The sequence below is a fragment of the Onychostoma macrolepis genome, chromosome 17, assembly GCF_012432095.1.
Source record: "Onychostoma macrolepis isolate SWU-2019 chromosome 17, ASM1243209v1, whole genome shotgun sequence".
NCBI lineage: Eukaryota > Metazoa > Chordata > Actinopteri > Cypriniformes > Cyprinidae > Onychostoma > Onychostoma macrolepis.
Genome location: NC_081171.1, coordinates 17,037,668 through 17,109,756, shown reverse-complemented (window position 1 = coordinate 17,109,756; position 72,089 = coordinate 17,037,668). Strand labels below are relative to the sequence as shown.

The 72,089-nt window shown below is 37.0% G+C and overlaps 1 protein-coding gene and 2 long non-coding RNA genes across 5 annotated transcripts in view; 2 read left to right on the top strand and 1 right to left on the bottom strand.

Annotated features, from left to right (window-relative positions):
• Positions 1-14,004: 14,004 nt before the first annotated feature.
• Positions 14,005-30,173, top strand: LOC131523805 (uncharacterized). Its single transcript, XR_009266856.1, has 3 exons — positions 14,005-14,158; positions 29,442-29,628; positions 30,047-30,173. It is a non-coding gene; the product is annotated as an uncharacterized LOC131523805 (long non-coding RNA).
• A 36,741-nt stretch (positions 30,174-66,914) lies between these two features.
• LOC131522910 (uncharacterized) lies at positions 66,915-70,365 on the bottom strand. Its single transcript, XR_009266681.1, has 3 exons — positions 70,221-70,365; positions 68,910-68,960; positions 66,915-68,035 (listed from the first exon to the last, which is right to left on the bottom strand). It is a non-coding gene; the product is annotated as an uncharacterized LOC131522910 (long non-coding RNA).
• The window catches only part of esrrga (estrogen-related receptor gamma a), a 189,060-nt gene continuing 186,316 nt past the window's right edge, over positions 69,346-72,089 (top strand). For 2 of the 3 annotated variants that reach the window (XM_058748775.1, XM_058748773.1), the window contains exon 1: positions 69,346-69,407. The gene's annotated coding sequence lies outside the window, so the exon portion shown is untranslated. The remainder of the gene's footprint in view (positions 69,408-72,089) is intronic. The other variant, XM_058748778.1, reaches the window with a different exon arrangement.

The window sequence follows — 72,089 nt, the reverse complement described above, 5'->3', positions numbered from 1 at the left end:
TTTTCATAACTTATATTGTATTTGAAATAGAAATATTTTGTAAATGTCTTTTTTATCATTTTAATGCATCCTTGCCTAATGCTCAATGATAGTATACGTTTCTTTAAAAAAAAAAAATCTTCCTGACCACAAACTTTTGAATGGTATTATTACATGTTGATGTTCAAGGAGGCAAAATACATTATTAATAACCAGTGGTGTGTGTTTAAACTGGATAACGTGTTTTGTCTTGTAATATGTAAATATCTGTTAGGCAGTTTCATTAGGGCAGTACACAATTTTATATTTTCTAATTTTAATATTATTATATATTTTTACTTAATTTTAGATTTTCCTTTTTTTTTTTTTACCTTACATCATTTATTACATCTTTATTTGATTTTACAAATGCTAAACATCTTACATATTCTGTGATGTATGTAAACACGAGCACAACTATATTGTTATAGTAATATTCTGTATAGTAATGTTATAATTGACAAATAACAATAAGTGGCAAGTAAAAATGTTAAATGAGTAAAATTCATTGTAATTGAGTATTTTTTCATAAGCATCACATTCCAGAGGGGTCATGCTGCCCTTTAATGAATGAACTCGTTTCCCAGGCTAATCAAAAACAAAATTCATTGCTTTCTGTTTCGCTTTTCTCATGTTATGTAAGCAGACATTTCAATATGACAATATGGATTGCGCTGTTTTAGAGATGATGGTTCCTAAGAGCGGTTCGGTACTCGTGATGACAGGTGGTCCGTTTCCACCACTCGCTGGCTGCTATCTGTGTCATTGTCTTTAGCTGCGGCACAGTGTGTGGAGATGGATGGAGCCATGTGGGTGAAGCCGCTTCAGTTTCCCCACTGCTGGTGCCTGCCTGTCACGCCAACTCTCACTAGACCAATTAATTATGATGGCCTACTTATGATGTTTAATTGTGATGATTTATAGAGTAAATAAATATATTTGCGAGGACAGCATCTGCTCTGTCGGGATGAAAAGGTGCTGCTTTATTTCTGTTGTAGTTGTTTTTCTCTTTGTTTATTCCAAAGAAAAATAGGACATGAAGCAAACAAATAAAAAAATGTAAGTGTGCTCATTAGGAAAAAAATATCAAAATAAAAATGAACATAAAGCATACAGATCAGTGTCTTGGGATGTCACCTGCAATGAAACATTGCTGGTGTCATGAACTGAAGAATGAAAGGTGGATCCAGATGGCTAGACATATTTTCAAATGTTTAAACTGCAAATGGAGAAAAAAAAAGTTATTCTAAATGCTTACATAGTGTTTCCTTAAATGATTATGTATTAATCCCCAAGTAAAAAAGTAAAAGTTGCTTTGGATTTAACTTTTTTTTTGTGCTGACATGGTGGTGACAATGCTCGTGTCTCTATTTTGAGAAATATTTTGAGTCCTTGGTACATTTTTGTGTATGTGTGTGTTCAGAAGCTCACGGATGCATGAGGAGAGCATTCCCCCTGGTGAGCAGGGCCGGCCGGGACAGGGGCTTGACCCTTCCTCTGACCCCTCATCATTTCCGCCGGCAGGTGACGCTGGCAATTACAGCCCCGACTACTGGCCGCGTCCGGCTGCTTCTGTAGGGCCGGTGATGAATTGCAAATGGCTGGCACCCAGCGCACAACTCCAAACTCAAATAAATCTTCAGCGTGTAATAATGACAGGAGCAGGGAGAAGACTGGCAGCTATAACAAGGCAGCCAGTGTCACCCACTTACGCCAGGCTTTCAAGATCCATCATTACCTGCCAGGCCCCACGCTAAGGTGAGCCGGACATGCAGGCCCAAAAGAAAGATGTGTTGTTTGCAGTGGAGCATCCAGCCAGTCCCATCTGGCATGCTGCAAATGGGATTTCCCCCCCCCACTTCTTTCTACCCTCTTCTCAGACCGGTCTGACTGAAGCTGTCTGTCACCTCAGGTAGGTTTCGGACTTCCAGTCTCGGCGAGAAAGGGCCAGGCTGTGTATGCTGGTTATTCTTAGCATATCAGCACAATTATGTCATCATGACCAGAGAACATAGTTTTGTCCTTTTGACTTCAAATGGATTTTTTGTTCTTTTTAATTTTTATATTTTATTTTTAGGCCTAGAGACCACTTACTTTTTGGCCTTTTGCCTTAAGCAAAGTAGGAGGAGGACAGGAAATGTTGGGGAGAAGGGAGGAAACAAGATCGCAACAAGCCGATCTCAGAGTGGTGTATGAGCAGCACGGCAAGCATGTATGCAAACCACTCAACCTTGACTCCTCTTGATCAAAAAATACAGTGAAACAGTAATACTGTGAATTCTTCTTCTCCTTCTTCTTATTACATTTTAAACTCACTGTTTTATATTTATGTATATATATATATATATATATATATAGGGCTAGGGCTGGTTATAATAAATTATAATAAACACACACACACACACATATATATATATACATATATATGTGTGCGTGAGTGTGTTTATTATAATCAATATTGAAAAACATTTACGTTTATTTGTTTACATTTTGTAAAAATGTTTGTGGAAACTTTCTGAAAAAACTACTTTAATAATAAAAATACATAATTTATTATGCTTCATAATAATTATATTTAGTATTACACTAGTATTTTCACCAGCTAAAAAAAATATTTTAATTCAGTTATTTCTATATTTTGCTATAGTGTGTCAGTAGGTAATATCAGTTTACATTTCCAAAACTAGTGTTCTAATTATTTTGGCCACAACTGTACATAATTTATTATTTATAAAATTCTGTTTTCTTTATATATACAGTATATGTTCACCATAGTTTTATCAAAAAATAAATAAATAATAAGCTGTGTAATTGTGACCAATAAATCATAGAATTATTAACCATAATCAATTTTGTTTTGAAAATATTTTTGATCAACCTATGAATACAAAGTAGACAATCTGCCATTTGTGCTGGCAGTGTTTCTTTTTAATTAATCTCTCACACAGTTAGCGCTAACTGATCACAAATGCCTGGAGTCAATACTGTGAGTAATAAACTCTCTGTGAGATGGAGCAGCTTGCTGTAACACTCATGTACATGGCTCATCAGTGACCTGTGAGTCCTGGACCCAGACCCTGTGAATCCCCTCTCCTCTTTGTATTGTGTGTGGTGATAAATCTTTAGCTCCCTGAGAGGTGCTGGACTGATGCAGATGGGTGAGAGGGTGATGAAGCAGGACCTAACCATGGCCCCTCTCTCCTTACCTCTCTCTCTCTGGACTCTGATTGCTGTATAAACAGGGGTGTCAGGAGCTGCAGATATCACGAAGTGAAATTTAGGCAATTTGTTTCCACCCAGTCAAAGGCTGTTCTGTGGCCTATTTTTGGAGGCCCCTTTGGTGGCCTTACCATACGTTTCCACATAATTTATGGTGGCACTGTAACATATGGACTTTTCATCACTGTCCGGCCTCAAACTCCCTCTTGAATGTTATGTTCTCAGCATTGTTGCTTCTCTCTCTCTCTCTCTCTCTCTCTCTCTCTCTCACACACTCACTCACTCTCTCACACACACACACACACACACACACACACACAAGCACTAGCACCAGCTCTCTCTCTGAATCATTTTTTGAACTTGAAGATTTTGTTTTCCTTCTTTCTTGTTTTTGCAATTCCTTTTAGTTTTTGTCTACTCCAGGACAATACATAGGTCATAACTTTTTCATGTAATTTCATTAGTAAAGTAAATCATACAGAACACACCAAGGCTATCAGTAACTATGGGTTTTTCAGTCAGAAATCCAATTACGTAAATATGCACATTTTTTCTAGCAGTGGTTTTGTATATTAGTTTCAAACACCTAGTTAATTTTTTTTTTTTTATTAGATAAATTTCTGTAAACTAAACTATATTCTAGTATTATAATATTTGAATGGCTTCTTAATAAGAAGTGAACACCTTGAAATACACTGGCATACATTCAGTCAAGACTATTTTAGACTAAACAAAATTAAATTAAAGTAGATTTGATTTGTGTTCTTAGACAAAAATTTATTTGTATTTTTTTTAATGTCCGGTAGGGTGCAAGTTGTCACGTTTTTTTAATTTACAGTACTTGTTGTATTTCAATCCATTAGTTGTAACTTTATATTTTTATGTTACATATTGTTATTTCTGTTCCACAAATTATTTTATTTTATTAATTGCTTTCGTAAATTAGATGAAAAGCCCTGCAGGTTCCATTGTGACAACTTACCTTATAAAGCGCGACAAAGTTTCTGTTATTTGTTGTCAAGGCTTTAAGATATGTGCCTATACAGAAAATGAAAAATAAATCTTGATATGAATATCCACTAGAGTACAAATCTGGGACACAAACACACACATAGAGAGAGAGGGATAATTAAACATCAGTATATTGAGATTTATAAAAAAAAATTTTAATTTGTATATTTATACAATTATAGTAAATGGAAACTGCGCAGTGGATTTTAGAGATTACGTTATTTGCTGCAGCCATAGTCAGATTAATTCAGTAATGTTCAGTATTTTCACTTGAATAAGATCACTTGCTTCATGAATCACATTCTAATGTTGCCTTTAAAATATATATGTGTTAGAGGAAAGAAAAGGAAAGGAGCCTAGCAGCAAAATACACAAACTACAGCATGTGTTAACACACACTGCTAATTAAGCAGCGGCCAGCACGCGTTAGATTTATCACTGTAACTCTGACTGCTAATTTGCCGCCGTTTACATGGCTGATGCCTCTGACGATGGTACGAGAGGGGAGTGATTGATGTGTGACTGGACACTAACCATTTCAAGGACTGCATGTTCTGTGTATGTTGAATAAAAACTAGTTTCATTCTGGCTCACGGCTGTGACATATTTATGTTATCACAACATTTCCTGCCATTACTGAAGCCTCATCATACTGAATATAAATGACTGATCGTTGCTAGCCAGTGAAAGGTCCTTGCATCACTGAGATGAAATTGAGCAAAATGCATTTTTTAATTTTTAGTAAATTCTTGAGTGGATAATGTTTTGATAATCTGTTTTCATGAATTTTAATATGAACCAAAATAGCATTAATGACATAAATCACTAAAGTATTTGAAAATACATTTTGCAGCAATTTTAACTTTGATACTATTTTATAGTTTGACATTAAAAATAAATACTCCAGTTTCATTGATATTTTTGAGCCACCTCAAAATTTGAATTGTGCTCAATTACTATAAAATGTAAACTTCTACAAATTACACTAATTTACTTCATGTTCTGTCAGTGGGAAATCATTATTTTGGTTAGTTTCAGTCATATATTTGATGTGTGTGTTTGTGTAAAACAGGTTAGCCCTTACACATGCTGTAATTTCTCACTGAGACACTTTGAGAGATATTCAGTGATGCTTAGCTGCAATCTGCTTGTGTTTAGTTAATGGGTGAGAAGTGTTACTGATGTCTTCCTCTCTGACGTGCTGGAGCCGTAACCTTCACAGACAGCATAGCAGTGTGTTTCTGACTCATCCTCCCTACATTTATAAACATCAGCATCAAAGCTTTGCTTTTCAAATGGCACTGGAAATCCCCTACCCTCAGACGCACACTGACGTGGATGTTTTTGTCACATGACTACATTCATATGAGGTTGTGACATTGTCACCTCAATATTATTTGGTGAATATATTGATTAAAAAAAAATCTAATTAGAATTGTTGTTGTTATTATTATTATTATTACTTTGACTGAATGATTATGATTTTTTTTGTTTCATCAATTGAAAGGTTTGCTGACTGTTAATAATAATAATAAATTGTTTGTTTGACAGCTTATTTTATTACAACGTATTTTTCATATATTTACAGAAAAATAGCACAATTCATTCAATTTGTTCTACACTGTAAAAAGTGAAAGTTGACTTAACTTAAAAAAATTGAGGAAACCTGTTGCCTTAAAAATATTAAGTACATAATAATTTTTTTTTTTTAAAGTTAAGTGAACTTGACAATTCAATTAATAAATTTTTAATTATCATTTACTTAAAAATTTTAAGGCAATGGGTTTCCTCAATTTTTTTAAGTTAAGTCAACTTATCACTTTTTACAGTGTAAGTGGCACAAGATAATTTTAAAAAGCCGAATGCTGGATAATTAAAAAAAAATATATGTTTTAAATAATTACATTTAAAAAAATTAACCAGATTGCATTTATTATTAGTTTTAAACTCTTAAGTATACTTTTCAAATTTAAATTTCACAGTTCACAGTTAAATATTACTATAAAAAAAGAAATGTATTTTCAACAAATGTTTCTACACATTCAGTTTGTGAGACGCTTTGCCTTTTGTTATTGAGGACTGGCTTCTCACTCTGACATTGAGATGATTGCGATTGTTTAAAGTCCTCTGCGGGAATGAACCAATCCCTATTAAAACATTGAAAGCGGTACATTTTTGTAATGCCTCACAAAAAACCCGGAAAGAGTCGAAACCGAGCCTCTGATAAATCTTCCTACTGTGCTGTGCTATTGATTATTTCTGCCAAAAAGCTCCCCCGAGGACCCCCTCTGTGTTTATGCCGCCATTCGTTCACATCAATATATCTATCCAGTATATTCATGTCGCGGTTCAAAACGGGCTGCTCTTATGAAATCCACGTACCATGCAAGTCCTGTTGTCTTGTTTAAGCCGAACTTCAGATCACTTCAAACAACAGCAGCACTTGTACAAATTTTAATAAGCTTTGTCAGGTTGTTGCATTACTCTTTACTAATTATGGAGGGGCATGTATAGAAATGTGGATTGGTGCAGTGTGTGTAATAGCATGTGACAGCCAGGGGCAATTCGGGGGTGGATGTGAGATATTATATTGTACCCCACTCAACCTCCCAGCCTCCTGCCCCTCATATTAGCACAGTCTTTTGTTTCAGTGAAGTCAAATACAACAGCGTCTTGCTTCAGTGAATGAAAAACAGAGTGTGTGTGTGTATGATTGCAGGGTTGCCGCTCTGTGACTCATGTTGCCCTCAGTTAGCCAGCAGAGGCCACTCACAGCATATCATACAGCTGACAGTCAGACGCTACACACAGATCTGACTGCGTTCACCAGCACACACACATTCCCACAATCAAACGTTCACACACACAGTCATTAATATGCTATGCATACATAAAGCATTTCCTTTAAACAAGCCCTGCATTACATTGTAGTTCAATTTGCATTTTATTTTTTTTCTCAAACTTGCATCCTAATTTTGTTTTCTTTATGCTAAATAATTTAACTATTTGATCATTAAAATGTCTTTGTATTTTTTTCATTACATTTTTAAAATTACAATAATCATATTTTGTATTTTTAACAATGTAAATAGCCTTTTGTTCATGTTTTAGCATTTCAACGAGCTTTCTGGGCTGATCTGATGCTCAAAATCATCAGTCAGTTGCTCGTAAAAGCTGATAAATGATTTATCCATGAAAAAATATTAACTGGAGTCTGGACAATTGATCGGCCGATGATGAATGCGAGGCATGTGGATTACAAGGGAGAGCGGAAAGGCAGTAAATACAGGTGTCGTTTTGCTGAAGTACACCACGTTACGCTGCCATCACGCAGCTCTAAAATCACCTAAGAGTGACATGTTATAGATTCATCACATATGGCTTTTTATCCTTGTCTTTTCATGTCTTCTGTGAATCTTATATAATCAAAATGGAAATAAGTTTTTTTTTGTAATTGATTTATGTTCTGAAAATGCATTCATTTTTTTAGCTTTAGGCTTGTATACTGAAAAAAAAAAAATTGTTTAATGATCAAATTTTAAGAATTTTATAATTGTACTAACCATATGTACTTATGCTTTAAAAACAGAATAGTGCCGGTGTAAAATGCACAGTGCCGGTCTCATCTCCCAGATCAACTCAGCAGCTCATCCTGTCATACAGAAGCGTGCGGTACGCCGTGATCCGCCTGAGAAATTAAAAAAGGGAAGTGTTTCTGTCAGCCTAAGCCCAGGATTCACGACCCAATCCACCACGGAGGACTAATGAAATCATCCTAATCCTTCCACCTCCCCTCACCCTCCTAATGCACATTCATTCACTATTCTATCCTTACCAGGGGAAAGGGAAGCCGAATCAATATAGTCCACAGCTTTGAAATCCGTCAGGACAGAGAGAGGAAATAAAGCCTCAGAAATGAAGACATATGTGCTGGTTTCGTGCATCACGCTGTCTCATTCCGTATGCTTTATTCAATTGGCAGTAAGTAAAGGAAATATCTCACTGATGAAGGCATATAAGGGAATAAACCTAATCACTCTTCAGCCCTTTTTCTTTTTCTTTCTCTCGTTCTCTCTCTCTCTTTGCGCTCTCTCTCTCTCTGAAGGTTGAGGAAATTCCAAGCTTCGAAATGAATCTTTTCCTGTAATCGGTCCCTGAGGCTGTGTCATAATTCTGTATACAGTATCACGATAATGACATTCCAATAATCATACGCATCATAAACCCAAGCTCTCGGGTTCGCAGAGTGAGGATGATCAGACGCTCTATGTCACGCAGCTGACCTGTAATGCTACAATGATGTGATTGGCCATAATCCCACGGTGAATATGGGTTTCATTCACTTTTAATAATGGTTTCCTCCTCCATTTTCAGTAATTTAATATTAATAAAAAATAAGTGTATTTATTATAAAAGAAATTTATATTCCTCTAGTGTAACCGAACAGAATTAGTGAAAAAGTAATTATTGTTTCAAATAGGTTTCACGAACACACTGCCATTGGTCAGACAAACATATAGCTCCGCCCCAAACTCACGCCATTGGTTAAGCCACTGTTGCTAGTATTGAACTGGTTGAGATAAACAAACACAAAGCAAGTTGCTTACACTTTCTGGAGTGTAATGCAAATTATTTTGTGCATTAGGGTGAAATTAGAGAAAGTATTTTAACTTAATGTTCAAATAATTCAATAATCAAAAAAAAATACAAAATTTACACATGAATTGTAAATCTACACATTAGATTTCGCACAGCTTCACCCAGCACGCACACACAACCACACACGCACACATCTTTTCCACTCTGTTACTCCCACTTCTCCAAAGACTACTTTCTTAAACCCACAGGTAGTAAACAACCAATTTTATTCTCAAGAATAGCCTCAGCTTCCATCAACCTCATGTTTATTTTCGAGCAGTGTGAGGGGAGAGAGCCCAGCGCAGAGTGGTATTGTGATATTTGTGCTACGATAAGTCCATAAATAAGATTAATACGGCGTAGAGGAGGTTGTCGGCAGGCTGGGCTAAAGGAAATAAGTTGGCTGTGAACAGAGAATACTGTAAACTGAATGAATCAGTGGGGTCCAGGGCCAGATAATGTGATCATGAGTCCATGTAACTCAGCATGACAATGGGCGCAGGCTTCTCTGCCTCCATGCTTCACTGTTGAGAATGGATTACAGAGCTCCAGTGGCACGCCGTAGACCCATTTTCAACCTGCCACTGAGATAGCAGCCAGATTAAAGTCCACACACGCACACATACACACGTATGTAGCCAGCCAGAACGGGAACCAGACGTGAACACTAACATAGACATGTGTCTGTATACGTCATGGACACATACTCCACATACAGTGATTAGAACAAAGTGAGTATATCTGACTGTTAAAGATCATATGAATTGTTCAGCAACTTGTGTTGATGCATTTCCTATTGAAATAAGAGGTTTGGGAGGGACCTATAGAATGGCTTGTCTCTTTTGTTTTACAATGCTAAATTCTTGTTTTAAAATAATTTACTTGCTAGTTATTAGAAAGTGATATTTCTGAATAGAGAAATTAATAGATTTTTAAATGCACATATTTGCTAAAAGTCAATTTTGTCAACAGTTAAGGGGACAGTAACATATACACTGCCTTTCAAAAGTTTGGTGTGCATAGGTTTAAATATTTTTGAAATAATCTTATGCTTACTAAGCCTGATTTAATTGAAAGTACAGTTAAAAACAGCAATATTCAGAAATAGTTTAAAATAATATATATATATATATATATATATATATATATATTTTAAATGTAATATATTTCTGTTATGTCAACGCTTTTTACCATTACTCCAGTCTTCAGAGTCACTTGATCCTTAAGAAATCATTCTAATGTACTGATTTAATGCTCATTATTTTAGACAATTAATAATACATATATATATATATATATATATATATATATATATATATATATATATATATATATATAGGGTGCGATTTGTGAAAAAACAGAAGGGGGTGCTTTAGAAAACTTTTTATAGGTGTAGGCTATAAAACTATTGGCGGAGGTTGACCCAACTACAGTGCTTTTAATACGACGGAAACTGTTTTAACGTGATCACAGTTTAGTAAAAACATTGTACGTTATTTCCACGGTTATTCAAACAATGAATAAATTATACAGAGAATTATATATATATATATATATATATATTAGGATTCTTTGATGAATAGAAAGTTTAAACGACTGACATTTATGTGAACGCTGTAAAAAAAATTCACCTGTTTCAACTTAAAAAATTAAGTTCAGTTGCTGCCTTAAAATTTTAAGTTAAATCAGCTTAAAAGTACAAACTCACTTTATGTTGTAATGAGTTGAATGAATTGTACTTTTAAGTTGATTTAATTAAAAAAAATTTGTAACATTAGAAAAGTTTAATTTAATGTGTCCTTGCTGTACAAACGTTTTCACTTCTTAAAAAGAAAAAAATCATTCCTAATATTTCAACAGTACAGAGGACCTCAAAGCTAAATAACAGGGACTAAAAGCCACAAAAACTCATAGATTTCCACTGAGTCATACATTGACAGGCAAAAATTTGAAAGAGATATATACCATCTACACACATATATACACATTATCAGAATACAATATGCAAATCAACACACTTGCATGTCTGCACACTTCAGTAGTCCGCAGGCCAGGGGTGCATACGCACAGCACACAATGTGAGAAAAACTCGCACAATCCCAAAGACTACATCTGACAAGTTTCCATTGGCCTGTTGTATAGATTGGTATATTCACAGAAGTAATCCTTATTACCCACAGTCCTCAGGGACCCATTTACATCGATTTCTCTTCCTCCCTCATTTTTTCTCACTTTTTAATGCTTATTCCATGAATCATTTGCCTTTCCACACTCTCGCTCGCGGATTACACACATTCGCCTCCTCTCCCGTTCTCACAGGGCTCACACGCTCTTTATCTCCACATCGAGTTGCCTCCCGGTGCTTGGCAGCGATTTCAATAAGTTGTGGGTTTGACGCCCTTATTTAAATCACTCAGTGCAGAATGGCACATAACAACAATAACAAATTACTATACAGTCGGTCTCTGGTGCAATTAGGTTACAGTATGATTAAATACGAATGCTGTCTGGATGCCGGTGTGTAATTTGGACCTAGCAGGAGGTTGTGGGAGGCCAAGATGATAAGAGTTTGTGTGCATGTGTGTGTTTGTGCTGTCTGCCAGTGGACCACTTCATTACTGGTGTGTGTACACTCGGCACGCGGTGGGAGGGAGATAGCCTCCCTGAGGAAGAGCGCACTGCATCTTCCCCCCGCTGACAGCCCCGCATACATCACCACCCTCCTTCCAGTCAGATGCACTTCTCCCTCCGCACTCTCCCTTTATTATCCATTTATTCCCCTTGCTCTTTCTGTCTCTTTGCTTCTCTCTCCTCGCTCTCTCTCCCTTTCTCTTATCCACCCCCTTTTTGTCACCCCTTTGATTTTTTTCTTTTGACTTTCTTGCTCAAGAGTCTCATTATTATTGCTGGGCATCATTAACATTAATAATTATTCTCAACGTTACCCTTGTGCTGTTTTATGCACAAAGATGGATCCAAAGTGAACTTTTTTGCAACACCTACTAATACTAATGTTGGGCAAATTGAGAAAATGAACTATGGTAGATTATAGTTTATTTTTAGTTCTTGATTAACTCAAGTCACAATTTCAGTGAGGGTCAGACTATAATTATGACAATTCATGTTAAATTGATGTTAATAGTTAATGTTATAATTATATAATTTGACTTATAGGAATAGTTCATTTCATAGTTCAAAGCAATGCTCATTTTAGTCTGAAGCAATGGTTTGAAGTTAAAAATGTCTTAATGATAAATTTGTTTCTTAGAAAACACACAGATTTTTGATTTACAATACATTAATTGATAGACTGGAGTTGTGTGGATTATGTGTGAATAATTATGTTTTTATCAGATGATGAACTCTCAATCTGACGGCACCCATTCACTACAGAGGATCCATTGGTGAGCAAGTGATGTTCCAATGAAAAAACAAACTCATTTACATCTTGGATGGCCTGAGGGTGAGTACATTTTCAGCAAAGTTTTATTTTTGGATGAGTTGTTCCATTAAATTTTTTTCATTGATTTGCCAAAGCCACTTTTTACCCGAAACGGTTGCCTCCTGAGTCAATTTTGGACCCTGTTTGTACACTTCATTTAATTGAATTAGGCACTTAGCTGTCTCTCCTCTCCTCAGATGATATGTTCATTTTCAGGTGGATAATGCCCAGAATGCTTAAATTTAAAGTTTAATCAGAGCCTCTGTTTTCATTTCATCCTCTCCTTTTTTGCCTTTTTTTTTTTTTTTTGCTTAATGTGTTGCACCATCAAGGCAATCGATACCATCATGGCAAATATTGATATCAGATATTTCCCAGACTATGAAGCAGTATCCCATTGAATGCATAGATTACCATGCTTTGTTTTTTTATTCCACTGCCTTTTGCTAAGCAGTAGCAGCAGGCATGTAATCACGCCAGAGAAGAACTTAATGATATGAAAGAGAATTGATTTTCCAGAAAGAGATTCAACTTTGATAAGGTATTAGTATAAGAGAGAAAATGCTGTGAATCTTCATTATGGTACTTTGATATGCACTGGCACCATCATTAATAGAGCAAAAGAAAGACAAATGAATCTTGAAAATAGATTCCCACATTTGAGAAGGAGATAGAATTAGGTGTCTAGTTAAAAGAGTCAGCCGCAAGTTTTAATAACACTATTTCCTTGAAGATAATACTAACATTAGACAAAAGTGGAGATACAGTGAAAGTTCATTGTATTGCATTAAACACAGATGAGTTTTGAGTTGCTTGGGCTCAGTTTTGACTATATTATTAATGCAGAGCAAACAGTGAGAACCCAGAAGAGAGATAAAATGGTTTGAAAGCTCCAGATGAAATCTGCTGACTTGACTATTCATTTTCAAGAGTATTATTGAAGATCAGAAATATGAGTTTGAGGATCATGGGACGCTGACTTTACTGGGTGATCTTTTCTTTTTCTTTCTTCTGAAACTCGAAAATCAGAGAAGCAGGAGACATACTGTAAGTAAAAGTGTTAGAGAGCATAATAAAAATTAATTAAGTTAGTGCATCATGTCTGAAATTTGTCTATTTATTCTGAAATATGTCCTTTAACTTTAATTCATTTTATTTTGAATCAGTTTTTATGTGGCACATTAGGATATATTGCATTACTCTATATATGGTGTGCTACATGAATTAGGCATGTGTTGTTGTTGTTGTTGTATGCATGTGTGAGTGTGGTTGGTCTTGAGAAGTGAAGTGCTCATTAAAAACTGCCAGCAGGTAAAACCTCTATCCTCTTCTACTTTTCTGCTTCTCATCCCCCTCTCCCTTCATCTCCATCAGCATGGTAGTCTCTTCTGTTTTTCTCTGTAGGGTTGGTCACCCTTGTTGATCCTGTCCTGTCTCAGCAGTGTTTGAACTGAATTGTGTGACTGTCAATCATGAAATATACTGTCCTGAAAACAGCACTGGGGCAAAATGCTGATGGTGCTCGGATGTCTGGGAAATAACTGGCTTTGGGGTGCAATTACAGTAGAACGACCTCAAATCAGGTAAAGTGACCAATTAAAAGCAGTAATTTAATTTATTCATCCAATCAAACAGAGAAGACTTGTTAAAAAAAAAACTGCTTAATTCAAGTGAATTTTACTTTCATTCAGACACATTTAACTTTCTATTTTGCACTGATATAGGCCCACCTGATCGATTTGCTTTTCCACAATGAAGTAAACCACACTGACCCCAAATCTGTGTAAAGTGTCGAATTCCTTAGACTGCATGACTTATGCTCATATAAAGGTAAGACAAGTGCTGGTCATTGAGGGATTGTTTCATTTACAACTCTGAGGTCTTTCCTGATGTTCATCAGTGGATACAAATCACTGCCTTTTATCACTCTGGCCCAACATAGCAAATTATTCAGCTGTTATTTATCTTCAAGAGCAACTTGATATAGCTCACCCTTTACAATCACTGCTTTATCATCTGTTAATTAGGGTTTATTTCGTTTGTTTGACACAACAAACAAAAAGAGGTGTTTGACACAAATTTTGTTGATGACAGAGATAATTTCATAATAGAAAATGTCTGTTAGTCAAATTTATTTGAAGATAGATCTTGGCTGCAGTTTTTGTGGTGAGTTTATTTTGAAAGTGCAATTTAATCTTAAATGTTTCATTTTTTTAATATTTCATTTCTATAACTTTTTTGCATATAGGTTTACACTTTTTGTCTTTAAAAAAAAAATTCCCCTTATTTACATATATTGTTTCCTATAAAATCATGAATATGCACTTACTTGGTTTGAATAATAATAATAAGTATAATTGTTTTTGATATGTTTTGTGTAGTATAAGGCTGAATACAAGCTTAAAATACAGTACAGGTGTATTTCTCACATCAAGGAATATGTACAGTATTTACACCATGTTTAAAACTAAAATTGTTGACAGTTTTATCAGTAATCAGATATTTTTAAAACATCTGGTGTAAAATCAATTTGGAATTGCTAGTAAATTGCACAATTAATACAAAGAAACACCAAGTTACAGTGAATTAAACATGAAATTTTGAAAAATTGAAATAGTATTTCCTTGTAACACATACTCCCAATAATCTTTGCTTACAACTTCGAAAACAAATTTTTTTTTATTGGTGTAGGAATCAGTTAGACCCCAAAGGCCAATGAATGTCAGGCTATAATCAATCAAAATATAAATTTGTAGTGTTTGAGATTGTTGTAATTTTTGAGGTGATGACTGGCAGCTGTTGTGAGCTAATGGTTCATTCGTGGTGACATTTGTTGTGTTACACACAACAAGGGCTTGAGTAACACAATCGAGGGTTCGATGCTTTCAGTGCGGTGCCAGTCGCAGCCTAATGAAGATTAATGCACTGAAGCTCAGACAACAGGCGAAAGAAAGAAACTTTCCTCTGTTAGTCTGAGCGTGTCTGCAGGGCCGCCCCTCTCCCACCAGCCACACCGATGAAACTAGACAACTGTCACACCGCGACACGTCACGCTCCTGACACAGACTGCTCACTGTCACATGACAGCTTTTTCACACACTCTATCACTGTGTTGTTCCGTCGTGCACCACACACACAGCGTTACTTTTCAGTTTCGGCAACGTTTTGCCATCGCCTGAGCACAGTTTTATTTTCTATTTGTCCTCTCAAGCTGAGGCCAAGACTTACATCTTGCAGATGTCTTCAGCAATTTCCCCCTGTACCGATCTGGCCACGGGTCATCATCCTCTTGCCCTTTTCTTTTCTTCTAAATGCTGTTTTGTCTTCCTGCGCAAGTTTGTTTGTTTATCTGGCTTTGGCAAGCTCTACTGTGTCCGACTTGGCAATGTTGAAAATTGCAGGGGAAAAAAACACCTCAAGAGGATGCATGTAATATCGCATGTGACGGCGCCTTTTGTGGCCACTTAGCTTACTAGCGAGCGCCCGATCCTCTCCTCTCCTGACTCTGTGCTGTGCACTTGCAGTTTCCCCTGTGGGGCGGTGATGGCTTGTGACAGTGGGCGCTGCTGGCTTGTGATTGCGGAGGGAGAGTCGAGGAAGGAGGCAAAGAGAGATAGGGTTCTCGGCCCCCCTTATGTTATGACACTGCCAGGGCCCCCTGCGCTGGCACTACAGCTGATGCTCTGTCCGGCCCCATCCCCGTCTGCTTGACGCTGAGCAGTCTTGCCAAATGCCAGGAACCATAGTCACATCTGCCCGTTTCGGGCGGCCTGGTGGCGGCAGGCTGCCTTCGGGCCGGTGCGGGCCGGGAGGTACGTGCTAGCCACTGCTGCTGATCCACTGACTGACAAGAGAGAGAGAAACGGAGAAAGAGAGTACCTGTTGTCTACGCTTCACTCTTGATCGCTGTTGACACATATAGCTGTCACCACTGCATCAGACGCCAGGCTCTCGGGCTATGCAGACTTTTTTTTTTCAATAGCAGATATCTCATGTGAGGTGTCTCTGCCCTGTTCAGATGCTCTAGCTTGCAGCACGAGGTTAACAAACTGGAAGAAATGCAGAGAGAAAAGGCTACCAGGAGCCAGATGTGTTTGCGTATGAGCGGATGCATGTCTTTTCCTTACTGGTAGATTTCAATAAATGCACTGTGCATTCAGTGTCTACACAACCTGGCCTAATTGTTCAAGTATGTGATTCATGGTTAATATTGAGTTCCCATGCACCTCTCTGCGTTCAAATTTTAATTGTTCACTTGTAGATGGTCATATATGTAGTGCTAAAAACCACTTAGTGTTGTTGTTGTTGTTGTTGTTGTTTTTTTACAGTTTACATTTTATAGATGGATATATTATTAAATTAGATTTCAAATGCATGTTAGTAAAAAAATACATACATTTATTTTTCCATTGTATAAAACCTGTTTTTTTTCCTTAATAAATAATCCTCATATTGTTCGAACATTTTTGTTACTATACAAAAGGTAGTTGAAAAGTATTTTTATTAATACTTTTGGTAATACTTTGGTAATAATTGATATGAAAAAGTTCAATTTGTTAACTTTAGGTAACTATTTTTATTTTTTATTTTTTTTTACAGAATGTATTCAATTAGGTTAATGGTAATTTGTTTATACAAATTTATACAAATAAATACACTATGTTCTGTTTCATTGCTAATGTTCATTCATGATACATCAACTAAAATATATACAACTTGAAAAATTTAAAAAATGTAAGTACAAGCTAGAAAGGGAAGGAATAACTAAAGAGAAAGACAAAGTTTTTTTTTTCTTTTAATTTAGGAAACATTGGACTTACTGTAAAATAATTATTCATTGTTATTTCCTGTTAGCTATTGCATTAACTAATTGAATCTCATTGTTAAATGATCAGCTGATGATACTATATGAAAATCAGTTTAATGACAGCATGTTGCTTTGTTATTTGCGGAAGTTCACACTAAAAAATTAAATTCCTCAAAAACATCAAATTCATCCAATAGAATAACAGCACACGACTGAACCTTACAAAGATGTGCATCGTCACAAGAGTCTCAATGATGTCAATCTTAAAGAGGGAGTTGTGGTGCTAATGTGAGAGGCACAGGTTTGAACCTGATCCCACCCCCTCCCTCTTCTCTTTCTCCCATAATTTAATGTTCTATCTCTTTTGATTGTAGTCCATATGCACCCAATTTTTCATTATAGCATTTTCATATCCATATTCCAATATACAGGCAATTATAGACAAATAATGTAACTCATGTACCCTCCCCTTCCTGAAAATAAATAAATAAAAATGTATATATTTAAAAAAAAAAAATAATAATAATAATAATAAGCTGAGGTTTGTCACCTTACCTCCAGGGCTGTCTTCACCTCCTTGCTTTAAAATGAATCGCGTGAGCTGCACCTATGCAGTGAATGTGGAGGAACTGAACTCGTGCCCCTCTCGCTCCCCAACGTGAAGGGCTGCATATTCTGCTTAATGGAAGTAGAATTACATGTTTTCACCAGGGGAGTGCAGGAATAGAGGGAGAGGGGATAGGTGAGAGAGAGGGAGGTCAGACTGTTTAGGTTTTCACACTGGCACTGGCTTTTATGATAAATACATTGAGGTGCGCTGTGACTCTCCATTAGGACATTAGAGTCAGAGCGCACAGAGGTGATTAAAGGCCTCACCTTGTGTGTGTGTGTGTGTGTGTGTGTGTGAAGGGATGAGGGGGTGTGGTTTGGTGTGTTTGTCATGATGCCATGTCCGTAGGTTCAGAGTCATTTGAGCTATAGTGGAAAGAGAACATAAACAGAGAAAATAACAACAGAAACAGACACTATTGTATGTATTTATTATTTACTGTCAATGACATAATTAATTAATGTCATTAATTAATTTGAATTACTAATACTGAACATTAATTCAGTATTAAATTATATTAAATAAAAAAAAATTTAAATAAATGCTTTGTTTTTATGTAGATAAAGAGTATTTACAAACACTCCACCTTAAAACAATACCGATCACTCTTCCCTTAGCAAATGTTGCCATCTTCCATTTGCTCAGAAAATAGTTTGCTCTTTTTTTTTCCTTTTATGTAAGACTTTGGAGGATCTGCATGTTTGGATAGATTTAAATGATCTAAAATTAGAGTAAAATGTTGTTGCCAGGTCTTGTATAATAGTTACACAAGTACTCACAGAGAATACACTGCCAATCAAAAGTTTGGAGGCAGTACTTTTATTTATTATTATTATTAGTTTTATTTATTTATTTATTTTATTTTATTTTTTTATTTTTTTAATATCATGCTTACCAAGGATTCATTTTTTGATCAAAAATACAAAAAAAAATCAGTAATTATGTAATTTATTCCCGTGATGGCAAAGCTGAATTTTCAGAAGCCATTACTCCAGTCTTGAGTGTTACATGATCCTTCAAAAATCATTCTAATACTGTATGCTGATTTGCTGCTCAAAAAACATTATTATTATCAATGTCAAAAGGTGGCGAAAGATGCATTTTTCTTTTCCAGGATTGTTTTGATGAAAAGAAAGTTCTAAAGAATTTGAAATTTGCTGTCACTTTTGATCAGTTTAATATTTGCTGAATAAAGACCACAAACTTTTGAACAGAAATATAGATAAATACATTATTGCTGGCTTCGATTTGTTTTATGCCTCACTGTCACAGTGACCATGTCGTAGTGTAGTTTTAGAGTTATGTGCATATTTTATGTTTTGTTGCTCATTTATGGCATGTTATTTTATTTTCTATTTTGCCTGGTGCTAAAAGCAACTTTTACAAATTAATGTCATGGCAGACAAGCTTTTATTACTGTTAGGGGCAAAATTAAAATGAGCTTTGAGGATTTCCTTAACCTGTATCGAACTGTGTGTGTGTGTGGAGGGTCCACAACAGGTAAATTTATACCACTTGTCTCCCATCTAACATCTCCTGAGCCAGGCCCTTTACCGCAGCGAGCCCCTGACAGCCTGATAGTTTTGGAGTTTCTATTAGGCATATTGCATGGTTGAGGGCGTCCAAAGATTGGTTACATTTTGTTCTGACGGCATTAGCGCTCTTCATATGGCCCATCAGCGCCTGTCGACTTGCTGTGGTGATCTATGATTCTCCCATCACACTCGTATAAATCACACACTAAAAGCATTTTCCCTTCCATATTCTCCCCCGTCAAATTTATAATGTTGTAAAAAAAAAGAAAGAAAAGAAAAATTACTCATTGACGAGTTCCTCACTCCTCCCCATCCCTTCCTCGCTACGCAATAAAATACAGCGTACTTTCAAATTATACTATTCCCTTATCACCGCTGTATTAATTATCAGTATTTTGAGGGTTTAAAATCTGAATTGTGTGCTGAATTGTTTGTGATCGCTCACAGAAAATCTGGTCTGACCCTGAGGTGTTGGAAAGCATCCTAATTACCGACGCCGCGCTGCTTGACCACAAACAATTGGATGTACAGCCCAGCGCCATTTATGTGTCTCAGTCACTAAATGCAAATCATGGAGGCACTCAAGTGTAACGCCTTTCAAATCCTATCGCTGCTCCTTTCTACCCTCTCATCTGAGTGCGCTCGCTCAGCGTACAAGACGAGAGCTTCAGTCTTGGTTGACTTGTTTGTTATTACTGGCAGTCTTGAAAATTAGCAATCTTCCCCATTCAAAATAAATGTCGCCATTGTTTATAAACATGCCCTTTTTCATACGAAATATTGATGCTGAAATCTCACTTTTAGTGCATTTGTTTTAAACTAAGAGGTTGTTGTTTAAACCTTAGCATATCTTTAAGAGAGCATAGATATTTTGGTATAGATGTAATTGGATTGACGATTGTGGGTACACCTTAAACCATTGAACTAGGGTTTAACATTATGTTTGCTTGTGTGATCCACCAAAAATCCTAAATTTATATTGTGGATTTAAAAAAAAAAAAAAGTCACGCTTTGCAAACTCAATCCAGCCTTTACTTGAGGAATCAATTATGAAAATCCATGTTATTAAATGATTTGATTTGATGGAGTAACCAGTATAGTAGTGATTGAACTGAATTTCATTTTTATTGATATATTATGCAACATAAAATCATTATGCATTATAATATATATATATATATATATTTTTTTTTTTTTTTTTTTTTTTTTGCTTTTGTGCAAATATAAGATTTTTTTTTTTTGGCATATTTATTTTATAATGCTAAGAAGGATTTTACAATGATTAAATCTGCACATTTAAAAAGAAGTTCTAAATGTACTTTTGGGAACTTTTTTGTAATTTCATTTAATATAATTTAACTTAATTATTTTATTGCATTTAATTCTTTATATATAAAGTGTGATCTCATTAGTGTTTGTAGGTATTCATACATAATGTTTTTAAAATTAGTTTGAATCAAAGACTGAATGCAAATATAAACATTTACATTTTTATATTATAGATGTGATTGGATATAACTGTTTTCAATTTTAAAATGCAATTTATTCCTGGGATGGCAAAGCTGAATTTTCAGCAGCCATTACTTCAGTCTTTAGTGTCACATGATTCTTCAGAAATCATTCAAATATGCTTATTTGATGCTCAAGAAACATTTCTTATTATCACTGTTGAAAACAGCCATGCTTTTGTGGAAACCTCTTGTGAAAACGGTAATACAGTTTTTCTCATGATTCTTTCATGATTGGAAAGAACAGAAGAACTGCATTTATTTGACAACTAAATCTGGATTGCTTAAACCCATCGATACTGTAGCACGGTGTGTTGGAATCCAGATGATGATAGTAGACTGTTAGAAATTACCACATACATAGGTGGCCTTGAGACCTTTGGCCATCTCTGATTGCTGCTCAGCTGGTGCAGATACAGGAGCATTTTTAGACATGCCACAAATGGTACACCCCAAGCTTTGGACATATAGTGAGCCCTAAGATCAAGATCAGATTGGACCCCATGAATTCTGGCGATTGCCCTCTGAGATTGACCAGACAAGGACATTCTTTGCCTACCAGCACTAGGGTATGTTCTTGCATGCTGTGTTATCTTCACCAATCGCCCCGAATACAAAGCTTTATCAAAGGGGGTCTTGACTGGATGGCCTGACCCCTCTCCAGAGCTCAGGGGCAGCTACAGAATGGCTGCTGAGAGGCTAAAGAGCTGATTAACTTCCTCTGCAGGCAGGAAGTGCCCTGCAAAACAAGGAGAAGACACAACAGGAAGTCAGGGAAAAGTTTTGCCCTGAGGGATTCAAGGAGAAGAAAAGCATTTAAGATGCCAGAAGATTACAAGAACTCTTCCCACTGGACAAATGGGAAAAGTGATGTTAATAAAAAAAAAAAAAATGTTATGGCTGATGTTACACTTTAATGCTTCTGTCAGGGGGCACCTTGAATAATAACAAATATTGTTGCGGTCTTCATGAATGAATCACTCCTCCACCACTACCCCTTTTTTTGTTTATATAAACTAGCCAATAATTCATTTTTAGATGCAGTCTCTGTGCTGCCTCAAAAAAAATCACAATCTTCTTCCTAGTCATGCTCAATCAATTAATTAGATGTTCTTTTGCATTGTCCAGAGCTGGAGAAAGTCCTGATGGTGATTAACCTGTTACTCTTCTGTCATGCCTCCTCAACATCAGGTCAGTGTTGGATGATCCTCTGGTAGACCCAAAACACTAAATAACTTAAACTTTTGAAACAAGCATGTCACATATTGAAGATCCCCAAAACTCAGCACCACCCTCAGATGTTTCTAAAGGGCATGTTGCCAAAGTTTTAATGGTTGTTTGGCAATTGCAACACATTTGACGTCATAAACTAATCCTGCAAGCGTGCGTTGTGGTACTCTTATGAACGCGTGTTGAATAAAGTCATTATGTTTGTTTTCTTTGCATACAAAAAGTATTGTAGTAACTTCGTAAAATTACGGTTGAACCAATGATGTCTCATGGACTATTTTAACATTGTCCTTACTACCTTTCTGGGCCTTGTACATTGTAGTTACATTGCTGTCTATGCAGGTTCAGAAAGATCTTAGATTTCATCAAAAATATATTAATTTAATGTTCCGAAGATGAACAAAGGTCTTACGGGTTTGGAACGACAAGAGGGTGAGTAATACATGGCAGAATTTTCATTTTTGGGTGAACTATCCCTTTAAATAATATAAATCTTGAATGGGTTAAAAAGCAAATGGAAATGTACTAAAACAGTTCTTGTTCTTTTTAATGCTATAAGCCTCTAATATATGCCATAAAAGAGGACCTGTATTCCTCACAAGCCATAGTGGATGCTGTTATGCAATCTGGGCGATCTGATCCGAAATTGAAACATGATCACAGCCTGTACTGAACACCATTAGATGAATTAAAGGACTTACAGTGCTTTAGCTTTCATTTGAGATTATCCCTTCACTATCCGTTCTGTCTCCTTTTCTCTTGCCAACCTGTTTTGCCATTTATAGTTTCATAGCAGTCACCTCATATGCCAGACGAAAATTATTTTCTGATGCATAATTATATTCTAGAATACCATACAGTATGTCATTGTTTATTTTCTGCAGGAATACTGTAGACATACCAGACGCGCACACACATTTGTGGGTGATACTGAAAGGGTGACTTGGCTTCAGCTCCTCATCTTTAAATATTAGGAGCGAGAGGAGCCAGGCACCAGATGTCGGGCTTCTAAAGTCAGTCTTGCAATATGGCACCCAGCACACAGGTGTGCGGAGGGAGAATCACAGCCTCATCTCCCATTATTTACCGCTATTAATCACAGTGTCACTCATAGAGCCTGATCAGGAAAAACAGGCTTTAATTAGCTGTGTTTAAACCATGACAATGTCCACTTATGTCTGCTGATTTATTCTTTTTTTTCCACCCATCCCCCTGTTAAGTGTTACTCCAGATGCAGTATGCAAATGCAATTCTGAAAACTTTGGATTTTTTTTTTCTTTGTAGTATTTTATTGGTTATATAACCTATATATAGAGAGAGAGGGGCAGGGAAATTACATAAATCAAAAATAGCTAAAATCTAATAAAATATCAAATAGATCAGAAATGTTTAGAATAAATGAGAAATATTGCCTTAGCAAATAACTGAAATAAATATGTTGAAGTACTAAAATGACTAAAACTAAAACTGAAATAAAATTTTTATTTTTTTTATTTTTTATCTTTAACTGTGCAATACAAGTGTAGTATGTCAACATGCAGAAGTGGTACTATCCTTACCTTGTTAATCTGGGGTCAGTGCGCACAACCCTTATTCTAACTACCAACAGATGAAACACTACAAAATTAATGACTCTAGGTCACTAATGGCTTCATTTAGTAGTAGTGATAAGTGGCATGAAATGATCAGCAAAAATCAGTATTGATCTGAGAGTTTATGAGCACTCAACAAAATGAAATGGCTCTTACGAACAGTAAAAAAAAAATACAGTTAGTACCAACTGTCGTTTGGTATTCAGTCGGATCATCTGTTACGATAAGATTAAAACAGAGAGCCGGCACCAAGTAGTGTTGACAATGTGATATTTTAAAAATGTTCTTACAGCAATAAAAAGCACATGCATAGGATGTTAGAAGGACAACTGTAAGAATTAGCCTGGGGAGGTTTGGCATTCTGGCGTAACTTGAGCTTTTAACAACTCATTTATTTTACTGATTTGCTGTAACTGATATGCAACTAACAACTGGACCATGAAAAGTCCTGCTGGTGCCCAGCACAGTCAAGCCTCATTGACTCCACACACCTGACATATAGAATAGCAGATTTCCCTCGCCTCTCACCTCAACCTGGGTTTCACTCGAAAGCACTTTACATCAGCGTTACACCTTAACACAGATTTCTGTGCATTCAGTTAATCAGCATTGGCATCACATGAACGTACTGTAGTTTCTGGGTTAATTATAATGCATGGGAAAAGTAGCACAGTGGCTTTTATCCAAGTTATATTTTAAAATAACTGAGCTGAAGCTAAACCCTAATTGAAGTACATAATGAAACCTCTTTGTGAGGTCACAGACAGATTTTGACCTAAAATATCATGCATATGGGTGTTTGTATGATGTCAAGTGAACATCCATGCTTTTTCAGCTGTGATATTTGTAAAAGATGTGTAATGATAAAAGACTATATATTCTCAGATTTTTTCAAAAATACTAGAATACTAGAAAATGTATTACTACTATTATTATTACTAAAATTTCTGTCTGTCATTTATTTATTTATTTAATTTTTTACGTAGGGTGGGTTGGGGTTTTGAATGACTAATTTCCATGTTTTTGTGAATGTCATGGGAAGAAATCCTAAATGTCCACTTTGTCCTAAATGTCCATTTTAGAATGCTGTTGTTAGTGAAATTGGACATACAGGAAGCCTTTCATTTGTTATCCTGAATCTCCTAGTGCTTCATTTATTCATTAGCACAGGTACATGGGGTAAACTGCATGATTATTCATTAGTAAAGGTATGGGGTAAACGGCATGATTGCCTTTAATTACTGTGCCAACACAAACACCACTGGATAAATGAATGAACAATTAAGGACGCAGGAGTCAATACTCAGTGACAAAGGCCTCCAGCTCTGAGAGCCAACCCTTCTTGTTTAGCTTAGTTATCCTATCCTGTCTCTCTCTCTCTCTGTCTCTCTCTCTCTTTTGTCCTGCCGTTGGTAATTGTCTACACAGCAGTGACAGATGTGCAATATCGCCACCTCTTCGGGAAAAAATTCACAGTTTGTCCAGTATGTCAGTTCCCTCTTTTTAGTGCTCCAGAGGTCCTGCCCCCATTACGGCTGATTTAAAAATGGAGAAAGCGCAGGAAGCAGATACCGGTGAGCCCCGAGAGCGCTAGTTAGCACAGGGCCTAATCTGCATTCCGCCATTCACTTACAGCAAAGAAATTGTGGCAGGCCCCTCTGGCTGGGGAGATGAGTGGGGGAATGACAGTGCCTTGATTTGTTGAGAGAGAGAATAAATGGGTTTTTCTAAAGCTGAGGAAATATCGCCATTACCAGCCAATTTATGTCTTTTTATCTGTTCTTCAAACATGTCACTTTTGGTACTCTGGCATGGTAATTGCACGGCGTCCAAAAGAAAAGTAGGGGGTGGGCGGCATAGCGAGAGAGAGAGAGAGAGAGAGAGAACGAGTTCAGATGGGCTTCAAAATCCTCTAATCCTGATAAATACCCATTTATGATACTCCCGGCTGATAGACTCATTTTAATTTTGAGTAGCCACACTCGGAGTAAATAGGATACAGAATTGGATTCCAGAGATTATGATTATCTTAAAAGCAAATCACAATTTGCTTATTTATTGCCCTCTGTCTGATTATTTGAAGCCAAAAGGGTCATTCTTATTGGCTGAAAAACAACTCCGAAACAAGAATTCACAAACCTCCTCGATGGTGCGTTTTTATATCCCTGAACATAATTGCTTTAATTTTACAAAGGTTTCATGAGCATATTGGGGTAATGAGTTGTACTAAAAGAGCTAACTGTCTCTAATAGTATTTACAGTCTCCCTGTGTATCGATTGGACAGCACATGAGTTCGTGCCCTTGGCAGAAGCTCTTATTGATGTCCCAGTTTGTCTTGGGGTTGAATGCGCTGTAACATGTTATAGATAAAACTCAAATGCTGAGGGCAGTGCATTAACATGAGGTTATAGCTTCAAATTGCACTGTCACATTATGAAACGATACAAAGGACAAAGACGCGTTCTTGAGACATGTTTAGCTCATCAGTTGTTAGCCTCATTGAGCCATGTAATGCTTTATGGATGTGATGAAACCATGGACTGAATTAACTGTTATTAGAGCTGCTCTTCACTTGTCATGCACTGTGATTTTATTAGTAATCACAGGTATTTGTATGTACGCAAAGGTTAGTTCTAGCATAAATACTTTTTTGTACATTTGCATAGACACTCAAACACACATTAGTAACAGATTGACAGCATTTAATAAGTTAGAATTTCACATTTAAGACATTTAGAGATTAACACATATTTCTGCATTCCTTTTAGGTTTTGGAATATTAAATTTATATTAATAAGTACTGTAACTGGTTCATTCTGTTCTTTGTGATTTCAGGTGTGTTCAACTAATTTGTTTAATATAGATAGAAAAAAAACACAGAATTATCACAAACATACAGTACATCATTTTATTTGTGCCATATGATATCTCTAGGTAGGACCAAAACTGTAATTTAATGCATCATAGGCAGAAAATTGCCCACATCCATAGTGAAAAGGGTCAGTGACATTAAGGGCCAGAGTTACTAACAGCTTGCGCCATTAAAATAGTACTGTCCGGATTTACTAAAGACACGCAGTGAAGATTTAGCGCTGAAAAGGCATGGACACAGTTATTTTTGCGCCTGACCTTATTGAATATGCATTTGTAGGAGTTTACCTGTCAGATGCAAAATGTATGGGAGAAGAGTATTAAAATGAATCGTGCAACGTGATTTACGTTTGTGCTCGTCAAATTACTGGTTTTTGCGCCATTATTTAACGCCCAAAAAAGCATGTCAAACTATTTTGCACCTGTGTTGTAAGTACCCACACCTGATAAGCATCGGCACTGCTTATTTGCTACTTCACTAATTTGTGCTGCGCTTGGTATATTGTGTTGGTCTATATGTACATGAGATGTTGTGTCTGTGTTCTTTAATTTGTGCGTTGTCAGTAAATCACCCGCAGAAATTTCCACGCCCATCGGCGCTGTTTTGGAATTGCGGTCTCGTGCTAATTTGGTCTGTTTAGTAAATCTGTCCCCAAATGTCATTGGTTTTCATGTGACTTGTGACCGATTGCAGCTTGCCAAATTTAGCATTTATATTTTTTAATCTGTAATGTACAGTATTTTTGTCAAGTCATTTTATGTGTTTTTATATACATGCACACACACACACAAAAAACGATTTGACAAAAAGACAAGGTTGTACATGTGTAAATACTTTCACAAGTATATTTCAGACAGAGTATATATTCAAACAATACAAAGTGGAAGTGCAAACAAATACAAATGAGATCAGGATGTGACATGACGGAATATACCTGACCTCATACTATGTTAGACGTACTTAAACCATCTTTTAAGACTGCTAAAACATGGGATTCACTTTACATTCTGTAGGGTATTGAAGTCTGATCCATAAGGAGCTCGGCGGAAGGGTGCTTGAAGGTCGCAGTAATGTGCATTTCAGAATTCCAGACTTTTCTCAAAGAGCAGAGAGAAAATGCTGCGGATTTATCTTACTTGAATTGTGTGAATTGTGCCAGCCAGAACTCTTTGTCGGATTGGGATAGAGTTCTGTGTTAATGTGTCTTTTGTCTTACGGCTTCCTTCAGCTCTCATTTGCATTCGACGGGGTTATTACAAGCACACAACAGCCCGATTCATCATTTCCCAGAAAGCCTGTGTTCCAAAAGTCGCAGACGAGTATTAAGTGCTGATGGCCTTGCGATGAATTTCATCTTAGCCACGGCAAAGACAATTTCACCCTCGTGTGTTCTGCGGAGCTCAAAAAGGCAGAGCTTTCAAAGTAGCTAAATGTGATTGGCCCTCTTACATTGAATCCACTGCGAGCATATTCTGTCACAATACGAGAAACAATACGTCAATGTTAGGACCTAGTGAGATTAGCGAAAGTTTAACCGAACGAAGCCTGCGTAAAGCACGTCTCCACTTGCCCAAATCCTGTTAGCGGACTTGTACTCATCGCGCTCACGTATTGCCCATAGAATGCGCTATTCAGACAGGAACACTGGAAATTAATTTGAACTATTAGCTCAAAGTTTAAACTATTAAACTTCTTCTGTGCAGGCATTGTGGGTAAGCTGCAGTCAGTGAAAAGGTAGATATTTTCCTTTTCCTTTTTTTTAATTTAAGCTTTTAACATCATTAATTAGAGTCATTGTAATGAAGAAGTGATCTATTGTCACTCCGTCTCGTTGTCTGGCATGCTAATGAGATCTGCTGGCGTGTTGTAAGCGGATGCTAGGCTATCCGGAGGAGATGACGCTTGACATTGAACAGGATTAGAATCGCAGTCACTGGATTCTTGACAAGTCTGATTGTTAGATCGATAGCTTTTTTATTGATTTATGGAGAATATTACTTTTTTGTTTGGATATTTTTATCAGTGGTGCTTTAGAGTTTTGTAGAACCCCCAGAAATGTTTAAATTCATCTTCAATCTTTAGATTCTCCCTCCTTAAAGCACTGCCATTACAACCTTACACATTCAAATGGATGTCCTTTGCACGTTGTTGTTTTTTTGTGTGAGACAAGTTAAAAATAATCAGTTTACTCACGTGTCTTTATGATTGTCATAATTCTGCAATGTTAAAAATTAATTAATTAATAAACAAAAACAGCATTACTTAAACATATATTGAGAAATTTCTAATGATGTAAGGTCATGTTTTATTTATTTATTTTTGCATTACCTTTGCATTAGGATGTTTTTAGCAATCAAAACAGACTCTCTTCTTCACAGTCTATTTTTAGTTGCATCAAATTAAATATGCAATTAAAAGTAACACCCTTTCTGAAGTCCTTACAATGCACTGAATCAATGAATTGTCTGCTCTCCCTCTATTGTATTGTATCCATATTTGTATTTAATTTTAATGTATACAGCTACATAACTAGCCAGCTGACTAGATCTTACCCAACTTTTGACCTAAAGTGATTAGTGTTTTGGGCTTGTTTGTTGTTGTTGCATTATAATGTACAACTCTTGTGCAGGTCTGCAGTCGCTTCTCTTCTGCATGCATGTATTCACATCTGTTAATTGTGTGCATGTCAAGGTTGCTCTGTGTACGGGAGTGTGTAGACAGAAAGAGGGGGCTACTCTCAACCATACGCACTCCTCATGCTCCATTTAAGACGATGATTATTTGCTTTGTTCTCCTGTCTGTAAATTATCATTATTCTTTTGACAGCTTGTCTGCTGCGGAGCCCAGTGTGTGAAGCAAAGTGTTTTTAGAGCGTTCTGCTTTCAAGTTGTTTGTGTGTTTGTGTTTGCGTGTGTGTGGGCACAGGCCTTGTATTCGCTCTCATGTGTTTATCCACAGCAATATGGCCTGACCACTCCTGACAGGACCATTGATTCAACACCGTGAAACAAACAAATCAAAAATAGCACACGGAAAACAACCAAGATGGGATTTCACTCACTGGTCATCCTTTCTGACAGATTTCCTCATCTTATTATTTCCCCACTGGAGCCAAAGTGCTGCACCTGCCAATAATTTCAAAAAGGTAAATGTTTTTCAAAGCTTGTATATCAAAATGCTTAATTTAATAACATAAGGCAATAGTTCAACCAAAAATGAAAATTATATAGTCACCCTGTTATCATTTCAAACCCATGTAACTTTAAGTATTTGTGTGCATTTTTAAAGAATATACACCATTTTGAATATAAATGAGAGTGAATGAAGATTTAATTTCTTCTCTGAGATCTATCTCACTTAATTGTCTATATTCGGATAATAATGCACATTTTCTGTGATTAATTATTCAGTAACACTAATTATAAGAGTAATTAGTTACTCAAGTCACACATGATGTGCTATATATATTGATCATGTGGTGTAAACAACACATTTAAGCAAATACCAAAAATGTGCCATTTCTCATCATGTCAATGTGAGCATGTTTCTGTCATGTTTGAAAGATGCTCCTAAAGTCTCCTGTGTTCGTCTCCCACTGTCATCTCGATGCTGAGACCCAGCAAGCTGGCAGGGGCTGACCCTGAGGTGCTGGGAATTGTGGGTAGTGGGATTACCTATGGTGGCATAGTCTTGTGCTTCCTCTGTGAGACTGGCTGGGCTGAGCAGATGGCAGTGGCCTGGCAGCCACAGCATGGGGTGAGAGATCTCTTACGCAAATGCCAATAAACTCAAATTTTCGGTGTGTGTGATGCAACTTAACTGCAGTTTCCTGTCGGGCGGTTCTGTGACAGCTGTATGGCAAAGCTTTCCTCGTATAATTTTTGGTGAATTTATACAGCATTGAGCACATGAAATATACAAACAACTGATGATCATTTACATTATCATCATGCATTTTTACATGTGATCAATGCTTTATATTAGCATTGAATCACCCAACATAAAATTGAGCTTTAAAAAAAAATCTGTATTCTCAAACTGTTAATTAACTTAATTAATGGTAAAAACTTGTAGAACCGAGATATTGATGATGTATAAATTAGAGAACCAATGACTTGTTTACTTAATTAGTAGATTGATAATCCTTTAATTTAAGCCTGGCGAGGAGGAGCAATTGATTGTCTTTTAGTTGTATATAGATTGCCGTTTGGCTGGAAAATCTTTAAGTAATCCTTTTTTGGATCTTTCTCCACCTCCATCCTTTATTTTTCTCATCTGCTATAGCATGCTGTGGGCTGCTTTGAGCCCTACATTCCTTTTGGCATAATAAACTATCTAGCACTTCTCAGGCCAGTTATTTGTCCCACTTTGCACATTTTGCACAGTGGAGGGTTTTTAAAATACTGTAACTTTGATATTGAATACTGTTTACTTTTTATTTTATTTTATTTCTGGGAAATCTTTTAAGTAATCTTTTTTTGGATGCTTCTCTACCTCTATCTTTTCCTTTACTCATCTGCTGTAACACATCATGGACTGCTATAAGTTCTACATTTCCTTTATTGCATTTTTTTTTAGAAAAATTAATAAATAAAATTCATCACTTTTCAAAATTTATTAAATTTGATCACTGAGTCGGCCAGCGATTCATTGAACGAGCCGTATAACATCAACTCTGCACTGGAGATTAAAATCCAAAATATAGTGAAAACACTATTAAATAGCACAGTAACAAGATCGGCAGTTTAAGACATTAACTTATGAGCATAAAACACAAGATACTTCTCTTTTCAATACAAATAAGACTTTATTGGGTAAATCTAAGACATGTAAACTAATCTAACACATGAACACATGCATTCACACATTCATACAAGTTGCAGAAAGTGAGGAAAGGATGAGTTTAGAGAATGAAAATGTGAAATCCCAATTTTACAGCAATATGGGCTATTGCATAGACCTGAACAACCATTAATCACTTATTTAACCCTCGCACTGAGTTTCTCAATGAGGCTAAAATTTATATTAAATGCACCAGCTCAGCAAAAATCTGGAGTTTGTACTTGCGTTGCCTTTGTGTTAAGGGATTCCCTTTTGTCGTCTTCTTTGCAGAAAAGGGGATTTCCCGAGTTGCTGATTGGCTGGAAGTTCAGTAGTCGTTGAAGTGACGTCTTGGGCGTTGGCTGAAGATGCGGAGTTGGTCTGGTTGAAGTTTGAGGTGGGTGCAGTCGGAGCTGGACTTTGCGGCAAACTTAAATTAGAACATTAGAACAAAAATTATTATTTTTTGTTTATTTATTTAACAGGGACAATACACTAGGCATTGTTACACACAGACAACCTATGCCGTTTACATAGGGCATATAGCATAAAGCTAGTTTGCAGCCCTCGTCCCATATCAATAAGTGTTCTTTGTGTCAATGTTGTAAGCTGTTCTGTGAAAGAGGCTTGTTGTTTAGGTTTGCTTCAGACGCATGGCGCCAGGGTATCGTGGACAGATTTATGACGTTGTCTTGTTCCGGGGCCTCTTTGCGGAATTTGGCTCTTTTGGTGGTTCTAACACCAATCCAATCAAATCTTAAATTGTCTGATTCGCTCTGATATCCTACAGCCATTACAATACCCATAAAAGGAACTATTGCCGGAACTACCTGCGACGGAAGGAATCTGCTGGAACATTAAAAATGATGGACTGGCCCTCAACTCCATCGAGCAAATTTGGGGTGAGTTGGAAAAAAAACTGGACAGATCTATTGTACATTCAAAGGAAAGTCTTTGGCTTGCGTTGCAGAAGGCATGGGATAACATTAGTGTTGAAGTTCTCAGGAAATATTTTGACACTATACCAGAGAGATGTTCTGCTGTAATTGCTGCAAACATACCAAATATTAAAGTTAAAAGTGGATAAAAACAGTACGACTCGCTTCACCTGATATTTGTTGTGCTCACAGCAACCATCTGCATGTTTTATGAACATTATGAAATGAAATCATGTTTTGAAGGCAAAAAAAGGTCAATATTTGATCTTTCAGGTATATTTTTATATATCTTAATTTTATCACTTTATTTGATTGCTGGAAAATTTTTAATAATTTTTAGATCCATCTCCATCTCCACCTCCATCCAATCTTTTTCTCATCTGCTGTAACATTGCAGGCTACTTTGAGCTATAGATTTCTTTTGTTGTATGTTTTTTTAAGACAAAACAAATATAATTCATCCAATAGACTGAGATAATAAACTAGCTAGCACTTCTCAGGCCTGTTATTTGGCCCACTTTGCACGACTCGCTCAATGGAGGGTAATATTTATGGCAGGGATGTTTGGGAATGAAAGCCTTTTACATTTTAATGAGCACTAAATAGGAGCGGAGAAATATTGTTCATTAGGCGTAATCTGTGGAATTGCTTGAGTGAACTTCCTCATGAGGGTGTTTTAAACGCCTCGCTCAAGTAGAGCAGTTTGTATGGTAATTAAGACGCCGTTTCGCAGTCAACATCTGTGTTGTATTTTGAGGCCTCTGATTGTGTTGTGTCTGTGTCAAACATTACAGAAAAAAAGAGCGTACGTTCGTCTGCCGTGCACCTACAAACTCTTTTATTCTTTCATTCCTCCCGCTTATCCGACACACACTCTTGCATAAACACACCCAGGGCCTCTCAAGTGACAAGAAGAGTCCTTTTTTTCCTTCTGGAGCACATTAGAAAAAATTACAGTGCTGACATTTCTTCATTAATCATGGTGGCCGGTGGTGGCAGCGAGCGGCGCGGAGCCTTGGCAGACGCGAGTGTCCCCGCCGAGCTGGCAGCCGAGCCCCAGACGCCAGCCTCTCAATGCCACAGCTGTTGCTGCCATCAGCCTCGCAAACATATGACACCCACCCCAGATCAGCCCCGTCCACACCGGCTTCCTGTGCATCCCAGAAGGGCTGAGGCCTGGTCTGGTGCAGCCCATGTGCACATGGATGGATGGAAGGATGGATGGATGAATGACCTGGATGGATGGATTATGGGATGTGGTATTCCTCAAGGCCAAAGTGGGGTGTCGCTCCTCAGAGAGAGTCTACTTTGCCTTGATTGCTCAGTCTGGGCTGATGTCTGAGAAGTGAAGAGCTGCAGGGTGTTGTATTAATTCATCATTTTCCCATTCCTGGTTATATACCAGTTTATGTGGCCCACCTGAGTGGTCTCGGTGCATTGTCTACTGTGAATGGACTGCTTTTTATCACATTGTGTCTCTTTGTGTAAAAAATATATATATATATATATATATATATATATATATATATACAGTATATTGTAGAAACAATGCTCACTCAGAAATTTCTAGTGAATTTCACAATTAATTTCAAAGAAGCATGTCACACATTGGATTAAATGTGAAAGTAGAAAGGCTGTTTCTTTCACAAAATATACTTTAATAATCTTTTTTTTTTACTTTGTGTTTGTATGTGTTTGTTTCTTCTCAGAAGTGCGTATAGGCATATAAGGGGGTTTGCATAGGGGCTCAATTGAGGAATTTATTTCTTTTTTAAATATACATTTTAAATAAGCTTTTTTTTTCGTCTTATTTTCCATTTCATTTCTTCAATATCAGTTTTAAAATTATATGCATCTATTTTTTATTCAAATACATTTATATGCATTTATTTTTGTTAATTTAAATTATGTTGAATTATTTTGCATTTGTGCACACCCCTCACCAAATTCACCCCATGCATGGGTGGCAAATGTCTAGCTCTCAGTATGCATGTGTGAGTCATGTGTTTTCTGTGTGTATGAGTGTATATGTGAGGTATACGAGTCACTGGCTAGAGGCTGAGGTGCTCATACCACTACTGAGCTCTGTGTCCCGCCATATGGTGGAGACCGCTGGGACTACATGAGGAATCAGGCCAGATTGCTCTCCGAAGAAACCCCCCTATTTCTTATTCCTCTTTTATTCTCACACACACATAAACGCACACTTCTATATGTGAGAGGCCAGACCTCCATCCTTAGAGTCGAAGAAAGTAGGACAGGTTGAAGGAGTGTAGCGAGCACAGACCCAGATGTGACACACACACACACACACACACACACACACACACACACACTCATACATTAGACATCCACCCCAGCCTCTCCCTATGACACACACAGCAGAGTTATTCCCCCCTAGCATCTTCTTATGACCACTTTACAGCAGTTTCCTCTCTGCCCTCTCACACCTGCTTCTCCCAACATACCCACCCCCTATTTATAGATTATACCAACCTATTCTGCATCACATGGCTTCCTATAGTTTCCTAAAGAACACGTCTCACTTTTTTAATATACAGCTGTATTGTCGTAGTAGTACCATGTACACTACCTTTCAAGTTTGGGGTCAGTTTTTAATTATTATTATTTTATTCTTTTTTTTTTTTTTTTTTGAAGGAGATTAATACTTGGTCACACTTTATATTAGGTGGCCTTAACTACTATATTCTTACATCAAAAAATAAGTACGATGTACTTATTGTGTTGTTCATACTGTATTGCAAAACACTTTTGCTGCTATTAAGGTTTGGTGGTATGGACAGGTTTGGTGGTATGGGTAGGTTTAAGGGTGGGTTAAGGTGTAAGGGATGGGTCAATAGTGTAATTACAAATGTAATTACAGAAATTAATTACAGATGTAACTACATATAGGTATTTTTAAAAATATAAGTACAATGTAAAAACATGTATGTACACAATAAGTGCATTGTACCAAATTATTAATTTAAATGTAAGTACATAGTAGTTAAGGCCACCTAATATAAAGTGGGACCTAATACTTTTATTCATCAAAGATGCATTAAATTGATCTAAAGTGACAGTAAAGACATTTACAGTGGTGCAAAATGTTTCTATTTCAAATAAATGCTGTTCTTTTGAACTTTCTGTTTATCAAAGAGTCCTGAAAAAGTGATAATATGTTTCTTCAGCACAAAATCGGCATATTAGAATGATGTCTGAAGAATCATGTTACACTGAAGCCTGCTTTTGAACAGTAGTGTAGTTGTTTGTTTTTAGTCTGTTTGTTGTATGATCCTTTTTTAATATACTGGTACGATGCTGGTGTGTCCTGTATATGATTACTAGGCTCCACAGAACTCCACAGATTTGAAACTCTCATCATTCATGAACTGGCCTTTGCATGTTTGTGTATTTAATAATTCAGCTAACATTATTTCCCTGTAGCTTATACAGTAGAACATGGCACCTGCAACACCAATGGTATGGGTTTGATTCCCAGAGAAGACATGAACTGTTAAAATAAGTTAAATGTATGTTGCTTTTTTTTTTTTTTTTTGGCCAGTGTCTACATTTAACACTCTTTTAATTTTAAATCCATTCCACAGATACCTTCTGGGACATTTTATGCCTAGGAATAAAATAAAAAAGGAGTATTTTATGCCTCAACACTTGCTTGTTCATAGTTCATGAAACTTGAATTTGATAATCTAATTTGATAATCTTTATAAAGATTTAAAAAAATTTGTAGACTTAGGCATCTTGGCAAATTTGAATAGTTTGAGTCATGTGAGATTACCAAGGCCTGTTCTTCATCTCGTGTCTTTTTTCCCCGTTTGTTTGAATTTTTTCAGGTATCCATTAAAGGAATTTTCCAGATTATTTTCATTTTATTTTCTATAGACAGCATCATTGGCACGCTGTCGATTACCACAGACTCAGTCGTCAGTATTTAAAAGCTTTTACTGTAATATACCTGCGATGGAAGCCTACCATATGGAGATATTAAAGGTCAAGAGTATCAGACATCAGTGTGGATGTATACTGTATACAACACTATTGCGTTGTACCATAAATATCCCATTATAAACATTTCCACCGCCTCAATCAAAATACACAAACGTGTGTTACGAGGCTCCCATCTGTCTGTCATTGTATCGCTGCTTTGTTTCAATTTCCCAACAGACAGGAGTGGGGGCGGCTCTGTTGTGTCGCGGGAGGGTTTTGACTTTGTCTTTGGATCTCAGCTGTTTCCAACGCGCCTGTCCTATCAGTCACAACGTCACCACGCTTTTCCCTCCTGGCATTGGTCCGGCCCGTGCCAGGTGTCCCTGATGGCACTGACATGACCACTAATGTGCTGCCAGATTTTTTTGCCCACCCCTGCAGCTCAGTTTGGGGGTGATGTTCCCGGTGCTTCACCGCATCGTCCATCTTCCTCCGCCCAGTTCACGGCCTTCCTGTGTTGGCGTGTGTGTGAATCCACACGGCCAGGCTCGCACACATTTTCGTCACTCCTCCTCTATTACAATCGTCTCAGTGGCTGAATAATTATAACACAGTGTAGCTACATAAAGTAGTGAATGAAATAAATTAGCGTAGCAGTTGGTGAGAGTGACTGCCGGTATGAATTTGTGACTGTAATGCACTTCTAAATTAAAGAGAAAGAGACCGTGTTGTTCTCTGGCATTGCTTATAGCACCCAATTACATCAAAATTCTCTCTGAATATTCAAACAACCTCATTTGTGATGTCTGCTGCGTGTTTGAGTTGTTAACATCCCTCCGTTGAGTGTTAGTTATCATTCTGAATGCTTGTCGCATGGAGTACAATGGGATATAAATGAGAACACACACACACACACACACAGCTCCTGCTAGGTTTTTGCTGCTGTGTTTGTCACCAGATACCACCATTACTGTTAACTACGCTATTAAATCCAGTTCCTATGCTGCGTTTCTCCTCTTTTTGTGTGGCGTGTTGGGACTCATAAAGCAGCAGCAGATGTTAACAGTGCGCACATTTAAAGATTAGCAGGTTTTAGACAAGCAGTAAAGCTGCAGTGGGAGAAGCGATATTAATGTAGTGGTTTTATGTTGCAACACAGCTCACAGTGAAGGGGCAAAACATGAGCCATGTGAGAGTCAGGGGTGTGGGAACACGTTGTGTGGTCATTCATGAACGCACCCCAGAGGACGAGAGGGGTACATAGGACAGAGGAAATAGTAACTGAAGTGGTGCACGGGCCAGAATCCTGCTAGAATTCTTGGCGTTGTGGTATCATGGGACTTGGGTGATGTCCTTCACCATTTGCTCTCAGTGTGAATGCACACATAAATGCAGAAAATCACTAATATATCACTAATGTAGTAAAGCTAAAGATCTAAAAATGTTTTACAAGTGATTCGATTTTTTTATGTGAAACAGAAGTTGTAACTGACACTTCTCTTTATTTTTTATTATTACTTGTGTATTTATTTTTATTTTTGCCTGGCTCTTCTTCATCCCAGTAGTCTTGGACTTTACAATGACACCTACTGGCATGGATGAAGTATGAAGTTTATATTTACAAAAGGGATTGTCCACCCAAAAATGAAAATTTACTCACCCTCAAACCTGTATGACTGACTTTCTTGAGATCTCTTGAAGAATGTTGGTTTTGGTTCCCATTACACTTCCATTGCATGAACAAAAAATATAGTGGAAGTCAATAGGAACTGAAACTTTGGTTTGATTAGAAACATTCTGTCTTCTATTTGGTTACCAACATTCAGTTTTCACCTTTTCACTTTTTTTTTTTTCCCACAATTTGAAAATGTTATTTTATAGGTCATATCTTGAGATCATATCTCAAATAGCAATTTGTTGCATGTTAAATAGCTAAAAACAAGGATTATATGGTGATTAAAATCAAATGGGTTAGTTGCATATCTCCGCCATCTTGGATTTCTGGTCTAACGCTTGTGTATAGATACTTTCGGTTTTGCTAAACGCCAGTGCAGAGAGCCGGTGAAATCCAAATATTAGACCTTATATTTACAGGGTTTATACAGTAATATAACTTAAAATGCAAATAAGATATACACTGCTATTATTACTCTACTGTAAATGTTAACTGAGCCAGGTGAATGAATGAAACACTGTACTGTTCACAAAATGAAAGTTGGACTTATGATGTGTACACATAGCTCCAATGTCTTTTCCCCTTATCAATTATGTAAATGTACAAATTATGTTTGTATTACATTGACTTTTTTTAAACTGAAATACATTTAAGACACCGGCTGCAAATGATCACCATAAATATCCGTTTCTCAATTTTGCACATACATCAGTTTGTTCCATCAACATTTTTTAATATTTTACACATAGTTAACTTTGCATCAAACATATTTTTAAACGAAAACCCTTGCTGTAAAAGGATACAATTAATAAATAATTATAACTAATTTAAAGATTTGTTTTATTAATGCAAAAAATGGTTACAATTTATTTTAAGGTGTCCTTGTTACAGTGTAATTACAGTATACATTTAAGTTCTGAGTAATATTAGTTAACTACATGAACTTACTATATGGTTAGGGTTACTTCCATGTAATTATGCATAATTAATTGTAATTATAGTATTAAGTAAATGTAACGTGTAACAAGGACACCTTAAAGTAAAGTATTACCCAAAAAATGTGTAAAAAATATGCACTGCTTATAGACAGATAATGATTTAAGTAACAGATGCTCTTTCACAAAACAGATAAATATTCATATAAGCACACAGGGAAATGCAAACACCGATCTTTTAAAGGGGTGGTTGATTGTGATTTCACTTTTTTTAACTTTAGTTAGTGTTTAATGTTGCTGCTTGAGCATAAACAATATCTGCAAAGTTACAACGCTAAAAGTTCAATGAAAATGGAGATATTGTCTTTTAAAATTATGGCAGTTTAATGCCTACAGTTACGGCTCATATTGGGACTACGAGTTACTTCCCGGGTTGGTGACATCACAAACCCTGAAAATTTACATAAATATTTACATAAACCCCGCTCCCGGGAACATGCAACAAAGGGGGCGAGGCCATGTTGCGCTGCTTTAGAGAAGAGGAAGTGTTGTTGCCATGCCGTCAAAACTAGGGGTGCACGAAAAAATCTATTCATATATGAATTGTGATTCTGTCTTCTAACAATACTAATGGATTCACAAGTTTCAAAATCAGTGTTCTGAAGCAGCGGTTTTTAATCCTGTTCCTTGTACAGATACATTTATAAATGATGTTACCAAATAAAATGAATAAAACGTACATTGAGTCCATAATGCAGAAATCTCTGTGCATCTCATTTGACAGCAAACCTTATGATCTTATAAAAAGCAGTCAGAACAAAATCAGGTCTCTGAAAATGTACAGTATTTCACATTGGAGTGTTTTGTATTTGAATGAAGAGATCCCCTTGGACTGACTAACCACTGACGCTGAACCCGTAAAGCCTGAGACACAACAGATTGGTATTGTGAAACAATCGTGGTGATTTCTGTGATCGTGGCTCCTGATCGGTGTCACACAGTGAGAGAGTTTCAAAGACGGCCGTTGTCACGGTCTTGCGACCAAAGTTAGCCTACGATAATTTTCTGACAGTGTCAGAAATTCAGCATGATCATCGCACAGTGTGTTTGCTGCTACGAACCACGTTTACTGACTAGCCAATAAAAATGCCACATGAAATCAACGCAACATGGTGCTAAAACATAAAACTGTTTACCTCAAGTTCTTAAGATTATCTTAATTTGTGTTCCAAAGATGAACGAAGGTCTTACGGGTTTAGAACGACATGAAGGTGAGTAAATAATGACAGAATCTTGATTTTTGAGTGAACTATCTCTTTAAGTCCTTTGCGTCACATTTTTGTGAAAATTTAAAGACGTATACATGTATTCAGTTCAACTGAACAAACAAATATAATATCTCTAATGCTTGCTTTTTTCAAATCTTGTATTGTCTCTGTTGTAAAGTCATTCAGGAAGACTACTTTTGTGTCTTTGACTGAGATGTGTGTATTACAGGACATAAATCAGCAGGATTTGGATCTGTTTACTGTCCTTTATCTTAGCTGAATATTAATGCATGCAGAAATACCTTGAGAGTGGATGGTCCTAGTGAGGCTAGTCTCTCCTCCTTGAACCTGCCAACTGCTTTAATTACTCCTGACCTCCTTGTGTGGAATGTGTTGTGTGGTGCTGGATTCAAGCTTACAAATCATGCACTACTATATTGTTGTGTCTGACAGGTGACAATGAGCGTAGCTGTGATTTAGTGCCGGAGATGGACACCCAGAAAGCCAAAAACCGCTAAGGGAACAAACACAGTATGTTACTATATTTTAAGGTAGTCATACTGGCATAGGTTGTATAGATATTAGTGCAACATCTATTCTGCACAACCAAAACATCAGTCTTTACAATCTTTTATTCACTAGATCTTATTTTGTGACATATTTAATAAAAATATACAGTATGTTTTTACCTAAAGGCACATGATTTGTCGCACACAGTCAAATATTCTGCCATTTTTATTGACAGCTTGTTACTGTTACAGACGACCTTGTTAACTCTGCGGTGTCGTATTAGTTACTTTTTGTTGTCAAGCGATTTGTTGCTGTACATTTAAATCAAGAATTGAAGCGAGTGCCCCTGGACAAGGCCTTCACACACCTGCCAACGTTTCTGCATTATTTCTCAATATTCCCTATAAATCATTCTGTCGTTTATGCATCCATATCATTCAGGACAATACTGATTTAAATGGAGGGAAGTTTTATAAATAAACACCTCACAGCATGCATGACTTTAAAACAGACATTTCCGCTCCTCACTAGTTTGACACGGCTATAATTCAAAGTGTGAGTTTGGGGATCTTGAGTTATGGCAGTGGCTCTATGTTGAAATAGCCTGTACAATTTGTCCTTGTCTGGACAGTATTAAACTTTGCCCGCCATTTTCACTGGGCATCACAATAGCTGTTCTCTGTAATTTGACTTTTCCTTTATCTTCCTATTATCACCCAGGAATGGATGAATCACCGAAATTTAACAAGAATTAGCATTTCATTTAGATCTCTTTCTGTTTCACTGTCATTTTCATGTGGACAGTTCACAGTCTCTCCCTTAGGCCTGAAGATCTGAGCAGAGGGCAACATTTCACCTTGACCTGAAGTTGGGGTGACCAGGCAAGCACAAAAAAAACTCTTTCACAGAATTAAAAATAGGCCGTGGCCTGGCTGTCGTGCACTTCCCGTGGCCTCGGTGTGGCTGCGGGGTCTCACTGGCTCCTCCAGCTCTGTCTTTCACATGAGATTTGAGTAGACTGGCCCACTGTTGCTGGTTCTGCTTGCAGGCCGAGCGCAGGGTGTGCGCTTCTGCGATGGGAAGAGAGGGAGAGCCCGGAGACATCAACACCAATTGGCACTAATTAGGAGGCCTGGGCTTGCTGGGGTTGCAGCCACGTTCATGTCAGGAATACTGATGCCAACCGAGTGTTGAGACACTGCCGCTGTCACCACTGAACTCACAAGTGGTGTGGGGAGGGGCAGAGGCCTCGGTAATTATAAATGCCTGATGTGTCCTATGAGTAGGTACATTACTACTGCTAAAGACAGTGGATTGTGCTTAGTTCCCACTTACACAAAGATCGGTGATCTACAATAGGTTACATGGCTTTTGATTAGTCCTCTGGGAATGAATGTTGTGTTTACAAGTTAATAATTAGTGGATTTTTCAAGTTTGCGAGGATTGAAAGACATTTTTGTGTATTTGAAACTCCCAACTCAGTATCTAGATGTATTTTCTGCTTTAAGTAGTTATGTCTTTACGCTATCTTTTGAAAAGCTCTTTTCTTTCATGAGTGTATCTCGGCATAAGTTGTTGTGCACATGAACAATTGTGCTATTTTAGCATTACTATTATAGTTTGTATTGATGTGTTGAATTAGCTATTCATTTTATATTTTTAGTTTAATTTCAGTGTAATTGTGTATATATACACTGCCATACAAAAGTTTGGGATCAGTGAGATATTTAATGTTTTTTAATAGAGTCTCTTATACTCATCAAGGCTGTATTTATTTGATCAAAAATACAGAAAAAGCAGTAATATTGTGAAATATTATTGCAATTTCTAATATTGTTTTCCTATTTTAATATGCTTTAAAATTTAACTTATTCTTTGGCCCAGCGCTGAATTCTCTTACTCTAGTCTTCAGTGTCACATGATCCTTCAGAAATCATTCTAATATTCTAATATATAATTATCACTGTTGAATCTGTTGTGCTGCTTAATATTTTTTATGAACCTGTGATACTTTTTTCTTTGATTCTTTGATGAATAAAAAGAACAGCATTTATTCAAAATAAAATCTTTTCTAACAATATAATTCTTTACTATCACTTTTTATCCGTTTAACACATCCTTGCTGAATAAAAGTATTAATTTCTTTTTAAAAAAGAAAAGAAAGGAATTTACTGACCCCAAACTTGAATAGTAGTGTTTACTGTAACACAAAATTTATATTTTGAATAAACACTGTTTTTTTTTTACTTTTAATTTATCAAAGAATCCTGAAAAAAGTATCACAGGTCCCAAAAAATATTAAGCATATTAATTTAATTTAATTTAATTTGATTAAATTTAATTTAATTTCAGTTAACAAAAATGTTATATTAGTTTAAGTATAGTATATTACATACAGTCAAACAAAAATTTATTCAGACATCTTCAGCATTTCTCAGATTATCACAGTTTAGAAAATGGTAATAAAATATGACAAGAACTCAGAGTTAAACTGTGTCAGAACAAATTCATCTTGATAATGCTATCCTTCTGTTAGACTGTCCCACAAATTAATTAGGTTGAATAGCTGTTAACTGTTAATTTTAAGTACACAATTAAATAATACCAATTTAGGTCAACCAGTTACCAAGCAATGCTTAATTTTGTTCAGTCTGTGGTGTAAAACGTTCACATTTGCAATTAAATAAAAAAAGACTTAAGCAAAACATGGTCAGGTCAAAGTGTCTGAATAATTTTTTATCAATTTTGGTAGTCCACTGTACAGTATTGTTGGGTATAATATGTCACAGCTCACTTTATTTTGCTATCCTCACATAAATGATCTATAGTGTCCTGCACCCACTAGTAATAAAATAACAAAAATTATATCTGGTGTCTGAATAATATATCAAAATAATAATCATCCATACTTTTTCATTATTGCTTCATCCCTACTTGCTTTGTCAGTGTTATGTATACAGCCTTTCGCATAGGCTACTATACCATTTTTTGACTGAGCTACCACTTTATTGCTTGTTGATCTGTTGTGGTATCATCCTTTTTTTTTTTTTTTGTATTACTGTTTGAGACTAGCCTCCCCCTGCTTCTGCACATGATTCTCAGTTATGGAAAAACATCTTAGGAAAATCTTCCTGACTCCCTAATCCTGCTATTCCAGTGCCAATTTAGACCCTGGCTGGTCTGTTTCCCATCCAGCTGTGTCTTAGCCCCCGTCCTGGCCAATCACTGCTCTTTATGGGATTATCCAGCCCCCATAATGTCTTCTGCCCTCATCGTCCCCAGAAAAATCACTCTGGGCAAACACAGCAGGGATCTCACCTGCGGGAGAGCATGGCTCAGATCACCTGCAGCATACCGCGTTGTTTACTGATAATGTGCCTTTGGCAGATATGAGAGAGGAGATGTATATGAAATGTGCAGTGCTCTTTCCAAAATGCAAAACTTCTTGTTCGGAGAAGAAAATTGCCAGGCTTAGCTGGTGGTAAAGAAAATGGCAGTGAAAGCACTTCTTTGACCAAACAGATGTTGCGTCTCATCACCACAGGAATCATCATATGCATTTCTATCCTGGTATGTTTTTAGTCATTGAGATATCACAGAGTTTAGGTTTATTGAGCTTAATCCAAGAGGAAAAAAATGAATCTCATGCAGAGAGCATGATAGAGTCTTTATTTATCGCCACATGACCAGGCCCGCTGGAATTTGTTTCTGCAAATGCTTAGCAAATCAAGAATCACAGAGCTTGAGTGTCTTCCATAGTGTTTGCCTTGATGATAGTAACGTAAAACAAACTGAATGTGAGGTGTAACTTAATTAATGTATAATACAGTGTAACTGAACGGAACTGTTTTCATATTCATAATGCTGCTTCCTTTTATTTGCTTACCCACAAATCACTGTTGATATCTGATCATTTCACTGTGGTAAGCCTGTGTTTGCTACTAAGTTTAGTTCAGCCAGCCTATTTTAGGAAAGGAGCTCTTGACACAAGACTGCGCCAGTGAAAAATCTTCCCCAGATTGGATTCCATAGGAGCATCACCAGGAAACAATCAATAAGTGAGCGGAAAGAGGCCCGTCTCCCTTGATCGCTATGTCCCAGCGCCCTCAGAGACGAAAGAGGGAAGAGTCAAGCATTTGTGCTTTCTAATGAACCCGTTCCCCTCTGCTTTGAAAAGGCTAGTATCACTGTTACTATTGCTTGGGTTATGGGATAAACAAACACTTAAACTGTCATTTTATTTTCTTCATAGGTTTCTAGTTTTAGTATGTAAATTTGCAGTATTTTAGGATGGCCAACCCTCAGCTGGAAGCTCAATAGTGTTGTAATCATGAAAATGTATGTTATTTTAGTTTCAGGTTTTCCCTGTTATACTAAGTTTTTTTTTTTTTAAACAAACTTATTTCATTTAGATGTCATTTCATTTAGTTACTCTGCCTAGAACACCATAGCAACCATTTACAAGGACACCCTGCCATTGTTGCAATGAGTTTTGGGCCACTCGTATTTTCTTTCAGTAATTTAAGAGTGTATTATTATCCTGTGATGTATTTGAAGCTAGTATTATAGGATCTCATATTCATTTCAGCATTTGTGGCATGTGCACAACCATCCACACTCACACACACTTTGTCTTGCAAAAGCTGCCCTCATCAGAAAAAGTTAAAGATGACAGAGATGTAGAGGGGCAGGAAACCCTCAATTTTCCTTGCCTGAGCAACCAATCTCCATCAAGATCAATTAGGAGCCTGCAGCAGCAATGGCTTCAGACAGGTTCAAGTGTCCTGGCATCTTCCTATCATGCCTGCTGGTCACACCTCCCTATGGCTGCCTCATGCCCGCAAATACTTGCTTTTTTTTTTTTTTACATCTGTCCTCACATCTGGGATATTTCCTTGAATGTCAAGAGAGGTGTTTAGAGCTATTTATCTCTGGCAATTTATGTAGCTGTCTTTATTGTGTAAATCAAATGTTTTATGTACCTATGGACACATTTAGTGCAAAACATACAAAAAAACCCATTTACAATATCCCACTTCAACACAAGATAGATAGATAGATAGATAGATAGATAGATAGATAGATAGATAGATAGATAGATAGATAGATAGATAGATAGATAGATTATATTTATTGTGTATTTTCATTTTTGGCTGAAATTCCTTTAAGATTTCAGGCATTTTTCCCACATTTCAGCTCTTATCCTGACAGTATTCCCGTCTCGTCACATGACATGATGGCAAACAGAAAAACCAACCTTCTCTGGAAGAGAGAGCGTTTTCTTACACAACGACTTATCCAGTTAAAGTAAAATCCCCCTGAGTGTTATAACCCATTTTAAGCACTACCAAGCAGCTTGTTACTGCCTCTCTCCTCTGGCTGCCTGTCTGCCTTTTCACTCCATCATTCCACACTTCTATCACCATGTGTGCAGACAGAGATGGACTGTGACAGCAGGCGGTGGGCAGCGCCTGGTCCCAGACCTGCGCCCACCCCCCATTGCCCCACAGGGAGGGCAGGAGATGAGCCCTGTGCGCCGGTGGCCGGAGGAGCTCTGCAGAGAACACATGTATCACTGTAATGTCTTGTGAAGGGCCACTTTGCCAAGAGTATTAATTAGAGGTCAGGCTTTTGGGGAGCTGCTTTGTTTCAGCCCCAACTCCACGCTCTGCCAGGTCAGGGCTCCACTCCAGCATGGCTACGAGGGAGGCTGCTCAAGGCCTGTGTGTGTGTGTGTGTGTGTGTGTGTGTGTGTGTGTGTGTGTATACGAATGTTGGCAGGAGGTTACGCATCACACTGCTTGATCTCCATACCACATTTTATGTGCAGAGAAATTAAGAGTAACTACAAAGGGTGAAAGTTCATTTAAATCATGTAAACATTTGATTTTCTCTGCTTTTCATCTGACAGACAGTTGAAACTTAAACTTGCATTGGTGTGTTCTGTATCTTTCAATGCACTCTTTTTGCTTTGTATTCATCCACACCAATCCCTAATTTTCAGTGCTATAATATATTACATAGTAAACATAACAAACATTGGAGTCATTTCTTATCAGTTAGTGCACATGCTCCAACAATTTGAGCTGTTAACCTTACCTAAAGTATCTGCTATTACATGTATCTTTCTTACTTTCTTTTAATTTAATTTTTAAATTTAATTTTTGTGGGGGGGGGGGTAATTTGAGTATGAGATTGGCTTCATTTTATGATTTTGTCCTCCTTTTTTTAAATATCCTTTCCAGTCCTTTCTCATTTCCTCTGTTCTCAAATACACATTCTTCTGCCCCATCCACAGTTTGTTAGTGCCGTGGCAATCAGTGCAGACAGGCCTGTGCAGGTGTTTGGGAGATGACCGTGTCAGAAGTTAACAGGATTTTGCCTCCGCTATGGAAACCAGAGATAGAAATCGGAAAATGTTTATGTGATATTGCATCCAGAGTGACAACTGTCAATAGGTTCTGGATGGAGGTGAGGCAGGTATGGATTTTTGAAAGGCGCTCTTCCAACCCTGCCTGTCATTAGATAGTGACCAACTTCAGTTTGCCTGTGCATGTTGAAAATGTAATATGTCGACAAATGCCGTATTAATAGGGTCCAGCAAGGCTGGGGGAAGAAAATGAAGGGAGGTTGGAACATGCCAGGCAGTGTAGAATCACATCCTAGAGGCCCTTACAGACAATGTGTGATTACAAGCGATTGATATAACATACCGTACATGTTGGAGATGGAGCACAGAATCTAATAAATAATATTCTTAATTTCCTAGAGAAATATTGTGTCACAAGAAAGTCCAGGTATCAAATCATGGGCAGGTTGTATGTTATTGTGGACTTGTGAGAATGGCTGTACATATATATATATATATATATATATATATATATATATTCAATACACTTCAGACCATTTCAGTATAATGTAAATTCAAATTAATAAAAGTGGGTTACACTTTTGTGAGGTGTCCTTGTTACAGTGTAATTGTATATTTAAATACTGAGTAATATTAATAAACAACATGTACTTAGTATAGTGTTAGGCTTAGACTTAGGGTTTGGTTTAGGGCTAATTGCATGTAATTATGCATATTTTACTGTTGATACTACAGTAAGTACATATAATGTGTAACAAGGACATTGTAAAATAAAGTGTTACCTACAAAATGTCATGAAAACTTGTGACGTTGAAACTAATCACAGGCTGCAGATGTATTCATTTATTCTTCTTTTTTGAAAGCCATTTTTTTATTATTAATGGCCAGCTTATTATTATTATTAATAATTTTAAAGCAACTATTTAATAAACCTTTCACCTAAAAAAAACTAAAAAACAATGTCATTATTTGCTCACCCTCATGCATGAGTATATGATGACAAATTTGATTTTTAGTGAACTATTCCTTTAAGTGTTTATACTTCACCATAATGTTTTGGTTTTCATAATCTTGGTTTTCCTGATATTTCTTTCCGGATAAATCCCATATTTTCACAAACTAATTTGTCATAAAATCCAATCCTACTTCCTATCTCTAAATTTCACACCTTTCTTAGCAGAATGACAAGTACCTGAAATGACATCTCACTACATAACAGCAAATAAAGTAAATTAATTAAAGCCTTGCAATGATTAGTCTGTTTCTCAATGCAGCCATAGATGTAGATGTTGTAGAAGTGTCTTGCAGATTTAACTCTACAGCCCTTTATCCCGTGTGTCCAGGGGTCTGTTTTACTGAGCACTCATTCTCTGAAATACACACTGTGGGAGTGAAAAGGCATGACCGCACCAGCAATTACTGACTCCGCACCTCTGACTCTTTAATTTGTTCCTCACGGACTTGCCTGCAGCCAATACGCAAAATCAATAGTCTCTTCTCCAGAAGAACTACTGCCAACAGCTCCACTGACATATGAAGATACATGTTCTTACATGAGGCCAAAAAAGAGAAGATCGCACATATTGTTTCTTGTAACGTTTTCATAATGTTCAGTGATGGGCTTAATTGTTTGTTTGTGTTTTTTTCTTGTCAGTCTTTATTCTTCTGCAAATCCGCTAAGTGGCTGTCTGTCAACGCGAGGTAAATTGTTCTTACTGAGCTGTTAATCTATGCTAGATCCATGAGCTATTTAGTTGTAGTGCAGTAAGTGTTTCTCTGTTCGGAGGAAACCACTCATTAACACAGCATGTAACAGGATTTGCTCTTAGCACTTAGCAGTTGTCGAAATCCACTTTACCTGGTTTTTCTCATTATGTGATAATGGACGGAGAATCACAGTGGCTCGATAGCCTCCCAATTAATCTCATCTGCATTGTGTTAACCGTGTTACTGGGAGAGTGTTGCTGCTTTACAACATTTTGCCAGACACTTTTTAGAGCACATAGTAGGTTAATACGCAATGAGAGAGGTGTTGCACTGGGGTCGCCCAAAAATGCTTTACGTTTTCATTAACATAACCTTATGTAATTAAAAGGAACAGGATGTGTTTTATTGATGATCACAACCGTTTTTCTGTACGCAACTCCCTGTTGTAAACCAACTCCACTCTGGAGGCCCCTCAGGACAGACGTAGACAGGAACACAGGACGGGGACCTCCAGAGCGGAACAGACAGACGGAGGGCATGGCAGGGCTGGGAGCTCAGGCGGCCATGGCGGAGCTGGGAGCTCAGGCGGCCATGGCGGATGGTCTTCGTGGCCATGGCCACATACTTCGGCCCGCCCATCCCACCCAGAGCTCTACTACTACAACCCCCCCCCACAAAATTTCCATGGAGAATCTACGGGGTATCAGGAGCTCTCCAGGGCTAAACAGACAGGAACCGGACAGGCCAGACACACAGACAGGACAGCCCACAGGAACAGGAAGCCCTCCTGGGCTAGCTAGGAAGCTGAGGCTTCTTCAGGGCAAGACAAGGAGTCAGGGACAAGACTGAGGAGCCGCGGATGGCGGCAGACTTGCGGCACTTGCGGCAATCCCGCCGAACTCCCACGCGTTGCTGTCGCGGGACGAAGCGTGGCGACTTCCACGCCGCGGGGCAGACAGACAGGGAAACAAAAAAATAAAAACTTTTCAAAAAACGAGGTGAAGGGGCGCCGCTTACTGTTTTGGTCTGGTCTGTCACGGTGCACACAGCAGGGATGAACGAGGAACACGGAGACGAGGATAAACTTCAAAATAATAGTCTTTAATCATGACATCAGGACAGGACAGGGCAAGGCAAGGCTGACATAGACAGGAACACCGGGGAATAACGAGTAGACCAGACGAAAACTAACTAAACAGGCAGGAACTAAATATACATGACAATTACTTATAAAGACTAAACACAGCTGGACAAGACTTAACTAATAATCACACTTAACAAGGACAGGAACAAGACCAAATATGGACACAAGAGGCGGGAACACATGACACACACGACAGACGACTGACATACACACAGTGCCCTCCACTATTATTGGCACCCTTGGTAAATATGAGCAAAGGCAGATCTAATAAATAATTAATACATTTATTTATTAAATATTTAATAAATAAATAACAGCTCTGAGTTTTCTCCTATAATGTCTGATGAGTTTGGAGAACACCTGACAAGAGTTCAGAGACCATTCAATCATACAGAATATCTCCAGATCCTTCAGATTCACCGCTCAATGTTGGTGCTTTTCCTCTTCAGTTCACCCCACTCATTTTCTATAGGGTTCAGATCAGAGGACTGGGACGGCCATGGCAGAAGCTTCATTTTATGCTCAGTGACACATTTTTGTGTTGATTTTGATGTTTGTTTTGGATTATTGTCCTGATAGAAGATCCGACCAAAGCCCATTATACGATTTCTAACAGATGCAGACAGGTTTAGATTTTTTATCTGTTGGTATTTGATAGAATCAATGCCAAGTATCTGAACAAGATGAGCAGGACCTCCGGCAGAAATATAGGCCCACAACATCAAAGAGACAGCAGTATATTTAACCGTGGGCATGGGGTACTTTTTATCCCTGTTTGTACTAAACCCATCTGGTGGGTTTGCTGCCAAAAATCTATTTTTTTAGTTTCATGTGACCATATAAGCCAGTGCTATTTGACGTTCCAGTTGTGTCTGATAACTGAATATGCTGGAGTTTGTTTTTGGACGAGCTAGGAGAATTTTTCTTGAAACCCTCCCGAACAACATGTGGTGTTTGTAGGGGCTTTCTGACCCCAAAACTCAACTAATCTCTGCAATTCTCCAGCTGTGGTCCTTGGAGAGTTTTTAGCCTCTCAAACTCTCCTCCTCACCGTGCATTAGGATGATATAGACACGTCATCTACCAGGCAGATTTATAACATTTTTAGTTGATAGGAACCTCTTAATTATTCCCCTGATGGTGGAAATGGGGATTTTCAATGCTTTAGTTCTTTTCTTACTGCCACTTTCTATTTTGTGAAGCTCAACAATCTTGTTCTGCACATCAGAACTATATTCTGTGGTTTTACACCTTGTGATGGATGATTAAGGGAATTTGGCCTTTGTGTTCCTCATATTTATAATCCTGTGGAACAGGAAGTCGTGGCTGGACAATTTCATGCTCCTAGTCACCCTGGTGTGTAAAAAAAAAAAAAAAAAAAAATTGTAAATATGAATGGGAATATACTTCAGAGATATTTTACTCATAAGAATTTCTAGGGGTGCCAATAATTGTGGCCAACATTCATCGGAGAAAAACATTTATTTCATCATGAGATATTCTCCCCACTTTCAATTGTTTTACTTCAATGATAGGTTAGAATTTTGTGAATTTTTTTAGTGAAAGATCAAAGGGAAAAACAATGCAGATTTATTTTCACAGCCGCCTTTGCTCATATTTATCAAGGGTGCCAATATTAGTGGAGGGCACTATATATATATATATATATATATATATATATAACTATTTTAGATTAATTATAAAAATAAAATCACTTCCCCTAATACCGTAAATCATATTAGGGTGGAGTTTCATCCCTTTAAACTGCAGAGACTTTTATGTTCAGTAAAAATAAATAAATAAATAATAAAATATTTTATATTTTGTATATTTAATGTTTTATATATATATATATATATATATATATATATATATATATATATACAGTATATACACACTCTCAGAAATAAAGGTACAAAAGCTGTCACTGGGGCGGTACCTTTTCAAAAGGTACATGTTTGTACCTGAAGGGTCCATTTTGGTACCTTAAAGGTACATATTAGTACTTAAAGTGTACATATTTGAACCTAATAAGTACAAAAGTGTACATTTTGAAAAGGTACCCCCCCAGTGACAGCTTTTGTACCTTTATTTCTGAGAGTGTATATATGTAATATTTTTAATTAACTGTTTTATGTGTATTATAAAAAGGAAACAATTTCCATTAATAAATCATATTAGTTTACATTTCATGCCTTTAAACTACAGAGACTTTTATTTTGCTCTGTCTTTTTTCCCCCTAAAGTTGTTCTGTAACTTTCTATGTGGTTTTTACTGTGAGTCAAGAGTGAGATCTCTTTCCCTAAGCGTCTTATTTTTAGACATTGTACATATTCTCCCTCTGAACATGGGCTAAAGAGACCCAACAACATTAATTGTGACTTCAAGCTAAGTTTACAAACTTTGTGGCCCAGAACATGACCGGTGGCCTGGCGTTAGACCTGTTGGAGAGCCCCTGTTCATTAGTGTTATGGGCAGGGGGCGGTCCGTGCTCCTTATGTGTGTGTGTGTTGTGTATTTTGAGGGCTGGACTGTGAAGTGCCGGTGAGGAAGCAGCCTGAAGACTGTTTGCGCTGATGTCACAGAGAGGTATGATGACGTGTATGCACCAACAGTGCAGTTAGGTCTGTCAGTGCGCATCCATCATGGACGTGGCTGGTCACTGGCCTCTCTCCATCCCCACAGCTGAGACCAATGTGGACAGACAGTTGGAGCCCCTTGTATTTAAAGCTAAGAAGTTCAGACAGATGACACCCCTCAGGGAGGGCTGCAAATGTGCGTCCCCTCCCCTGCGCTTTTTGAAATTCCCGGAGTGAGGCGAGAAATCCTGGTTATTGCCTGTCACTGTTTCGATTCGGTTGTTGACTTGCTGGTCATCCAAGAGTCTATTGAATCTCAGCTATATTCTCTGGTTGTGTCTCTCCTGGAGCTCTTCAAATGAGATGTAAAGGGAGAAAATAATGCTGGTTGCCATTTAGCCTAATACTAAGAGACACTTTGAACAAGTCGAAACATGACCCGTGGACCACAAGCCACAAATTCTAAATCATTGATGAGATGCTTCTCTTAGCTATACGCTCTGGCCACCCCTGTCAATCTTCTTTGCCAATTATGCACCATCATCCTTAATGTTTTTCGAGGAAGAGGTTGTATTTTTGACCTTTGTGACTCATTCTTTGTGTCTTTGTGATTCATGCTTGAAGCGTCTTATGATATTGTTCTTTTCAATCACATCGGAATGAATGCTGTCATATTTCATCTTATTTGATTGGCTTCTACCAAGATTAACTATATGGCTGAAATACATACCTATGCCAAATGTGCTCATAGAGAATGCCCAGAGGATCGTTTTATTCCTCAGAGGTTGTTCCTTCATAGCTCTGGAACCAAGTGGAGTTCTCAGTTATGGTTCTCTAAAGCATCAGTTTTGTCTCATATATTTTTATCTGAAAATTTGTTGCACAGTTCAGATGATTTGGTCTCGAAAGAATTTAATTGAAGAAGTTTTAATCGAAGACTTCTGTAACTTGACATCTTGGCAAATCTAAGAAATGTTCGTGGCTTTTTTCTCTTCTCTTTTACAGTTTTTTTTTGTGTGTATATATTGTGCATTATATAAAAAAAAGTCTTACTATACTGTCTTACATCGTTATGCCAGTATGCCATCTTTATGAATGAGTCACTGAATCATTCATTCAAGTCATTCATTCAAAATGTAGATTCATTGAGGAACAAGTGATTGTCTTGATGAGTGAGTCATTGAATCATTCATTCAACTGATTCAAAAACATTGTTTTATTCAGGAAAAAACAACAACATCTCGTTGGAACACTGGTGGAGCAAATTTAGACAAAGTAACCTGCGATATTTTGTCTAAAATGTAGGTTACTTATTGTTTTTTGGAACTGTTGTATAAAAGCAGCATCAGATTTGCAATCTGTTTTTCAGAATACCAATACGAATGAATCACAGCCATATCTACTGTATTGATGGCTGGTATATGAGAACAACATCATGGAATGAATGCTGGAAGCAGGGCTGGACTGGGACAAAAAAATCGGCCCTGGCATTTTTTGGTCCTGGTGGCCCACCACCATATATATATATATATATATATATATATATATATATATATATACACACACACAGGTGCTGGTCATATAATTAGAATATCATCAAAAGTTGATTTATTTCACTAATTCCATTCAAAAGGTGAAACTTGTATATTATATTCATTCATTACACACAGACTGATATATTTCAAATGTTTATTTCTTTTAATTTTGATGATTATAACTGACAACTAAGGAAAATCCCAAATTCAGTATCTCAGAAAATTAGAATATTAATTTTTTTTGCTGTATTTTGGATAAAATAAATGCAAGCTTGGTGAGCAGAAGAGGATTCTTTAAAAAAACATTCAAAATCTTACTGTTCAATAACTTTTGACTGGTAGTGTAGATATGTATAATTGTGCATCGAGTTGTTTTGGATAACAAAAAAAACGTCAGGTCTGACAATATCGTGTCTTTTCGAATTTAAATCTAGATTTATTCACATTGGCCCATGGAGACCTCTATGAACACACTTGACATGACTTGGACGAAGTTAGTTCGCGGTGGACGAACACTTTTTAATAAAACGTAAATTCGTCCACCGCGATTTTTTGACCAATGGCGTACTAATGGCGCGTACACAGGATAGATGCCTGCCTCCGTTGCCAGTCCCGATCAAGCACTTTACCGATTCAAATGCTCTCCTCTCCTCCTCCTGCTGGCTCTTTACGCCGCATCACTCACTGCAGAGCAAGCCTGTTCTTGATAAAGCTGCTGTGAAAACGTGGGAAAAGCCGACGAGGAAGAAGTTGGGGTGAAGCGTTCTTTATATAGGCGGAGTAAAACACTTCATGGCTCCATCTATAGCGCATTGTGATTGGGTGGTTTACGCTGTCAATAGAGGAAACAAACCAATGGGCCACTGGCTGCTCGTGATGGTCCTTGGCAAAAAATAAATAAATAAATAAATAAATTCTGTCGGCTCCTTCAGTGCGTCGGCCCACCGGGAAAATGCCCGGTATGCCAGATTACCAGTCCAGCCCTGGCTGGAAGAATGAAAGAATGGAGAATATATATTCTTCTGCCCTGCAAGTATCAAGAAATTCTTGAGAGTTACTCTAAGCAGTTTTACACATTTTCATTGTCACTGCAGTGTGTTGTTTTCATGCTTCAAAGAAGAAGAAAAAAATAAAGTTTATTCAGGCTTCAAATTATTAAATGTGAATATTTAAAAAGGAAAACAAGAGATGGAGAGCAACCGCTTAAATCTTCAGATCTCTGGATATACTGAGCTTGTATATTCATTAAACTCCAGAAACAAATGTTTTCTGAGAACTTCAGATTGTTTATTGATTTTCATCTCTGAAGCTTGAGTAAGTCTGTCTGAGGGGCTCCCACGGGACGCCAGGGGTTCGATGAGGGTGTCATGTTTCAGACCTGGCTGCACACTGTGCCATGTCAACTCCTGGGATATGATAACAGGTAGAATGAGTGGAGAGGACAGCAGTCTTGTTTTATCTGGGTTCCTTACTGGTTCTCATTACAGGGTTGGAGTTCACCATGACTTCGATTTTTAAGTCCTCTCTGCACTGCTGTGATCCAACTGAGAAAAATTCATTGTAACAGTGGAGTTGATACCCACAAGGAGTTAATTCTACTTGATCTGACCTTTAAAAACTACTTTGTACATTTGACCTAATATTTTCAGGTTGATTCAGTCATTTTTTTGTTTTTTTGTTAACATGTTACATGTGTGTACTGCATGAAGCACACTTTAAGTTGCCTTACAATTTTTTTTTTCAGTAATATGAAATTAAGTATTAAAATACTAATAATAGTTTTGTTTTTTGTTTTTTAAGTTATCAGCCCATTTTACTTCTGTAACCTAATAGTATCAAACTCAAATTTCATGCTTTGTTTCTGTGAAAATTAAATGGAGCAGGAGATGTTTTATAAATGCATAATTTTATTTGTATTTTTATTTCATACAGTGGGAAAAAAAATTATTTGATCCCCTGCTGATTTTGTACGTTTGCCCACTGCCAAAGAAATGATCAGTCTATAATTTTAATGGTAGGTTTATTTGAACAGTGAGAGACAGAATAACAACAAAAAACTAATCCAGAAAAACGCATTTCAAAAAAGTTATAAATTGATTTGCATTTTAATGAGTCAAATAAGTATTTGATCCCCTATCAATCAGCAAGATTTCTGGCTCCCAGGTGTCTTTTATACAGATAAGGAGCTGAGATTAGGAGCACTCTCTTAAAGGGAATGCTCCTAATCTCAGTTTGTTACCTGTATAAAAGACAACCTGTCCACAGAAGCAATCAATCAATCAGATTCCAAACTCTCCACCATGGCCAAGACCAAAGAGCTGTCCAAAGATGTCAGGGACAAGATTGTAGACCTACACAAGGCTGTAATGGGCTACAAGACCATCGCCAAGCAGCTTGGTGAGAAGGTGACAACAGTTGGTGCGATTATTCGCAAATGGAAGAAACACAAAATAACTGTCAATCTCCCTCGGTCTGGGGCTCACCTCGTGGAGTTTCAATGTTCATGAGAACGGTGAGGAACCAGCCCAGAACTACACAGGAGGATCTTGTCAATGATCTCAATGCAGCTGGGACCATAGTCACCAAGAAAACAACTGGTAACACACTACGCCGTGAAAGACTGAAATCCTGAAGCGCCCGCAAGATCCCCCTGCTCAAGAAAGCACATGTACAGGCCCGTCTGAATTTTGTCAATGATGCAGAGGAGAACTGGGTGAAAGTGTTGTGGTCAGATGAGACCAAAATCCAGCTCTTTGGCATCAACTCAACTCACCGTGTTTGGAGGAGGAGGAATACTGCCTATGACCCCAAGAACACTATCCCCACCGTCAAACATGGAGGTGGAAACATTACGCTTTGGGGGTGTTTTTCTGCTAAGGGGACAGGACAACTGCACCGCATCAAAGGGACGATGGACGGGGCCATGTACCGTCAGGGCCAGGGCATTGAAAATGGGTCATGGATGGATATTCCAGCATGACAATGACCCAAAACACACAGCCAAGGCAACAAAGGAGTGGCTTAAGAAGATGCACATTAAGGTCTTGGAGTGGCCTAGCCAGTCTCCAGACCTTAATCCCATAGACAATCTGTGGAGGGAGCTGAAGGTTCGAGTTGCCAAACGTCAACCTCGAAACCTTAATGACTTGGAGAGGATCTGCAAAGAGCAGTGGGACAAAATCCCTCCCGAGATGTGTGCAAACCTGGTGGCCAACTACAAGAAACATCTGACCTCTGTGATTGCCAACAAGGGTTTTGTCACCAAGTACTAAGTCATGTTTTGCGAAGGGGTCAAATACTTATTTGACTCATTAAAATGCAAATCAATCAAATCGTTTTTCTGGATTTAGTTTTTTGTTGTTATTATCTCTCACTGTTCAAATAAACCTACCATTAAAATTATAGACTGATCATTTCTTTGTCAGTGGGCAAACGCACAAAATCAGCAGGGGATCAAATAATTTTTCCCCCACTGTATTCTCAATAATTGTTTGATTTTTCTGTGTGCATAATTTCAAGCAATAATTTCATAACATTATTTCTTCAATTTTAATTCATGTGCAATTGTGAATGCACCTTTTTGTGGTATACGTGCAGCTTCAGATGCAGCTCCTTGCGGTGTAAAGACATAGTAACGACTTGTTTTTGTTTGTGTACACATGTGAGAGCCAGACAGAGCTCTGGCACACGGCATAGCAGCTACTTAACAGACACACTCTGCTTGTTTTCTTACGTATGTCACGCTCATATAAATAGCATTGATTTAAGTACCAACCATTCACAGCATCTGTGCTTTTTGGCAAAGGCTTCCTTTTGGCACATGGACCTCTTTATTTAGGTCCTTGCGTTTTCTTCTCAAATGGACCTTGAGGACAAACAGCCACCTTGCCAGTGGCTCCACGTTGACAATCCCAGATTAGGAAGATCTGCGGCCTGACCTTAGCACACGCTGTGTCTGAGCAGGTTCCTGGTATCGCATGACCAGTCATAATGGTGCGTAAGCCACATTGGGGACGCTGTCAGCACTGTGCTTCTGTTCACTTTGCCTACTCAGAAACCATTGGCCAGCACCTCTGGAAAAGCAGATGATACTCTCAATCATTGGCGGCGACTTGGATTTAAACAATCCTCAACATTTATTAGAGGAAGATGTTTGAAAACAGAATATTCAACTCTCAGATAAATGTCCAGTAAGATCTACTGACATGATAACTTACAAACATTGCTGTCTGAGTTGCATTGCAAATATATTTATGCAACAACTTGGAGCACATCTGTTGCTGTGAATTATAATTTGAGCCACAGCTTGGTGCCCTAGTAATTACAAAATCTAATACGTTTGCTCTCACTTAAAAGCCTTCATGTTCCATACACATGAAACAGCAAACAAGAGATAAGACTTCAAAAGACGGATGCTTTCAAGGTAAAGGCAAGATTCAGGTAGATGTTCAGGATTGTTTTTCAGACAACCTTTTTGGGCTCTGGTGAGGATGATGCATTTTATTTTATTTGATCTTTTTCTCTAGTAGTAGATAATATTTGTTTGTTAGGAATTATGTATGCATGTGTGTTTGTTTCTTCATTTTCTGTTAGGGAGAATGTGTTTATCTGATGCTAGGCATTCATCACTAGATTGATTGTTTATTTATCTATACTACTGGTAGACGATGTTCGTCTGATGTTAGAATTGTATTACTGCTTTCTGATTCTTTCTCTGTTAGTTTATTTATTTATTTATTTCACTAGTAATAGACCATGTTTTTTTTTATTTTAGAAATGTATGTGTAATTTATTTGTGTTCTGTGTTTAAAAAAAAATAAAAAATTTGTAGTAGTCTATGATGTTTGTTTGATGCTAGCTTTTGTTACTACATTCAACCATTTATTGTTTTCATAATACTAGAAGATGTTTGATGTTAGAAATGTATTACTGCTTACTGTTTGTTTCTTTATTAGTTTATTTATTTATTTTACTAGTAGTAGACCATGTACTTTAATAGTAGACCATGTTTTTTGTTTTCTTTTTGATTTTAGGAATTTATGGTGTTTTGTTTTTGTGTTTATTTGTTTGTTTGTTTAATTTAGTAGTAGTCTATGATGTTTGTTTGATGCCAGGCTTTCGTTACTACATTCATTCATTTATTGTTTTCATTGTACTAAAAGATATTTGTTTGATGTTAGAAAAATGTTTTACTGCTTTCTGTTTGTATCTTTATTAGTTTATTTATTTTTCAAGTAGTAGACCTTTTTTGATGTTAGGAATTTATGATGTTCTGTTTTTTTTATTATTATTATTATTTAGTAGTAGATGATGTTTCTATGATGCTAGACTTTTATTACTACATTATTTTTTTTTGTTGTTTTGATATTAAGAATTTATTGCTGCAATCTTTTATTTTATTTTATTACTGTTAATATTATTATTATGTTTTTATTTTATTTATTTATTTATTTAGATAGTATGTTTTTTTAGGAATTTTGAATGTTAGGAATTTGCTATTACATTCTGTTTGTGTATTTCTATTATTAGATGAAGATTGTTTAATGTATAACTGCAGGCTTGTTTGTATGTGTTTATATTTTACTAAATTGTTCCTGTTTTTGTAATTTTTAGTAGTATATTTAGAAGATTGTTTGCACTAATCCTATCAAAAAGAGGTGCCATGGTACCAAAATTTTTTGTGAATGTGCCATGGTATTACCTTCTTGGACATGATACATGCTACCATCTTATGTCATTCATGTCATCCTGCCATTTCTTCCCGTTTCAACTGGAATTCACCTGCATAGATCAAACTTTGAGAACTTTGACAGTGTACAACTGAACACCCCCATTACGTCTTTGAACAAGCCCCAGTCAGCAGGAACGTGCTCTACCAGCACCTTGTTATGGCATCTCAGATGAGGAAGAAGATTCTCATCACCGAGGCATGTCTTGTATAAAGAGCTTGAAACGGAGAAGACAATGTTTGTTACATATTGATGCCTATCAGCCCTGAAGATGGGAGCCATGTTTCATCCCCCCTGCGATTCTCCGCTGCTTGGCAGACATGCCCCTTGCCGCTGCATAATCATATTAATTTATGCCCTGAATCAATTATGCATTCAGATTCTCCAGATAGCTTGTCACTTTTTATCCATTAGTCTTTGTGTGCCGGTTGTGGGATGGTAAATAAATAGAGAACACAACACGCCCCACGTCGCTGGAGGTGTGGTGAGGCATCCGAGTGTATTTGTGGAGATTTAAGGGTTATTAAGTGAAAAGGGGGCAGTCTCTTTAATTTTTCTTATCTTGTTTGACACCTCGGCGGGTTTGTTAATGGCGGCGAAGGAGGGGCCGACAGGGTTGAAGGTGTCACATCCGAGTCGTATTTAACAAAGAGAGAGGAAGTTCACCAGGATGCTTGCCATAAACGATCACGCCACAAAATGCAAATAGTTCCTCTGATGAGGCATGTTACTGCTCTCTTGACAGCGTCAGAATAGCGCAATTACCTGAGAGAAGAGAGCTGGCACTGGAGGGAGGTACGAGCTGGAGGAGACAGACTTCGGCATCTGGGCTCGTGTTCACAAATTGTCTTATTGCCGAGAGTGTTGATGTGGAATGGGATATCCGCCTCCGAACTGACCTTAAACAAGATATGTAAGGATGATTCACAAGCGCTGTCAGGAAGACCAGCTGTGACGTGGACTTCTCATTGAGAGACTGTACAACTCTTCTTTTTTATTTTGTCAGAGCGGGCAGACAGTGCTATCACTGTGTGTTTGCTGCTAATGGCAAAACTCATTTGTTTAAATATATGCTATCTGGATAGAGAGCTAATGGTTAGCAGCTCTCTCGGGCTAAATGGGCACTTGCATGTTTGGTAGTCCAGCAAACTGAATGCAGGCTGCTGAGGGGACCAACTACACTTCTAATGCAGATGTTTCACAGAGACGACAGGGCAAATGTGGAGTGCGTTGTTTTTGCATTCATCATAGCCTCAGATATTTGCATTCCATTGAACTGGTTTCTCCATATTTAACCAAACCAATTAATTACACCTCAGAAATTGTCAGTAAATTTCTCAAAATAATTACAAAGATACAGCAAGTAAAAAAATTAATTTAACATGAAATTGTTGAATGAAATACTATTTTCCTGTAAAATATACTAATTTTTACTAAAAAAAATATAATTTTTACTCCACAAACCAAAACACTGGTGTGTCCACAAATCCCACATTAACAAATGGACACAAAAAAATGGATAAAATAAAAACTTAGGGATAGTCATGGATCAATTAGATCAGTTAACCTAATATATATATATATATATATATATATATATATACACACACTCTCTCTCACACACAGTTCTTCTATAGGAATTCACAATAAGTGCAGGTATGAGGAGGAAATCAGAGAAGTGATATAAAGCAAATGGCATTCCCTTTACGTAATAATAGGAAACCTATCAGGTTTCTACAGGGTTGGGGTTACACATCAATTAATGCCTAAATGCGGAGCAATCCGATCCATTTTCAAGCTGTGAGCTTCAGCAGTGTCTTATATTACGCAACGATGAGCTAGATATCCAACACCTTTCATTTCATTTTCTGCTGCTACAAAATTTTCAAATAAAAATAGCATTCCTTCATAAGGCCATGCACAGAGATTCTCTGAGAAGTCTCGCTGCCTAATATACATTTTGTTGGGTGTCATTTAAAATACAACAATATTTTAAAATACAAGGCTCCCTTAATACTAAAGGAAGAAAGTTTTAAATGTTTTCTTGATTATGCATCTGTAATTAACTGTAAAAAAAAAAAAAGCATTAATTTAAAAAGCCATCTATTTTATTTGTCCAATATGGAAATAAATAGAGGGTAGTGATGACATACAGTCTTAGACATACAGTCACAAACTGAAGTCTTGTTTTATATTTTAACATCTTTCAATACAAGAAAGAAAGACAAGGAATTCAGTACCGAAGTGTAATTTTAAGATATGCAGGTGTGTAATATTACATCTGGCATACTGGCATGTTCCTTAATCTATGACATACTAACAACAACTGCAAAAATAAATTACTCCGCTATTGTTAAAAGTCCAATTTATCCACAAGGAACTTTCTCAAAACCTATAAAGTAGGTACACTTTAAAAGAGCCATACAAATCCGAGGACTCCTCTGCTCCCGTAGCCTCATGAGATAGCAAAATGTCTACTAGCTGCAAAATATCAGCATATGCATTGTTTTAAATGATTCATATTTAGACATCCTACTCATTTGGCATAGTTGCTTTTTGCATATTATATAGTAGGGAAGTATGCACATAAAGACACAGAAAGTATGAAAGAGACTTTGAAGAGAGCAGGTCAGGACCATGGACAGCAGTCAGGGGCTAGTGGAGGCCTACATCTGAAAGAATGACTACTTACACACACATTTCTTAACTTTGAATTGACATTAAATAAATGTGTGACCACTGAACGAACAAAGCATTCATTACTATGTATATAACGTAAAACAACTTCAGTTGACAGTACAATAAAAAAGGTTTTGCGAAACTTTTCCAAGTGCCCGATTGTTCATTCGTTCAAATGAGAAAAATCAGCGAGTAAAAAAGATGCATGAGAAGAAGTATCGGACGCGTGTTTTCATCAGTCTAAAGCTATTATGTATTATTTCATGCATAAGAAACTGTTTAAAAGTTTTTGTCTGCATACCAAAATGATCTGAAAACGCATCTCCTCGCTCTCCTAAGCGCGTCTCGTGTCGCTTTCTCTGACTGGCACGTGCAACGCTCTTTATCTGCGCGTGCTGCTCTCACCAAACACGCTCCTGTTCAAAATGACGCCTAATTAAGTTTAATGTTAATTAAGAGTTGAAAACATGTCTGTAATGTGAGGCTGAGTCTGCTAGTACACACATAGGTTACAGAACAAGAACAGCTTCACCAAAAACTGAGGGAAGTATTACATAAATGGACACGTTGTAAAGGTGCGCGCGCACACACACACACACGCACACACACACACACAGTTAAAAAAAAGGATAGCCTATAGGTTGAACTCTATAAATCATGACGCAAACACCCGCTTGCCTTTTGTCTGTCTCTTGTCATCGAATGGATTAATTCAAATCGTCTTTATGTTATTAGTTTATGGGCCATGAGATTAGATATGAATATGAAACAGTCAACCTGCACTGCGACAATATATCAAAGGCAATATAAAGGCGTTAATACCCAGACAGGGTAAGGTGTATGAAAGCTGACCGTCTCGATTTGATGCTTACAGATTTTTAACAAGTTAGTGATAAATACTGGTTGCTTAATGATTGTAGCTAAATGTAGGCTACACAATATATATTCAATCTATTTAAGACATTGTTTAGCAATGTTGTTTTTTATTCTTGTGCTGCAAGTTGTGCATAAGTTGGATGTTCTAAACCATATGGTTCTTTCTAAAATAGTTTCATTTCAGTTACACTGACAGTTCACAGACAGCGGATAAACTTTTTTTTCAGTCCTATCTGAAACACACCGATACTTCACAGTAAAGATGATGTTTGAAATATGTTAATGTATTTGAAATGTTTTTGTGCATGTAATAATAGTGAAAAAGTCTAAAAAATATAAACTTTTTGACATTCTTGACTCAAAAATTGTTGCATTTGTGGTGAAAATTGTATATTGTTCCTTAAGAAAATAGAAAAAGAAAGACAACCGACAGTCTGTCAGACATGTGTTTCTCTACTTTATTTTGATTCCTTGACGAAATCAGCCGACGATCTGTTGAGCTTGAATTTGAAGAATTCATCGAATGATCTGTTGAAATTTACATGGCAGATTCCGGGAGCAGATCTTGCTGAGAGAGGGAGCTCCTGCGCAAAATTACGCCTTCCCTTCTCATTTGTTAGCCGTTTTCATCTAAAAAGTTACCTATTTATAGCCAAGTGTACACAACAACCCGAAGGCATCGTAAACTGCGCCGTGCCGTTTGAAGCTGAACAGTGATCGACACCTGCACTGACTGTACACTACAGGAGAGAAAAGAAAAGACGCCGCGCGCTCCAGCCAATTATCCGCCAGCAGAAGTGACACCCAGTGACCATGTGAGTACCGACATAATTACGTTTATAGATTGCGATGATACCGAGCGTCATATGTTACTTTTATCTTTATGTGTAACTTCACTTAATTATATTTGCATATCAATGGCAGGTTAACCAGCCACCCCTCATTGCGCGCCTCTGCACAGCTCTCCACACTGATAAAGCGCGCGAATCCGACTGCATGAGGACAGCTCTGGACGTGATTATTAGATTAACTCTCAGTGCTTAGTTACTGATCCAATCTTGTTTTGTCAAAATAATCAAATCAAGTGTAGCATTTAGATTAAATAAAATTCTAGCAGGCTACATTTATTTAACTATACAGATAATGAAAACATTATATGTAATAGATGCAATAAAAACAAATTTATTAAAAGTTAAGCATTATGGGATACATTAGAGGAAACCAGAAGTGCTGTGCTGTAACACTGAGTGAGTTGTAACGTCATCAGTTCAACCAATTAGAAATGAGCCACAGGGGTGAAATCACTATCATACTGGGGTGACATTACAAGACTCTTTGTGAAAATATATAAATTATTTATAGGATCAAAAAAGTTTGAGGTATAAAGTATAACTTAATGTTTGACTTATGAAAGTTAAATGGCAGAACTGGTGTGTTCTAAATCAGCAGCTTCTCTTATTTAATATAATATAAAACAAGCTTTTTCATCTACATGTTTAAATATCATAGAAATCTAATGTTAAATATGGAGTAGTGTAAAAGTTTCCAGCGTACTTCTAATACACATACAAAGATGGTGGCACAGAGTATATTAGGCCACATTTGCCTAATTAACAAAGTCAATTCTTTGTTACTTTTATAGTTCTGTGTGTTTGTGTTTTGAATAAAAATATTTCTTGTATGTTCACCATTTTGAATTAAGGGTTGAGTGGTCATAGAATGTGCCATACTAACTGAATTTGATTATCGCAATAAATGTAGCCTATGCACAACATTAAAATAGTGTTAGGCTACAGGGTGAGTAGGGTGTAAAAACAGCACTCTTTGAACTTGACAAAAATCAACGATTTCTAAATGGCTTAAATTTGTAGCAGCAAAGTATGAAGATGTTATATCAAAGTGAGATACAGTGGAAAAAACTTTACAAGTAAATGTAAAGATACTGCGCGCGCTGTCCTCAATATTTATTCAAATGCGCACGCGCACAAGCGAGCACCTCTCTCCCCCTCACACACACACAGGGCCTTCATACTATACAGAATTTAAGCAGCTCAAAACATATAAGCCAAAAATAGTTCTTTTAACCAGACATAATATACTTTGCAAAATAATGCATTTATAGGTCACTTTAAAGAGAGAAAACAATAGTTTTGTGTAATGTGGCATTAATCGAAGGAGCGCGAGCACGACAAGAGCTCCTAAAGATTTATAGATTTATATTGGCGTTGTTGAATTATCTCCGAGGTGCCTTTAATCTTGATTTAATTAACATTAAAGTGAAGCATCAGTGAGAGAGGACACATCGGATCAAAGGCCGCTGTAGTATTTGTGCACGAGAGAATGCTGATGATATGATTAGACTGATAGACAGCAGATTAAATGAGCAGATCTCCACAATCCTGCGCTTGTTTAAAGCCCTGTCGCATGTGCCCATTTGAGTCGCTTCCAGTTTGGATCAGGAGAAGCTTTGGGACAGATATACATTAGGTGGCAGCAAAGAGACTCTATTTTTGAGTAAAGCACATAGGCCTACACTAGGCCATGCATGCGGTGTATATTAAAGGTGGTGAATAAAGGGATGCAAAAAATGATGCCGTTGTTTTAATACTCAAATGAGGGATTTAAAATGCCAGTACGTGAATCAGCATATATTAGAGTATATGTTTCATATCATATAACTTGTGTGAGCAATATTAATTAAAACAAGATTGTTCAAATATAAAATCTGAAAGGCACAATTTTAATACTTTCTCTTTGTATGTGATTAAATAGAGTTTCTTCCTATTCAGGAGGATAACTGCATTTCTATGTTTTCATTCATCTGCATTCAGCTATATGTACTGTAAAATAAAAAAATAAAAATAGCTGTGTTATTAGCCTCCATATAATATGCTTTTTTAAAAATAATTTGCAATCTATTTGATAAGGTGTAATTAATCACACATGAAAAACAATTATGAGAATTAATTGTTTTCACACAATGAGATCAGGCCACGTTTGTAAAAATAGAGAGTGATAAGACGAGCTTTGCTTGATAACTCATATTTGCCTGATTATTCATTGTTGTGTGATGTGTATCTTGCAGAGACTATTGTTTCCTAGTAGGCAACTATCTGAGAATGTGTTTTGTGGACACTTGCAGCTAAAGTTTGCAGTGTATTGCAGTCTCTTGTATGTGGAGCTGTCCAGGGTTCTGAAGTCTTACTGGAATCCTCAAAATTCAGTTCTGCCTCTGTTGAAGCTGTGCAGCAAGACTATAAGATTTAAGGGGAAATAAAGTCAATTAAACATAAAATCCCCTAATGTATATGACTAACTGTGCAGGCTACCAACAACTAGCTGAACTAAGATTGGGACATGTTTCCAACAATGTACTGAGCCAGTTCTTTTACCTGTTGATATTGAAAAAAATCACTCAAAATAGCATTATTTATTGTTTAGATAAAAGGATATTTTAACTAGTATTACAAACACAGTACATGCAGTTAAGGTATAAAAAAAAGTTATAACCTGCCATTGTTACCTTAAAGAGCCATTTCTACTTGATTTGACTTATAAAAAATTGTTTTGTTGATTGAAATGAATGCATTTAGGTTGATTCAGTGATGATAAATTATATTATAATTATATTTGATGAAATAACCTAAAACATGTTTAATTTGATAACATGTAAATTAACTGTCTTTAAGTCAGAAATATTATTTGATATGACCGAATCAGCCTGAATTCTTTGGGTTATACTAACAAAAGTCCTAAATAAATCCTTAGTCACAGCTAAAAACCTTTTAATTGTCTGTAAATGTCTGAAATCAAAAGTGTGGTTATACCTTTTGTATTTTTTTCATGTAACATTTATTATCTAACAAAACACCACTGCAAAATGACTTTCCAGTACATGCATGAGGACGCTATTATTTCTAAATTCATAAAAGGACAGTACTTTGGAGACATTGACTCGATCAGCATTAAAGACTAGTCACCTGAATGATTTAAAGAATTTATGGCCCAGAACTAATTAGTCTTAAGTTTAATAAATACGTCATAAATTCAATCAGAGGCATATTATTGGATTAAGATTCATGGTTTAGGTCATTGAAATACATTTATTTCCACCAACTGAATTATTAGTGTGGAGACATAAATAACCTGGTCTAGCACAAGTGATATCGCAGGCGATATCATTACTGCATAAACAAAGACCACACGGATGCCGTGTGACTGAAGAGACAAGGTGGAAGGGGACAAAAAATAGGAGGGCTGCTAATCCTGGGGTGTAGGATGGGGGATCGGAGGGAGGTTTGCGTTTCCCCCCAGGGGAGAAATACATGCCGGGACACTTGAGGGATGGACAGACCGGGACAGTCGGTAACACTCAGGCTACTCTCACCTCCAGCCCCGCACACAATCCAAAACAATACACCCGAGCTATATCCGTCATCTCATGCTGGCGTCAGTCTGCTGTCGCCTGCCTCTCCTCTCCCCTCTCTCTGCCCCTGCACTGTATCGAAATAACAGCACGGCCAGTATGGCAGCAATGAAGCGTTGTTACACAATGTCTCTTGCTTATTATTACCATAGCGTTCCAATGAGCACTGGAGACTGAGGTTGGGATGTGACCTTTGGCATCTTGTTCTCTTTTGAAGTGTGCAGTGGAAGTTACAGGGGCATGCTGCATCTGAGATATGAAACTTTTCCTCTGCGTCAGCAGGATTTGGGGATTTGGTTGCATGTTAGTCCTCTGTTTGTGTCTTGGAGCTGATTGATTGTTCTCTTTAATTGGGGAACAATCTCCTTCAACTCTTCACGCTGGTACTTTGTCATTCAGTTTTCCAGGGTTGCTAAAAAGAAAACGTTGATAACACTTTATATATATATAATGCATTATAAAAGTATTTTTAATGCACTAATTATGCCTTGTAATGCATTGTATGATCAATTGTAACCACATTTATTGCATACTGTATCTGTTCATTGTTACACTTTTAGAAAGTATATTTCATTAAATAACATGACTAGACGTTTCAGATGTAACAAGGAATCTGCTAATATTATTAAGCATTTTAATTTTGGTTACAGTTACTTATGAAAAGATATAATACATTATAACATGAAATCCTTTATAATGCATTATAAATTAAGGATTTACGTAAAGAGTTGCCAAAATTGGGTTTTGAAAATATCTGCTTAAATGCAATATGAAAAATTGTACTGCAATGAGATTCTTAATCAATTTTTAATTTAGATATACCTGGTAATTGCTTAAAAACTATTTTTATACAATATAAATATGTTCCATAACCATTAAAAAATAAATAAATAAATAAATAAATGCTTTCTTTAACCCCTCAGGTAGAGAAGTTTATCAGTGATGGGTAACTGGAACAAATCTTGGGATCCCTGTGAGCAGGTGTGTGTTTGTGTGCGTGTGTGTATGTGTGTTACTGACGCACAGAGATTAAGACAAATTAAATGAAAGTAGTGTTGGCAAACGTGAATATTGTAGAGCATTTTGTGTGTGTATGGGGATAGAGTCATGATATGTATTTCCAATATCATGAAGGTTATAAAATAATGCATTTACAGATTTTGCACAATGACTTCACCTTGGGCATATCTAGAACTGTCTATCAACATTACTCAGCCTGCATCCGAATATGTGTACTCCACTACTATATAGTATGCAAAATATGATACACTAGAAATAAACAATACCTTGATAACTTACAGTACTTCGTTTGTTGAAATTTTGAAGTCCAGCTTTGCCTGAGAAGCCATTAAACAACAACAACAACAACAACAACAAAAACAATACAATATTACTACAGCGACAGGAATTATCAACTTGCTTTCAAGTTTTGAACGCGTCAGGACTGTTACACTTCCACAATAAGGGTTTAAAATCAAACTTTCACACAAAAAAAGTGTCTTCAAAAGACTTGAGTACTCAACCCGCGATACATTTTTTTAAATATATGCTTTTCTAGATTTTCTATAGTGCTTTAACTCCACATCTGTGTGTATTTGTAAAACTGAGCAGAGATATTAACCAGAATATTGCCATAAAACCCCTATTTGCAGAATGAAAACGTCCCGTTAGAGACAGTGGACGCACGAGTGTGAAGCGTAAGCCGCAGCTGATTGGACAGGAGTTTAAAAAGCAGGCGCTGTCACTTTAAGAAGCAGTTCTTACCTGGACACCCGCCACCCAAGGTAACTGACGCTTTCTATCTTCAACACGCCTACATATATGCATATGAATCTTTTAATCATCCCCTTCTGCATCAAAATGACATACGGTTGCCATAAAAAGCATGTAACACCTTCACGTGATCAATTTCACTCTCGTTTTGGTTTCATTTTAGTGTCGGGCGTGATTCTGAGATGAATAAATTCACCCACAACATCAACTCGAGAAAGTCAGAAAGATGTTGCGAACGAAGTGCGCATGTATCAGATCTTTGCGATTTCAGGATTGTCACACCGTCCCTGTATTCGTAACTTTAGCCCCTGTCGATGGGAATAATGCGCATTGTTTTAGCGCGTGGAGCGCTTTGTCCTTGAAATGTTTAGTAACATTGAGATGGAGACAGACAGCGACGCGGCCGCCATGAGATCGATTCATTCCGTAAGCTTGAGAAATTGCTCAATTCTGTTGCAAAGCGACGTTTCTAGCGAGCACATGGTAGTGTGTCAGGCGAAAAGCACGCTGGATGTGTTATTGTTTTTGATGGGACACCCACCAGGATATAACGTGAGCTGAGAGCTGCAGTTTCAGCCAATATAAATCAGCAACACATTTCGAGCTGCTCTGATGCCTCATATGTCCTTGTTGGGCTTTGTTTATTTATAAAGGGGCCTGATCCCACTTCACAAACACTCAAAATGTGGACTATCACTGTACCTCTAAGATTTTGCAGAGCCCCCATAGGGCCATGTAGGAATATCTGTGTATTTATTTTGAGATATGATAACATCAACATCAATCCAAATCAACATGCCAAAAATTGTGCAATCTGTACTCACAGATTTGAAACTGTAGCCTCAATTTTGCCATTTGTATTCCACAGATTTGTAGACCCATAGTTTACAAATATGGGCACACCTCTTATGCCTTATAAAGTATAACTCATAAAATAGTGTTTTAAACTTTTATAATTTTTTAAGGAAGTCCATTAACAATCAATCATCGCACACCTGCAGGCAATAGATAGGTGCGTAGGAAAAAAAGACCAAAAAAGGTTAAAAACCAATAAACAAAAGAAAATCCCGCACACTACCAATACTTGCAAAAGTATCAAAAACCGTTTATTATTGATAACGTTTTAATTTGATTGAGCTCGCAGTTGTATGTTTGGATATACCTGATGAAGGTAATGAGACTGAAACGTTCTCAATAATAAACTGTTTTTGATACTTTTGTAAGTATTGGTAGTGTTTTTTGGTTTTTGACCTTTTTTAGTCTTTTTCTCCTATGCACCTATCTATAGCCTGCAGGTGTGCAATGATTGATTGTTAATAAACTTTTATAATTTCAATTTTTTGATTAAGATAATACTGACATTAAAACTGACATTATTTTGTTTATGCACCGTTAAATTATTCTGTTGTTATTTTGCTGTCATTCCATCCTGTGATGGTGCTTGACACAACACTGTTACTTTATGTTCTGGCAAATTGGTGGTGAATTCGAACAAACTCACTTGAACATTTTTGTAAAATCCACTAATGCCTCACTGAGTGTTAGGTTTGGGGTGGAGCTTTAAGCTAACTTTTTAAAGCAAATTGTAATTTTTACATAAATTCAAATTATGCAAATTCATAGGGGTAGGCGACATGACCAGATTCTTATGTTGATATGAGTAATTTTATTTCATGATAAAGATATCTTTTACAATATAGTTTTGCCTTAAGTAAGGTTTTTATGATAATATTGTTGATACAATTTAAATTTCATAATCCTCATCATCAATTTTAATATCAAACCAATACTAGCCTAACTAACATAACAAAAAAATTAATAAAAAATTAAAAACACACAACTCTCAAGCTTACTGAAGACAAGTGAACAGTCAGTGATAAAATAAGAACAAAGAAACTAATTACAAGCAATAGGACAGACTACAATAGAACAAAAACACAATTAAAAAAGACCTACATGAAAAACTTCAAGCACTGGAAATAAGAAATACTAAAATTGTATTTTATGTAGGTCTATAAAAATGCATAGTCTTCCCTGTCAAAGTTAAATATAGATGTATTCAGTTGAGAGCAGCAAGAGATTATCTCTCTTTTGTTTTTTTGGTTAAATTGAATAACACAGACAGCACCAGGTTTATTAAACTGCTGTCACTTTAAGACTGAATGCAAAGATCTAATATACTGATGCGTTTTCTTTCTGAACTAGTTATGTTATGTAAGACATAAATGACTGTATTGATTGGCGAACTCGCAAAGATGGGCATTTAGACACAAAAGTGTGAGTATTTGAACGTCAAAGCCATATAAACCTCCATAAAGGACATTCATTAGTCATGCACTTTGTGCACACATTTCAGGTGTGTGTGCTCAAACCGTCTCTCAGACAGTGCATACATATACCAATTTTTGGTTTTAATGACGGCACAGCACAGAAACGTAACATGAGTGTAACCGTGAAAGAGACGATAGTCCAAAATCTCTACCACCCCCTACGAATTCATACGAAACTGCCAATTTGTAAAATAGATACGTTTTCTCATGAGATTGAGTTGTTTTTTTACCTAGCTAAAGCTATCACGTCTGTTTTGGGATCACACTTATTTTAGTGTGTGTATATATATATTTACATTTACATTTAGTCATTTAGCAGATGCTTTTATCCCAAGCGACTTACAAATGAGGACAATGGAAGCA